The sequence below is a fragment of the Triticum urartu genome, chromosome 3, assembly GCF_003073215.2.
Source record: "Triticum urartu cultivar G1812 chromosome 3, Tu2.1, whole genome shotgun sequence".
Lineage (NCBI taxonomy): Eukaryota > Viridiplantae > Streptophyta > Magnoliopsida > Poales > Poaceae > Triticum > Triticum urartu.
The window spans coordinates 30,398,506-30,466,911 of record NC_053024.1 but is presented as its reverse complement, the minus strand read 5'-3'; the positions used below and the strand labels follow the sequence as shown (position 1 = coordinate 30,466,911).

The window sequence follows — 68,406 nt, the reverse complement described above, 5'->3', positions numbered from 1 at the left end:
TAGAGGATCACAAAAAAGGGTTGTACCCCAATTGCGAAGATGGCAACACAAAGCTCGGTACCGTACTGGAATTGCTGCAGTGGAAGGCAGAGAATGTTGTGCCTGACAAAGGATTTAGGAAGCTACTGAAAATATTGAAGAATAAGCTTCCAAAGGATAACGAATTGCCCGAAAGTACGTACGCATCAAAGAAGGTCGTATGCCCTCTAGGATAGGAGGTGCAGAAGATACATGCATGCTCTAATGACTGCATCCTCTACTGCGGTGAGGAGTACAAGGATTTGATCGCATTCCCAGTATGCGGTGCGTTGTGGTATAAGATCAGATGAGATGACCCTGGTGATGTTGACGGCGAGCCCCGCAGGAAGAGGGTTCCTGCGAAGGTGATGTGGGATGCTCCTATAATACCACGGTTGAAACGACTGTTTAGAAACAAAGAGCATGCCAAGTTGATGCGATGGCACAGTGAGGACCGTAAGAAAGACGGGAAGTTGAGAGCACCCGCTGACGGGTCGCAGTGGAGAAAAATCAAGAGAAAGTACTGGGCTGAGTTTGCAGGTGACCCAAGGAACGTATGATTTGCTTTAAGTGCGGATGGCATTAATCCTTTCGGGGAGCAGAGCAGCAATCACAGCACCTGGCCTGTGACTCTATGTGTGTATAACCTTCCTCCTTGGATGTGCATGAAGCTGAAGTTCATTATGATGTCAATTCTCATCCAAGGCCCTAAGCAACTCGGCAACGACATTGATTTGTACCTAAGGCCATTAGTTGAAGAACTTTTACAGCTGTGGAATGGAAACGGTGTACGTGCATGGGATGAGCACAGAAAGGAGGAATTTAACCTGCACGTGTTGCTATTTGTAACCATCAATGATTGGCCCGCTCTCAGTAACCTTTCAGGACAGACAAACAAGGGATACCACGCATGCACGCACTGTTTAGCTAACACCGAAAGTATATACCTGGACAAATGCAGGAAGAATGTGTACCTGGGCCATCGTCGATTTCTTCCGACCAACCATCAATGTCGAAAGAAAGTCAAGCATTTCAAAGGCGAGGCAAATCACCGGAAGAAGCCCGCCATGCGTACCGGTGATCACTTACTTGCTATGGTCAATGATTTACACGTAATCTTTGGAAAAGGTCCCGGCAGACTAGCTGTTCTGAATGACGCTGAGGGACGCGCACCCATGTGGAAGAAGAAATCTATATTTTGGGACCTACCCTACTGGAAAGACATAGAGGTCCGCTCTTCAATCAACGTGGTGCAAGTGACGAAGAACCTTTGCGCGAACCTGCTAGGCTTCTTGGGCGTGTATGGGAAGACAAAAGATACACCTGAGGCACGAGAGGACTTGCAATGTTTGCAAAAAAAGACGGCATGCCTCCAAAGTAGTATGAAGGTCCTGCCAGCTACGCTCTTACCAAAGAAGAGAAGGAAATCTTCTTTGAATGCCTGCTCAGTATGAAGGTCCCGACTGGCTTCTCGTCAAATATAAAGGGAATAATAAATATGCCAGAGAAAAAGTTCCAGAACCTAAAGTCTCATGACTGCCACGTGATTATGACGCAACTGCTTCCGGTTGCATTGAGGGGGCTTCTACCGGAAAATGTCCGATTAGCCATTGTGAAGCTATGTGCATTCCTCAATGCAATCTCTCAGAAGGTGATCGATCCAGAAATCATACCAAGGCTAAGGAGTGATGTGGCGCAATGTCTTATCAGTTTCGAGATGGTGTTCCCACCATGCTTCTTCAATATCATGATGCACGTCCTAGTTCATCTAGTCGACGAGATTGTCATTCTGGGCCCCATATTTCTACACAATATGTACCTCTTTGAGAGGTTCATGGGAGTCCTAAAGAAATATGTCCGTAACCGCGCTAGGCCAGAAGGAAGCTTCTCCATGGGCCATCAAACAGAGGACGTCATTGGGTTTTGTGTTGACTTCATTCCTGGCCTTAAGAAGATAGGTCTCCCTAAATCGCGTTATGAGGGGAGACCGACTGGAAAAGGCACGCTTGGAGGGGACTCAATAATATGCAGGGACGGGCATTCTTGGTCTCAAGCATACTACACAGTTCTACAGAACTCTACCTTGGTGACCCCGTATGTCGATGAACACAAGAACAGTCTGCGCTCCAAACACCCGGAGCAGTGTGACGACTGGATTACATGTGAACACATCAGGACTTTCAGCAGTTTGTTGGAACACGTCTCAGAGGTGACGACACTGTTTTTGATGAGCTGTACTCGTTGTCCAGGGGACCATCTTCAACTGTATTGACTTACAAAGGATACGAGATAAATGGGAATACATTTTACACGATCGCCCAAGATCAAAAGAGCACCAACCAGAACAGTGTGCACTTTGATGCAGCAACCAAGAGGGGAAAGGACACATATTATGGTTACATAGTGGACATATGGGAACTTGACTAAGGACATGATTTTAAGGTCCCTTTGTTGAAGTGCAAATGGGTCAATCAGTCAGGAGGCGGGGTACAGGTAGACCCACAGTACGGAATGACAACAGTGGATCTGAACAATCTTGGGTACACTGACGAACCGTTCGTCCTAGCCAATGATGTGGCACGGGTTATCTATGTGAAGGACATGTCTACCAAACCGAGAAAAAAAATATAAGGAAGCAAATACATCATACGATGAGCCAAAGCGCCACATAGTTCTTTCAGGAAAAAGGGACATCATGGGAGTGGAGGGCAAGACAGACATGTCTGAAGATTATGAAAAGTTTCATGAAATTCCTCCCTTCAAAGTCAAGGCTGACCCAAGCATCCTCATAAACGATGAAGATTATCCATGGTTACGGTGCAATAAGCAAAGGACATAAGCGAAGAAAAAGTGAAGACTTTCTCTCCACAACTATTAAGATGATGCCTTTGATCTAGAATATCACTGCAGTTACATGTGAAGAAATGAAATGCTTGTTGTAACATATGAGTTTCCGTATGAAACCCTGATACTTCGAAAGAGATTATCCGTTTTGTACACAAAGTGCATCTAGTTTTTGCTGTAACCCTCTCAACTTTTTTGCACATGCTATGTGGGTGAAATGATGATACCATGCCTATTTTCAACCTTTTCAGAGTTCATTTGAAATGCTTTTGAATTTCAGGGTCTTATAGCTCAAAAAAATTAGTAAATGCTTGAAAAATAACAAATGAAGACAAAAAGGGTTGAAAATTGATGATGTGGCTTTGAATGTTGCATTTTGAACACACAAGAAGTCCTGAGTTGTAATAAGTTATTAAAAATAAAGAGAGGCGCAATGCTCACCTGCATGTTGCTTAGCTTTTATAAACCTCTAGTATTATTGAAACTAAAATTATATAAAATTTATGCAACTAAAATTATCAAAGTATTTTCTGTTCAAAACATTAAAAGCAAAAAGAGTTTTCATAAAGAACTTTTTTTTTAGAAACTTTAATAGCAAAAAGAATTATCATAAAGATTTCTTTTGTTAGAAACTAAAATTGGAAAATTAATGGCACTAACAGAAAGTTTATAGTTTTTATTACCTAAAACCAAAAAGAATAAATGAAAAACTAGTAAGTATTTTGCTGTAAGTAGAAACAAAATAAAATAAATAAAACAAAAAATAAAGCAAAAAAACTGGATTTTTTTAAAAAAAGTGCCACCTACTAGGCCACCACAGCCTACATACGACTAGAAACCCACTACTAGGGCCAGGATGCAGGCCCGCTGTAGGCCCAATAGGCCCACAGACACAGAGAGTGGATTTAGGCCCGTAAGCCTGTAGTAGAGAGGAGCTTGAAGTGGTCTGATACGTCTCGGTCGTATCTACTTTTCCAAACACTTTTGCCCTTGTTTTGGACTATAACTTGCATGATTTGAATGGAACTAACCCGGACTGACGCTGTTTTCAGCAGACTTTCCATGGTGTTATTTATGTGCAGAAACAAACTTTCTCGGAATGACCTGAAACTCCATGGAACATATTTTTGGAAAATAAGAAAAATACTGGAAGAAGAATCCACGTCAGGGGGCCCACACACTGTCCACGAGGGTGGAGGGCGCGCCCCCCTAGGGCGCGCCCCCTGCCTCGTGGGCCCCCTGACGCTCCACCGACCTCAACTCCAACTCCATATATTCGTGTTCGGGGAGAAAAAAATCAGAGAGAAGGATTCATCGCGTTTTATGGCACGGAGCCGCCGCCAAGCCCTAAACTCTCTCGGGAGGGCTGATCTGGAGTCCGTTCGGGGCTCCGGAGAGGGGGATTTGTCGTCGTCGTCATCATCAACCATACTCCATCACCAATTTCATGATGCTCACCGCCGTGCGTGAGTAATTCCATCATAGGCTTGCTGGACGGTGATGGGTTGGATGAGATCTATCATGTAATCGAGTTAGTTTTGTTAGGGTTTGATCCCTAGTATCCATTATGTTCTGAGATTGATGTTGCTATGACTTTGCTATGCTTAATGCTTGTCACTAGGGCCCGAGTGACATGATTTCAGATCTGAACCTATTATGTTTTCATGAATATATGTGAGTTCTTGATCCTATCTTGCAAGTCTATAGTCACCTACTATGTGTTATGATCCGGCAACCCCAAAGTGACAATAATCAGGACCACTCCCGGTGATGACCGTAGTTTGAGGAGTTCATGTATTCACTACATATTAATGCTTTGTTCCGGTACTCTATTAAAAGGAGGCCTTAATATCCCTTAGTTTCCATTAGGACCCCACTGCCACGGGAGGGTAGGACAAAATATGTCATGCAAGTTCTTTTCCATAAGCATGTATGACTATATTCGGAATACATGCCTACATTACATTGATGAATTGGAGCTAGTTCCGTGTCACCCTATGTTATGACTGTTACATGATGAACCGCATCCAACATAATCACCGATCCAATGCCTACGAGCTTTCCACATATTGTTCTTCGCTTATTTACTTTTCCGCTGCTACTGTTACAATAACTATAAAAACCCAAAAATATTACTTTTGCTACTGTTACCTTTGCTACCGCTACCACCACTATCATATTACTTCGCTACTAAACACTTTGTTGCAGATATTAAGTTTCCAGGTGTGGCTGAATTGACAACTCAGTTGCTAATACTTGAGAATATTCTTTGGCTCCCCTTGTGTCAAATCAATAAATTTGGGTTGAATACTCTACCCTCGAAAGCTGTTGCGATCCCCTACACTTGTGGGTTATCAAGACTAATTTATGGCGCCGTTGCCGGGGAGCATAGCTCTATTCTTTGAGTCACTTGGGATTTATATCTGCCGGTCACTATGAAGAACTTGAAAGATGAGAAAACTAAAATCTATCCCTCAACTATGAGGGGAGGTAAGGAACTGCCATCTAGCTCTGCACTTGATTCACCTTCTGTTTTGAGTAAGCTTGCGACACCTAAACCTGCTTCTGCTATTCGTTCTGATATGTCGCATGTTATTGATGATGCCACTTCTGCTATGCATGATACTTATGATGAAAATACTTCTATGCTTGATACTGCTGTGCCACTTGGTCAATTTCTTGATGAACAACTTGCTAGGGCTAGAGGGAATGAAATTATTGATAATATTGATTATGAAGGCTCTCCCCCTAATAAATATGAATCACCTGTTGTGCTTGAGGGCTATGTTATGGATGAAGAAATTGCTAAAGAAATCTTTGCTTGCAATGATAGGTATGATGCTATGAAATTATTAGCTAAATGGAAGCAGCAATCTCTTAATGCTAGAATGAAACCCGACCCTGCTTTCGCTACTTCACCTATTTGTGTTACTGATAAGGATTATGAATTCTCTGTTGATCCTGATATAATTACTTTGGTTAAATCTGATCCTTTTTATGGCTATGAATCTGAAACTGTTGTGGCACATCTTACTAAATTAAATGATATAGCCAGCCTATTCACTAATGATGAGAGAACTCACTACCTTTATATCCTTAAAATATTTCCGTTCTCATTAAAGGGTGATGCTAAGATATGGTTTAGTTCTCTTGCTCCTGGTTGTGTGCGTAGTCCCCAGGATATGATTTATTACTTCTCTGCTAAATATTTCCCCGCTCATAAGAAACAAGCTGCCTTAAGGAAATATATAATTTTGTGCAAATTGAAGAAGAGAGTCTCCCACAAGCTTGGGGGAGGATTCTTAAGTTACTTAATGCTTTGCCTGATCATCCTCTCAAGAAAAATGAAATACTTGATATCTTTTACAATGGACTAACCGATGCTTCCAAGGACCACTTGGATAGTTGTGATGGTTGTGTTTTCAGGGAAAGAACACCGGATGAAGCTGAAATTCTATTGAATAATATGCTGACAAATGAAAATAATTGGATGCTTCCTGAGCCAATTCCTAAACCTATTCCTAAACCTACTCCGAAGAAGAGGGGTGTTCTATTTCTCAGTCCTGAAGATATGCAAGAGGCAAAGAAATCTATGAAAGAGAAAGTTATTAAAGCTGAAGATGTTAAGAATTTACCTCCTATTGAAGAAATACATGGTCTTGATTTACCGCCTGTAGAAGAAATACATGGTCTTAATTCATCACCTATTGAAACACATGGTCTTGATAACCAGACACAGGTAGTAAAGGTAAATTCTCTCTATAGATTTGATGAAGGTGATATTCCTCGTTATAAGTCTGCTAGCCAATGCTTAGATGAGTTTGATAATTTTATTGTCAAACAAGAAAAATTCAATGCTTATGTTGGTAGACAATTAAAACGCAATGCTTATATGATTGAACACTTGAGTGATTATATGTCTAGAGTCAAAGGTGAACTTAAACTCATTACTAAACATGCTTCTATGGTTACCACTCAAGTAGAACAAGTACTTAAGGCTCAAAATGATTTGCTCAATGAAATGAATAGTAAGAATAATGATTATGCTGTTAGAGTGGCTACTAGAACTGGTAGCATGACTCAGGAACCTTTGTATCCTGAAGGCCATCCTAAGAGAATTGAGCAAGATTCTCGGAGAAATAATATAGATGCACCTAGTCCTTCTAAGAAAAAGAAAAAGAAAAATGATAGGACTTTGCATGATTCTAGTGAACCTGTTATAGACAAACCTGAGAATCCAAATGATATTTCTATCTCTGATGCTGAAACACAATCTGGTAATGAACATGAACCTAGTGATAATGTTAATAATGATGTTCATGTTGATGCTCAACCTAGAAATGACAATGATGTAGAGATTGAACCTGTTGTTGATCTTGATAACCCACAATCAAAGAACCAACGTTATGATAAGAGAGACTTTGTTGCTAGGAAACATGGTAAAGAAAGGGAACCTTGGGTTCAGAAACCCATGCCATTTCCTCCCAAACCATCCAAGAAAAAGGATGATGAGGATTTTGAGCGCTTTTCTGAAATGATTAGACCTATCTTTTTGCGTATGCGATTAACTGATATGCTCAAAACAAATCCTTATGCTAAATATATGAAGGATATTATCACTAATAAGAGAAAGATACCGGAAGCTGAAATTTCCACCATTCTTGCTAATTATACATTCAAGGGTGGAATACCAAAGAAACTAGGAGACCCAGGAGTACCAACTATACCATGCTCCATTAAAAGAAACTATGTTAAAACTGCTTTATGTGATCTTGGAGCCACTGTTAGTGTTATGCCTCTCTCTTTATACCATAGACTTGAATTGAACAAGTTGACACCTACTGAAATATCTTTGCAAATGGCTGATAAATCAACTACTATACCTGTCGGTATTTGTGAGGATGTGCCTGTTGTGGTTGCAAACGTTACTATTTTAACGGACTTTGTTATTCTTGATATTCCCGAGGACGATAGTATGTCTATTATTCTGGGAAGACCCTTTTTGAATACTGCAGGGGCTGTTATTGATTGCAACAAAGGCAATGTCACTTTTCATGTTAATGGTAATGAGCATACGGTACACTTTCCGAGGAAACAACCTCAAGTTCACAGTATCAATTCTATCGGAAAAATTCCATCGATTATTATTGGAGGTTTTAAATTTCCTCTTCCCACTGTCAAGAAGAAATATGATATTCTTATTACTGGGGATGTGCATATCCCCATTGAGGTAACATAGTGTTATTCGAAATTTCTCCGTTTCCATGTGATTCGGAATGAGTTTGGTAACAAGACTTGATCAACCTTGTTAGTGGATTCCTTTTGATGAGCATGAGATGGATGAAACTAGAAGCATAACTTTCTGTACCCTCCTTTTACTTTCTTTCATTTAGAAGAAATAAAGCAAAATTAGTATTTTATGTCTGTTTTCTAATTCATCTGTGGAATATAAAAATACCCCGAAAATAAAAGTTCTCCAAATGCCCCGAAAATGAAATATGATTTTTCTAGAATATTTGAGAATATTTGGCACTGAGAACACATCAGGGGGAGCTGGCACCTGGCCACGAGGGTCCAGGGCGCGCCCACCCCCCTGGGGCGCGCCCCCTGCCTCGTGGGCCCACGGTGGCCCTCCTTCACTTATTCCTACACCCATACACTTCTTCTTCCTCCCACAAACACCAATATCCAGCTCAAGCACGAGTTCTAGCTCATTTTGCTGCGATTTTCGATCTCCTTGCTCAAAGCACCTCTCACAAAACTGCTTTGGGGGATTGTTTCTTGGTATGTGACTCCTCCAATGGTCCAATTAGTTTTTGTTCTGGTGCTTTATTCATTGCATATTTTTGCTGCTTAGGTGACCAGGTTCTTGAGCTTGCATGTCAAATTTATATGGTTCCAACTAATTCTAATGCATGATATAGGCTCTAGGCACTTGTAGGAGTAGTTTCTATCAATATTATTGAGTTTGGTTTATTTTTATTTGAAGTTACTAAAAATTTCAGAATTTTTCAGAAAATGATGAAGAGGCTTTTGAGGGACTCGTCGAGCCGAAGCTCGAAGGAAAAGCAAAGTGAAGAAGCACATAAGCCCAAGTATAATTTGCCTCGCACCGCGGAAGTTCGGCCGTGTGAATGGCCTTGTGATGATTTCTTGAAAGCAGCTGGGATTTATGATGATTTTTATGAATTGGCTGAAAATGCAGGCCTCACCGACTTCCTCAGCGATCAACGCAAACAGTATCTCTTACTCACAATACTTTTGTGCAAAACTTCTACTATTTTCCTAAGGAAACACCTCCTTCAGTAGAGTTTCATTTATATGATGTTGTCCAGAAGATGTCATTAGAAGAATTTTGCAAGGTTTGCCTAATACCTTTCGAGGGTGACTTAGAGGAATCACATCGTAAAGATGTGGATGGGTTCATTGACACTATCACTGTGGGGGAAACTAGGAAGGTTTCTGATGCAAGAATCACTAGCATACATTTTCCTGTTTTACGCTACTTTGCTATATTTGCTAGTCATTGCTTAATTGGTCGCGAAAACTATGGAAACCTTAGTGTTCCTGGTATTATTATTCTGTTCCATGGTTTATTCAGCGATAACACTGTTAGTATGGGCGGTATTATTGCCAAACGGTTAAGTTTGAACCGTACTAAGGGCCCCATCTTTGGAGGTATTTATGCTTCACGCCTAGCTGCACATTTTAACATACCTATTAGGCATTATGAAAAAGAAGAAAAATTGCTGCCCACTGTTTATTTAGATTATAAGAGTATGGTAGCACATGATTTTATTGTTAAGAACAGGGAAGGGACGCTTAAATACAAATTGTTTTTTGATAAACATCACCCTGAGATATTACCTTGCCTGCCCCTTCCTTGTTTGATTTATGTGCAGGTCCGTATCTCGTTCCGCTGGCGGCCATTCACGCCCACCGGAAAACCTTCATCAACCACAGAACCCGAGCCGGGACCACAATTTGATCTTCCACGACAATATAATTACCAGTGGGATCCGGAGGTGATTGCCAACCAGCGGCAATCGGACTCCTCTTCTTCGCAGTACGACCCCAACTACAACTATGGATATCCGCCAGGCCATCCTTGGCAATAAACCAACTTAGGCCAAAAGCCTAAGCTTGGGGGAGTACGTATTTCTCACCGACATTACATTCATGTTCACACACTCATTTTAGTTGTCGGTGCTCATACTCTTTCATTGTACTATCCATGCTAGTTTATTTTCTTTTTACGTTTTCTTCTTGTGTATAAGAAAAACCTTAAGAAAAAACCAAAAAAATTAGTAATAGCTTTTAGCTAGTTTACTTTCATGCTCGTAGTAGTAATAATTAAAAGAAAACCCAAAAAGATTTCCTGTTCTTCTTTTACTTGTTGGGAGCTTTCCCTTGTAAATAGTTTTATTTCTTTTCTTTTCTTTGGGGGTAGATTGGAGAAGACCATAATTAAAATGTTGAAGTGGCTCTTATATGCATTGTTGTTGATTTAACCAAGAGCCCATATTGCCTTGTCTTCTCCTGCTTATTGAATGCTTACAGATTCCAGCTTAGTCCAATGCGCGTGCACTATTATCATTTTACACACCATTCGGTCGTGCGAGTGAATGGCAATAATGACGATATATGATGAATTGATTGAGATGGGAAAAGCTGGTATGGACTCGACCTCTCTTGTTTTTGTAAATATGATTAGTCCATTGTTCCTGATTCAGCCTATTATGAATGAACATGTTTGCAATGACAATTAGAGATCATAGTTGCTTATGCCATGCTTGATTAGCTATGAGTTATAATGGTTTACCTTGCGTGCCAACATGCTATTAAAATGGTTGTGATGTGGTGTAATGGGGTGGTATCCTCCTTTGAATGATTTAAGTGACTTGACTTGGCACATGTTCACGCATATAGTTGAAACAAAATCAACATAGACTTCACGATATTTATGTTCATGGTGGATTATATCCTACTCATGCTTGCACTCAATGTTTATTAATTTTAATGCATGTTCATGACTATTGTCGCTCTCTAGCTAGTCGCTTCCCAGTCTTTTGCTAGCCTTCACTTGTACTAAGCAGGAATACTGCTTGTGCATCCAATCTCTTAAACCCCAAAGTTATGCCATATGAGTCCACCATACCTTCCTATATGCGGTATTTACCTGCCGTTCCAAGTAAATTTGTATGTGCCAACCTCTAAACCTTCAAATGAAATTCTGTTTTGTATGCTCGAGTAGCTCATGTATCAACTAGGGCTGTCTATATCTTCCATGCTAGGTGGGTTATTCTCAAGAGGAGTGGACTCCGCTCCTCACTCACGAGAACATGGCTGGTCACCGGGATGCCCAGTCCCATGCTTTATGCAAACTAAATGAAAATAATTGCAAACAAAACTCCCCCTGGGACTGTTGCTAGTTGGAGACACTCGTTGTTTTGAGCAAGTCATGGATTGATGCTTGTAGGTGGAGGGGGAGTATAAACTTTACCATTCTGTTTGGGAACCGCCTATAATGTGTGTAGCATGGAATTTATCGCCATCTCTTGGTTGTTATGTTGACAATGAAAGTATGCCGCTCAAAATATTATTTATCTCTCTAATTCAAAATCGAGCTCTGGCACCTCTACAAATCCCTTCTTCCCTCTGTGAAGGGCCTATCTATTTACTTTTATGTTGAGTCATCACCCTCTTATTAAAAAGCACCAGTTAGAGAGCACTGCTGTCATTTGCATCCATTACAATTAATTCATATTGGGTATGACTATGATTAGATCTCTTTTACCATGAATTACAATGTCCAGTCAGTCCTTGATCTTTAAAGGTGCTCTGCATTTATGTTTTGCGGTCTCAGAAAGGGCTAGCGAGATACCATCCTGTTATATCATATTATGATTGTTTTGAGAAAGTGTTGTCATCCGGGATTTATTATTATCGCTCGCTAGTTGATTATGCCATTGATATGAGTAAACATGAGACCTAAGAGTTATTGTGAATGTGGTTAGTCATGATCTTTGCTGAAAACTTGAATGCTGGCTTTACATATTTACAACAACAAGAGCAAACAGAGTTTGTAAAAGTTTTTCTTTATCACTTTCAGTTTATCAACTGAATTGCTTGACGACAAGCAAAGGTTTAAGTTTGGGGGACAGTTGATACGTCTCCGTCGTATCTACTTTTCCAAACCCTTTTGACCTTGTTTTGGACTCTAACTTGCATGATTTGAATGGAACTAACCCGGACTGATGTTGTTTTCAGCAGACTTTCCATGATGTTATTTATGCGCAGAAACAAACTTTCCCGGAATGACCTGAAACTCCACGGAACATATTTTCGGAAAATAAGAAAAATACTGGAAGAAGTATCCACGTCAGGGGGCCCACACCCTGTCCACGAGGGTGGACAGCGCACCCCCCCCCTAGGGTGTGCCCCCTGCCTCGTGGGCCCCCTGACGCTCCACCGACCTCAACTCCAACTCCATATATTCGTGTTCGAGGAGAAAAAAATCAGAGAGAAGGATTCATCATGTTTTACAACACGGAGCCGCCGCCAAGCCCTAAACTCTCTCGGGAGGGCTGATCTGGAGTCCGTTCGAGGCTCCGGGGAGGGGGATTCGTCGCCGTCGTCATCATCAACCATCCTCCATCACCAATTTCATGATGCTCACCGCCGTGCGTGAGTAATTCCATCGTAGGCTTGCTGGACGGTGATGGGTTGGATGAGATCTATCATGTAATCGAGTTAGTTTTGTTAGGGTTTGATCCCTAGTATCCATTATGTTCTGAGATTGTTGTTGCTATGACTTTTCTATGCTTAATGCTTGTCACTAGGGTCCGAGTGCCATGATTTCAGATCTGAACCTATTATGTTTTCATGAATATATGTGAGTTCTTGATCCTATCTTGCAAGTCTATAGTCACCTACTATGTGTTATGATCCGGCAACCCCGAAGTGACAATAATCGGGACCACTCACGGTGATGATCGTAGTTTGAGGAGTTCATGTATTCACTATGTGTTAATGCTTTGTTCCGGTACTCTATTAAAAGGAGGCCTTAATATCCCTTAGTTTCCATTAGGACCCCCGCTGCCACAGGAGGGTAGGACAAAAGATGTCATGCAAGTTCTTTTCCATAAGCACGTATGACTATATTCGGAATACATGCCTACATTACATTGATGAATTGGAGCAAGTTCTGTGTCACCCTATGTTATGACTGTTACATGATGAACCGCATCCGACATAATCACCGATCCAATGCCTACGAGCTTTCCACATATTGTTCTTCGCTTATTTACTTTTCCGCTGCTACTGTTACAATCACTACAAAAACCCAAAAATATTACTTTTGCTACTATTACCTTTGCTACCGCAACCACCACTATCATATTACTTCGCTACTAAACACTTTGCTACAGATATTAAGTTTCCAGCTGTGGATGAATTGACAACTCAGTTGCTAATACCTGAGAATATTCTTTGGCTCCCCTTGTGTCGAATCAATAAATTTGGGTTGACTACTCTACCCTCGAAAGCTGTTGCGATCCCCTACACTTGTTGGTTATCATGGTCGGCTCGACAGGGCTTATAAACCACTCCGAGCTCCTCTCGGCGAGAAAGGTGGGACTAAACATAGCACCGCACCGTGCCAGTTCCAGCACACGACCTTTGGTCCCGGTTGGTGCCACCAACCGGGACCAAAGAGGAGCATTGGTCACCAATGCCAACCATTAGTCCCGGTTGGTGGCACCAACCTGGACCAAAGGTCTCTGTTTCCTGCCCTTTGGGCTGCTGAAAAGAGGCCTTTGGTTCCGGTTGGTGGTACCAACCGGGACCAAAAGGGTGCATTGGTCCCGGTCCGTGACAAGAACCGGGACTAAAGCTTCATGTATATAAGGCACACTTGTGAAAATTTTGGTTTGCATCTTGCAGTTCGCCCCCGACAACGCGCGCGGAGAGGACGCCGCGAGGCTGCTGGACGCCGTTGCCGTTGCCCCCGCCCCGGAGCCCACGCCATCGCCCCCGCCCCAGAGCCCGGCGTCGTCACCGTCCGCCGCCCATGCCGTCGCCGTCGCCGGTGCCCTGCCCTGCGCGCCCGCCCGGATATCCTCTGCACGCCGACGCCGTCCGCCGCCCCCACCGCCACCGTCGTCGACATCGTCGCCCTCGCCGGCCGGCCCCGCTGTGAGCCGCCGCCGCCGCGGCTCTCTTTTTTCATTTTTTTTGTATATGTATTTTTTTCCATGTATATATATACTAGTAAGTGTTTAATAAAATTAGTTAGATTAGTTGAATTAGATGTTTAGATTAGTTAGATTAGTTACATTTAAGGATTGATAAGTTTAAAACTAGTAAGTGATTAGTAAAATTAGTTAGATTAGTTGAATTAGAAAAACGTTGTGTTGTAAAAGTTACATTTAAGGTTAGTTGATTTAGTATATTTTAGGTTATAAGTTCTACTGTTAGTGCATTTTAGGATAGTACATTCTAGATTAGTGGATCGGAGAGGAAAAAGTAAAATAATGAATAGGAAGAAAAGAGGAAGAAGGAAGAAGAAGAAAAAGAAGGAGAGGAAAAAGGAAAATAAGAAGAGGAAAAAGGAGAAGAAGAGGAGAGGAAGAAGTGGAGAAATAAATAAGAAGAGGAAAAAAGAAGAAGAAAAAAAGAGGAGAAGAAGAAAGGAATAGAGGAGAGCCTCTATTCCTTTCTTCTTCTCCTCTTTTTTTTTCTTCTTTCTTCCTCTTCTTATTTTTTATCGGGTATGTCGTTGTCGATATACCCCCTCCCGATAACTTCGACATGAGGGGGGGGGGGTCGATAAATAATAGAACTAGTTAAACAAGTTTATTTATAGTAAGTGCTTAGTAGTCGAACTAGTTGATTTAATAAAACTACTTTATTTTACTATAGAAGTAGTTTATTTTTAGTAAGTACTATTTTATTTTATTTATAGTAAGTGCTTAGTAGTTGAACTAGTTGATTTAATAAAACTACTTTATTTTACTATAGAAGTAGTTTATTTTTAGTAAGTACTATTTTATTTTATTTATAGTAAGTGCTTAGTAGTTGAACTAGTTGATTTAATAAAACTACTTTATTTTACTATAGAAGTAGTTTATTTTTAGTAAGTACTACTTTATTTTATTTATAGTAAGTGCTTAGTAGTTGAACTAGTTGATTTAATAAAACTACTTTATTTTACTATAGAAGTACTTTATTTCTAGTATGTACTACTTTATTTTATTTATAGTAAGTGCTTAGTAGTTGAACTAGTTGATTTAATAAAACTACTTTATTTTACTATAGAAGTAGTTTATTTTTAGCAAAAAAATTAATAGAACTAGTTTATTTTTTTAGTTCAAGCAATTATTCCCGCATCGACGTCGATGATGCCTATCCCGCATCCTCGTCGTCGATGATGCCTGCTTGATCAGAGGGGCCATGTCCGGGACTGGGCTCCACCGGACTGGTATTGGGAGGTGCTACCTTCCGGGGGGCGTAGGTTGGTGAGGAGCCTCCACCATATATATATGAGAGGACGAAGAATCCCGACTGTTGTCATGGGGGTTGATACGTCTCCAACGTATCTATAATTTTTGATTGCTCCATGCTATATTATCTACTGTTTTAGACTATATTGGGATTTATTATTCACTTTTATATTACTTTTGGGACTAACCTATTGACCGGAGGCCCAGCCCAGAATTGTTGTTTTTTGCCTATTTCAGTGTTTTGAAGAAACGGAATATCAAACGGAGTCCAAACGGAATGAAACCTTCGGAAACGTGATTTTCTCACCGAACGTGATCCAGGAGACTTGGACCCTACGCCAAGGCATAGGAGAGGCGGTCATAAGGGTGGGGGGCGCCGCCCCCCTCCTAAGGCGCACCCCTGCCTTGTGGGCCCCTCGAAGCTCCACCGACGTACCTCTTCCTCCTACATATACCTACGTACCCCCAAACTAGCAGATACGGAGCCAAAAACCTAATTCCACCGCTGCAACTTTCTGTATCCACAAGATCCCATCTTGGGGCCTCTTCCGGAGCTCCGCCGGAAGGAGTCCGTCATCACGGAGGGCTTCTACATCATCATAGCCTCTCCGATGAAGTGTGAGTAGTTTACCTCAGACCTTCGGGTCCATAGTTATTAGCTAGATGGCTTCTTCTCTCTTTTTGGATCTCAATACAATGTTCTCCCCCTCTCTCGTGGAGATCTATTCGATGTAATCTTCTTTTTGCGGTGTGTTTGTTGAGACCGATGAATTGTGGGTTTATGATCAAGTCTATCTATGAATAATATTTGAATCTTCTCTGAATTCTTTTATGTATGATTGGTTATCTTTGCAAGTCTCTTTGAATTATCTGTTTTGTTTGGCCAACGAGATTGGTAGTTCTTGCAATGGGAGAAGTGCTTAGCTTTGGGTTCGATCTTGCGGTGTCCTTTTCCAGTGACAGAAGGGGCAGCAAGGCACGTATTGTATCGTTGCCATCGAGGATAACAAGATGGGGTTTATATCATATTGCACAAATTTATCCCTCTACATCATGTCATCTTGCTTAAGGTGTTACTCTGTTTTTAACTTAGTACTCTAGATGCATGCTGGATAGCGGTCGATGAGTGGAGTAATAGTAGTAAATGCAGGCAGGAGTCGGTTTACTTGTCACGGACGTGATGCCTATATACATGATCATACCTACATATTCTCATAACTATGCTCAATTCTGTCAATTGCTCAACAGTAATTTGTTCACCCACCGTAGAAATACTTATGCTCTCGAGAGAAGCCAACTAGTGAAACCTATGGCCCCCGGGTCTATTCTCATCATATCAATCTCCATCACTTTATTATTGCTTTCTTTTTACTTTTCCTTTTACTTTTTACTTTGCATCTTATATCAAAAATACCAAAAATATTATCTATCCTATCTATCACATCTCACTTGTCGAGAAGGGATTGACAACCCCTAATCGCGTTGGTTGCGTTGAGATATTGTTTGTGCAGGTGCGAGGGACTTGTGCGTTGCCTCCTACTGGATTGATACCTTGGTTCTCAAAAACTGAGGGAAATACTTACGCTACTGTGCTGCATCATCCTCTCCTCTTCGGGGAAATCCAACGCAAGCTCAAGGCGTAGCAAGAAGAATTCCTGGCGCCATTGCCGGGGAGGTCTTCGCTAAAGTCATCATACCAAGTACCTATCATAATCCCTATCTCTCTCACTACATTATTTGCCATTTGCCTCTCGTTTTCCTCTCCCCCACTTCACCCTTGCCGTTTTATTCGCCCTCTCTTTCCCGCTTGCCTTTTCCTCGCTTGCCTTTTGTTTGCTCGTGTGTTGCTTGTTTGTCGCTATGTCCGAGATTGGGGAAGTTATCGCCGATATGGGTGATAACAATATCCTGGAAAATTCGGATGCTCCTGCTGAAGAACCCCCTACTTATCATACAAAAAGATTTCGAATCGGTAGTGGTAATATTATTGGAAAAGGAGTTATTCAAGATTTCTTTACTTGTGCTGGTGCTTTTCCCTCCATGGGGGTTCTATTCTCCATAGAACTAGTAGTCTTGCGGATGCTATTGCCATGCTTATTGTTGAACTTGAAAGGCAATTAATGCATATGCATCCATCTATACAAAGAATTTTCCTAGAGTTTTCTAATATCAAGCATTCTTCTGTTAAGTGTGCCACTACCATCTTTTTGGCTCATGAATTCAGATTTATAATAAGAGAAGCCCAAGAAATCTTTGCACACTATAGGGTGGACGCTGGCCGTCCTCCCATAGAATCTATCCTCTTTGATCAAGAATAAGTAATGCGTTTTCAATCTATTGACTATATTGCTTTCAATGAAAATCTTAGAAAAAAGGTGCCTACCAATACTTTAATTGATAGAATCTCTGAACTTAATGATGATTTAGCTATTCGAAATAATGAACTATGGATACTCTCTTGAGCATAGGCTCACGAGATTTTGTCAAAAGAATGTTTATAATGATGAATTGGTTGTGCATTACGAAGGGCCGAAAGAGGAACCTATACCTCCTAAAATTGATCTTGGGGAATTTTGTCCCATTAAATTTAGCCCTTTTGATTACTTTTGCTTGCCTCAAAGGAAACTTGCTGCTGAACATAGAGAATATGAAATGAGTTTCACCGATCTATCTTACTACTACGGCACTACCTAGATCTATCCTTGCTTTTATGCCTAGCTAAGGGCGTTAAACGATAGCGCTTGTTGGGAGGCAACCCAATTTTAGTTTAGTTTTTTTTCTTTTTGCTTCTGTTTAGGAATAAATATTTTTTCTAGCCTCTGGTTAGATTTGTTTTTGTGTTTTAATTAGTGTTTGGGCCAAGTAAGACCGCTAGGATAACCTAAGGTAATAGTAACTTGATTCTGCTGCAGAAAACAGAAACTTTGCGTGCACGCAAATAATTATGATAAATCACAGGAACGTGATTTTTAGTTTATTATTTTTGATTTAGATCAATAAACAAATTATCTAGAACTTCCTATTTTGGCTGAATTTTTTACGTACCAGAAATTGGCGTTAGTTACAGATTACTACAGACTGTTCTGTTTTTTGATAGATTCTGTTTTTCGTGTGTTGTTTGCTTATTTTGATGAATCTATGGTTAGTAAAATAGTTTATAATCCATAGAGAAGTTGGAATACAGTAGGTTTAACACCAATATAAATAAAGAATGAGTTCATTACAGTATCTTGAAGTGGTGTTTTGTTTTCTTTCGCTAACGGAGCTTATGAGATTTTTGTTGAGTTTTGTGTTGTGAAGTTTTCAAGTTTTAGGTGAAATCTTTTGATGGATTATGGAACAAGGAGTGGCAAGAGCCTAAGCTTGGGGATGCCCATGGCACCCCCAAGATAATCCAAGGACACCAAAAAGTCAAAGCTTGGGGATGCCCCTAAAGGCATCCCTCTTTCATCTACTTCCATCGGTAATTTTACTTGGAGCTATATTTTTATTCACCACATGATATGTGTTTTGCTTGGAGCGTCTTGTATTATTTGTGTCTTTGTTTGTTAGTATGACACAATCATCCTTGATGTACACACCTTTTGAGAGAGCCATAATTGAATTGAAATTTGATAGAATACTCTATGTGCTTCACTTATATCTTTTGAGCTATGTAGTTTTGCTCTATGTGCTTCACTTATATCTTTTGAGCGTTGAATATTTGCTCTAGTGCTTCACTTAGATATTTTAGAGCACGGTGGTGGATTTTTTTTTTAAAGAAACTATTGATCTCTCATGCTTCACTTAGATTATTTTGAGAGTTCCTAATAGCATGGTAATTTGCTTAATAATAATGTGCTTGGTATTCAAGATTTGTGAAACTTTCTTTTGAGTGCGTTGAATACTAAGAAAAGTTTGATGACTGATAATTGTTTTGAGATATTAAGATGGTAATATTAGAGTCATGCTATTTGAGTAGTTGTGATTTTGAGGACTACTTGCGTTAAAGTTTGTGATTCCCGTAGCATGCACGTATGGTGAACCGTTATGTGATGAAGTCGGAGAATGATTTATTTATTGATTGTCTTCCTTATGAGTGGCGGTCGGGGACGAGCTATGGTCTTTTCCTACCAATCTATCCCCCTAGGAGCATGCGCGTAATACTTTGCTTTGATAACTTCTAAATTTTTGTAACAAGTATATGAGTTCTTTATGACTAATGTTGAGTCCATGGATTATACGCACTTTTCTTCCTTCCACCATTGCTAGCCTCTCTAATACCGCGCACCTTTTCGCCGGTATCATACACCCACCATAAACCTCCCTCAAAACAGCCACCATACCTACCTATCATGGCATTTCCATAGCCATTCCGAGATATATTGCCATGCAACTTTCCACCGTTCCGTTTATTATGACACACTCCATCATTGTCATATTGCTAGCATGATCATGTAGTTGACATCGTATTTGTGGCAAAGCCACCGTTCATAATTCTTTCATACATGTCGCTCATGAATCATTGCATATCCCGGTACACCACCGGAGGCATACACATAGAGTCATAATTGTTCTAAGTATTGAGTTGTAATTGTTGAGTTGTAAAGTAAATAGAAGTGTGATGATCATCATTTTTTAGAGCATTGTCCCAAGTGAGGAAAGGATGATGGAGACTATGATTCCCCCACAAGTCGGGATTAGACTCCGGAAAAAAAAAAAAGAGGTCATAAAAAAAGGCCCAAATAAAAAAAATGAGAGAAAAAGAGAGAAGGGACAATGTTACTATCCTTTTACCACACTTGTGCTTCAAAGTAGCACCGTGATCTTCATGATAGAGAGTCTCTCATTTTGTCACTTTCATATACTAGTGGGAATTTTTCATTATAGAATTTGGCTTGCATATTCCAATGATGGGCTTACTCAAATTGCCCTAGGTCTTCGTGAGCAAGCAAGTTGGATGCACACCCACTTAGTTTCTTTTGTTGAGCTTTCATATACTTATAGCTCTAGTGCATCCGTTGCATGGCAATCCCTACTCACTCACATTGATTTCTATTGATGGGCATCTCCATAGCCCGTTGATACGCGTAGTTGATGTGAGACTATCTTCCCCTCTTTTTGTCTTCTCCACAACCACCATTCTATTCCACATATAGTGTTATATCCTTGGCTCACGCTCATGTATTGCGTGAGGATCGAAAAAGTTTTGAAAATGTTAAAGTATGAAACAATTACTTGGCTTGTCTCCGGGGTTGTGCATGATTAAATACTTTGTGTGGTGAAGATAGAGCATAGCCAGACCATATGATTTTGTAGGGATAACTTTCTTTGGCCATGTTATTTTGAGAAGACATGATTGCTTTGTTAGTATGCTTGAAGTATTATTGTTTTTATGTCAATATGAGCTTTTATCTTGAATCTTTCTAATGTGAATATTCATACCACAATTAAGAAGATTTACATTGAAATTATGCCAAGTAGCATTCCACATCAAAAATTATCTTTTTTTATCATTTACCTACTCGAGGACGAGCAGGAATTAAGCTTGGGGATGCCTGATATGTCTCCAACTTATCTATAAATTTTGATTGCTCCATGCTATATTATCTACTGTTTTGGACTATATTGGGCTTTATTATTCACTTTTATATTATTTTTGGGACTAACCTATTAACTGGAGGCCCAGCCCAGAATTGCTGTTTTTTGCCTATTTCAGTGTTTCGAAGAAACGGAATATCAAACGGAGTCCAAACGGAATGAAACCTTCGGAAACGTGATTTTCTCACCGAACGTGATCTAGGAGACTTGGACCCTACGCCAAGGCACAGGAAAAGCGGTCACAAGGGTGGGGGGCGCCCCCCCCCTAGGGCGTGCCCCCTGCCTCGTGGGCCCCTCGAAGCTCCACCGACGTACCTCTTCCTCCTACATATACCTACGTACCCCCAAACTACCATATACAGAGCCAAACACCTAATTCCACCGCCACAACTTTCTGTATCCACGAGATCCCATCTTGGGGCTTGTTCCGGAGCTCCGCCGGAAGGAGGCCGTCATCACGGAGGGCTTCTACATCATCATAGCCTCTCCAATGAAGTGTGAGTAGTTTACCTCAGACCTTCGGGTCCATAGTTATTAGCTAGATGGCTTCTTCTCTCCTTTTGGATCTCAATACAATGTTCTCCCCCTCTCTCGTGGAGATCTATTCGATGTAATCTTCTTTTTTCGGTGTGTTTGTTGAGACCGATGAATTGTGGGTTTATGATCAAGTCTATCTATGAATAATATTTGAATCTTCTCTGAATTCTTTTATGTATGATTGGTTATCTTTGCAAGTCTCTTTGAATTATCCGTTTTGTTTGGCCAACGAGATTGGTAGTTCTTGCAATGGGAGAAGTGCTTAGCTTTGGGTTCGATTTTGCGGTGTCCTTTCCTAGTGACAGAAGGGACAGCAAGGCACGTATTGTATCGTTTCCATCGAGGATAACAAGATGGGGTTTATATCATATTGCACGAATTTATCCCTCTACATCATGTCATCTTGCTTAAGGCGTTACTCTGCTTTTAACTTAATATTCTAGATGCATGCTGGATAGCGGTTGATGAGTGGAGTAATAGTAGTAAATGCAGGCAGGAGTCAGTTTACTTGTCACGGACGTGATGCCTATATACATGATCATACCTAGATATTCTCATAACTATGCTCAATTCTGTCAATTGCTCAACAGTAATTTGTTCACCCACCGTAGAAATACTTATGCTCTCGAGAGAAGCCAACTAGTGAAACCTATGGCCCCCGGGTCTATTCTCATCATATCAATCTCCATCACTTTATTATTGCTTTGTATTTTACTTTTCCTTTTACTTTTTACTTTGCATATTATATCAAAAATACCAAAAATATTATCTATCCTATCTATCACATCTCACTTGTCGAGAAGGGATTGACAACCCCTAATCGTGTTGGTTGCGTTGAGATATTGTTTGTGCAGGTGCGAGGGACTTGTGCGTTGCCTCCTACTGGATTGATACCTTGGTTCTCAAAAACTGAGGGAAATACTTACGCTACTGTGCTGCATCATCCTCTCCTCTTCGGGGAAATCCAACGCAAGCTCAAGATGTAGCAGGGGTACGTAGCTTCTCCTTCATTCCCGTGTGCTAAACAATTTGGTGTAATGCACTCGGGAACGAAAGGAGGAGCTACCATCACCGACGGTCGAATATGTACACCACGTGAGCTGAGAGTTTTCAAGAAAAGACTCGACAGACCGATTGTCAACCCGTGATGAATAATAATGATCTAATTTAGGTTTTTTAGTACATATATTTAATTGTACAAGTTTAATATTTGAATTATGAACATAGGAAATGTCGTACTCGGACGACGAAAGTCTCCCGGGGGAGTGCGACTGGTGCCACGACGACCGATGTCTGTGTGACAGGTTCATTCAGCTGGACGAAGATCGGCGCTTCAACATTAAGCTCGAGGAGACCTTCAATGTTGAAACGGTATGCAATGACGACAAGTGTTTTTTTCGTAATTAAGCACGACTTCAACTATTTTAACGTGTACTTTTCATCTTTTACAATTCAACTAGCTTATCCCATGCTATGCAAGACGCTATGTTTTGGAGAGGATGGGTTTTGAAGACCATGAAAGTATGGAAACAAAGAAAATTCACCTAAGGACCCATCATGGTATGGATTTTGAAGTAAATCTGTACAATTCTGAGAGCGTAACCCATTTTGGTTGCAAAAAATGGGAAGCACTTTGCAAGATGTATGGTTTTCGTGAGGATATGCTTGACACCTGGATCTTGGTGATCCTGAAATTGAGCAAGACAATATGGACATTTGGGTCCTTGTTGATACCCCTCCAATTCTACCGCTATGTGAGTTTCTCAAACATAGTTATTAACTAATTTATATTGTTTATTTGAAAATAGTTGACAGCTTATTTCCATTGACAGCTTATTTTCATTCTTCAAAGAATGTGCGGCGGATGGTAGACAAAACCCACACTAGTGCAGAACCGGGCAATAGCACCGGTTCGTAAGGCCCTTTAGTGCCGGTTCCCTAACCGGCACTAAAGTGTGGGCACTAAAGACCCCCCCCCCTTAGTACCGGTTCAGCACGAACCGGTGCTAAAGGGCAACCACGTGGCACGAGCCAGCTCTGGGGGCCGGGAGCCCTTTAGTACCGGTTGGTAACACCAACCGGTACTAAATGTTTGGGGGGTTTTTGGTTTATTTTTTATTTTTCATTTAAATTTGTGTTATCAATTTAATTTAGGATTGTTTTACGTTATAATGAGTTGTTATACTTGATATGGATATGGATATGGCATATATATACTTGATCACTTAGCTAGAGGATCCATCCAGTTCAAACTAATTTGCGGTTTCTTTCATAAATGATATATATAATAACTCATCATCATCATCACATATTAATAAATAAATAAACTCTTGCATCATATCATCACCAACAACAGTATATATATATACTAGCTAGCTAAAAAGCATCATAGTCGTCATTAATTACCACTATTTAATCATCATAGTCATTACCGCTATCTAATCATCACCAACACTAGCTAGCTTAAAGAAGAAACATTCACTTGTAATAGAAGCAAAGATATCATCGAGTTGAACATGGTCATGATATTATAATTAGCGTTCACAAGCAAATCACTATTTGAGATTAATTAAGTTCAGGATAATACGGACATGAGAGAGGACAAGTACTAAGAGCATGAACTAGCTAAATCACTCCTGCTGCTCCCTCTCAGGTAGAATAGCATAGAACATGTATAGCTCTCCTGGTTCATCATACTGGAGCATGCAGATGAATCTGTCTCCTAATCTTGGGTTGCGCTTCTCCTTACTGCCCCCTAGTACTTCTCTGCGATCGTTAACAATTTTGCTCCAATCTTTCACTATTAAGCATTCTTCTCTTTCAGAAATCCTGAATGCACTCATGTGCAATGTAGGAAATCTTGGTCGTAAGCTAACCATTGACATGCGACCTTTTGTCTCGATCCACTGAGGCACAACTGTCATCAGGAGTCCCTGTTGAAGAACATCGTATAGTAATTAATATACTTAGCAATGAAAGTTTAGCTTCAAAATTAATGTATGCAAAAGATGCACTAAGGACAAATAGTAAAAATCTTACCATCTTTTGATTATAGATGTGACCGTAGTTCAATACGGTCACTATTGGTCGCACGTTTTGAGTACTAACATTTCTAAGTTCAGAAAGAAAATTTGTCTTGACAGTATGTAGATCCTCAAGCCATGAAACATAATGACATATCTCCTCGCAGTTTAATTGAGCCCTGGGGCAGTAGTAGGTCCTGTCTACCAAGCGCCGGACATGTTTGCTTGAACCGAAATAAGCTGACAATACAAATTAGTTGTCAACTATTTTTGAATAAACTGTATCAAAGACATCAACATATGCATGCATGGTTGAGAAAAACTCACATAATGGTAGAACTGGAGGCGTTTGCACATCGACCCAGATGTCTATATTACCTTCAATATCATCTTCCGAACGAATATCAAAGGTGATAACCATATCAGGCTCAAATGCATAAGCCTTGCATAGTGCTTGCCAAGTTTTGCATTCAAAATGGGTGTATGTGTCTCCATTATATAATTTGACGTTGAAAGTATACCCATGCTCGGTCTTCAAGTAAACTCTCTTTACCTCCATATCATCTATAGCACTAAAACCTATCTTATCCAAGACAAAAAATCTTGCATGGCAAGGGATGCCAGAGTAGAATAGTGAAAATTTAAAATTATAAGTTGAAGCAAATGAAGCATAAGTCATGCTTTAAAATTATAAGTTGAAGCAAATGAAGCATAAGTTTGCATTCAAATAATAATTGCCGTTGTGACTTACTGTATCCACTTTGAATGTCTCATCCAGCTTGATGCTGAAGCGCCTACCATCAACAAGGAAATTTCTGTCGCACAGGCCGCGTTGGTCTTCACAATCGTCAGATGACATTTCCTATGTTCATATAGGTGAAACATTAAACACTTATTACTATCTAACATTAATTAATACCTAGCCAATTCAACTATATATTCATCTAACATTTGACATTAATATATCTAACTATATTCATCTCTAACAATTGACATTACTATATATTTAACTTTTCTATCTAATTCATCTAACATTCGACATTAATCTAACATTTATATAAACTAAAAATATATAAAAATTTAAATAAACAAAAAAACTCATTAACAAATAATATTTTAATTAGATCATCAAATCTCAGATACCTAAATTTTCTTACTAAAAATAAACTAGTTCAATTATTTTCTTACTAAAAATAATCTTGTTATATCAATTATTCAACTAGTTCTTCAAATCTCATATACCTAAATAAACTAGTTCGATTATTTTCTTACTAAAAATAAACTAGTTATATAAATTATTCAACTATTTCAAATCTCATATACCTAAATAAACTAGTTTGATTATTTTCTTACTAAAAATAAACTAGTTATATTAATTATTCAACTACTTCAAATCTCATATACCTAAATAAACTAGTTCGATTATTTTCTTACTAAAAATGAACTAGTTATATTAATTATTAACTAGTAAAAAAATGTGTATGTGTGTGTGTGTGTATATGTGTGTGTACTGCGTGTATACGTACGTATACGTGTGTGTGTGTGTATGTGCAGTACGCCGCGGGGGCGCCGGCGTACAGGCCGGGCGAGGGCGGCGGCGTACGGGACGGGGGCGGGGGCGGGGGCACCGGCGTACGGGGCGGGGGCGGCGGCGTACGTATGGGCCGGCCGGCCGGGGCGCGCAGGTGCAAGGAGAGACACGTACCGGGCGGCGCGGCGGCGACGAGGACAGACGGCGGCGGCGTTCGGGGCAGCGGCGCGAGACGACGACGACGACGGGCGGCGGCGGGGGACAGGGCGACGACGACGACGGACGACGGGCGACGGGCGATGGGCGGCGACACGACGGATCGAGCGGCGCGCGCGGTTGGAGACGAAGTGGGGGATGAAAACTGAAATTTTCGTAAGTGCTATATATATATAGGATGGGCCTTTAGTACCGGTTGGTGGCTCCAACCGGTACTAAAGGCCTACTTTCGCCAGGCCAAGCGGCGGGAAACGAAGGCCTTTAGTACCGGTTGGAGCCACTAACCGGCACTAAAGGCACGACCTTTAGTACCGGTTGGAACCACCAACCGGTACTAAAGGCCTTGCGCTGCCACCCCGCGGTGCCCAAAATTTTGTCCCACCTCGCCGGGCGAAGGGCAGCCGCACTGATTTATAAACCCAATCGCGGCTGCCTCTTTGAACTCCTCTATATAGCAGGCTTCTGGGCCTAACTTCTGCGCGCTGCCCTGTGAGCCTGCTGGGCCTTTAGGGCCTGTAATTGCACGCTCGTGGCCTAGCAGGCCCATTGGGCAGCGCCCCAAATTTTTCTGTATAGTTTTTTCTTTTCTTCTATTTATTTCTGCATAGTTTTTTGTATAGTTTTTTCTTTTCTGTTATATTTATTTTCTTCTATTTATTTGTGAGTAGTTTTTTATCTAATTTGCCAAAATTCAACATTTTCAGAGTTCATTTTGTAGTGATTTTCAATTTCACGGTCATTTGGCTCTCTAAACAAATCAGTAAACGAATGAAAAATAGAAAATGATGTCAGAACGTGTTGGAAATTGATATGTCGCTCTGAATGGTGCATACTGAGCGCAAAAAATGTCTAGAGTTCAAATAAGTTTAAAAAACATGAAGTGCCTGTATAACACATGAGTTCTCGTCCGAAGCCCTGATACTCCGAAGCGATTGTCCAGTTTATACACGAAATGCGTCAAGTTTTTGCCGTAACCATCTCTACTCTCTTGCACATGCTATGTGGGTGAAATGATGATACCATGCCAAGTTTCAACATTTTTAGAGTTCATTTTGTAGTGATTTTCAATTTCACGATCATTTGTACACGAAGTGCATCTAGTTTTTGCCATAACAGAAGAAGTCCGGAGTTGTAATAAGTTATTAAAAATAAAAAAGAGGTGCAATGCTCGTTAATTAGCTTCAAACTTTTCGAAAAGTGTAAACTGCACTGCACATAGCTCCGTGCAGTCTACCATATTCCTCAAGGCTTGAAGCTAAGCAACGTCAGCATTGAGCCTCTTCTTCATCGTCTCTGCACTCAGGGATTATAAACCGCTCCTAGTCCCTCTCTCTTAGCGAGGTGGGACTAAAAAACAGCTTACTAAGAAACTGTAGTACTGGTCACCCTTTAGTACCGGTTGGAGCCACCAATCGGTACTAAAGGTTAGTGTCATTTAGCTCAGAACAAATCATTAAATGCATGAAAAACATCAAATGAAGGTAGAAATTGTTTAAAGTTGATGGCGTCGCTTTGAATGGTGCATACTGAATGCACAAAAAGTCTGGATTTGTAATAAGTTTAAAAAATGAAATGCCTTTGTAACAAATGAGTTTAATTTCGTCAGAAACCCGAATACTTCGAAAGAGATTGTCCAGTTTGTAAACGAAGTGCATCCAGTTTTTGCCGTAACCCTCTCTACTTTTTTGAACATGCTATGTGGGTGAAATGATGATACCATGCCAAGTTTCAACTTTTTCAGAGTTCATTTGTAGTGCTTTTCAATTTCCGGGTCATTTAGTTCTCAAAACAAATCATTAAATGCATGAAAAATAGCTAATGAAGGCAGAAATGGTTGAAAGTTGATGGTGTCGCTTTGAATGGTGCATACTGAACGCAAAAAATATAAGAGCATTTAGATCATGATCTTATATTTCTTTACAGTCTGAATTGTCAATATGATCTTATACATCAAAAATACTTTGATCATCAATGTTTTTTTGTGTACAATCTGAATTGTCAATATGAGTCCTCAACGATTTATAAACCGGTGAAGATTCATATTGCGGCCACAAATTCTACACATAGAGTTCAATGAAGACCAAGTGCTTGTGATAGTTTGAGAATAAACATATTTAAGGTGGTGAAAGCCTTGTTAGGGGAGCGAGGTGGGACTAAAAACAGCTTGCCATAACCTCATTAGTACCGGTTCGTGGTACGAACCGGCACTAAATGGTGATGGTGGGGCCATAGCCTGACCGTAGGCTGCCACAGCCTCTTTAGTACCGGTTCGTGGCATGAACCGGTACTAAAGGTTTGCCATGAACCGGTACTATTGATCGCCGCCACGAGCCGGTACTATTGATCACATTAGTGTCGGTTTTTTTACAAACCGGCACTAATGTGCTTCACATTTGACCCTTTTTCTACTAGTGCCACTACACCGATGGCTCCGAATTAACTTATCAGGAGAAAAATCATCTGATCGCATTTTGTACTGATCTTGATAATTACAATATCTACAATCAAACTCCTCAACATTATGGTCAATATGTGCCACTAGTGCACGTGTTGAACTACGGTAACTACCATGGAGATACCCTGGTAAGATTTTTTACTATTACGACATCTATGCATCTTTTGCATACTTCTAAAACTAGTACATCATTGCTAACTACGAAGTTATTACTATGTTTTTCAACAGATAATCCCGAATGATCTGTGCCTCATCTGATGTATCAGCATGGTCGCCTTGATGTTTTGAACATACTGCCAGGTCATCCTACGAATCTCAACTGTCCATACCGGATTTCTAAAAGAAGTGGAGACATGACAATCCAAGAATAGAAAAAAATGTATGGACAGTCGTAAGGAGGTTCTTGGAAGCAAAAGGAAGCGAAGCGCAAGAATTGGAGACAGGATGATCTCCATTCTCCATAATGGAGAGTTAGGGTCTATATTGTTTTATACTATTTTACCTTAAAGAGGGTATTTAGGTCCTACCTAATATTGATAATCATGTCCTAAGAACAATTAAGTAGGGTTGGTTCGATGACTATGAGGATGATGATCGTATGACTTGTTATTAATAATGAGTAGAAGTTGTATGATGATTAGTAGACTTGTTATTATGATGATGCATGATCAAGTTAGGATTAGTATCACTTTCGACATGCACCACATGTTGCCTTCACTTCAATCTAAGCCATATTTAGGCATAGCAGTAGCATTGGTAAACCAACCACGGAGATAAGAGCGGACACTTCTCTCTATTAGCTAGCTAACAACCTAAATTAACCCCCAAAACTCCTAAACCACCCGCTTTCAAAAAAAACTCAGCTTCTGCCAGCTGCTGACGCGTGGATGCCTTTTAGTCCCGGTTGGTGCCACCAACCGGGACCAAAGGCCCTCCTGCCTAGGCTCGCCGCAGCGGCCACGTGGAGGCCCATCTGTCCCGGTTCGTATAAGAACCGGGACTAAAGGCCTAGGGCTTTAGTAACGACACTTTAGTCACATATCCGCAACCGGGACAGATGGGCCTTACGAACCGGGACAAATGGCCCTTTTTCTACTAGTGGTTCTACATGGAGTACAGGGTGACACGGCTTTGGAAGGAGTAAATAGCATAAAACTACTACTTTACAGGCTAGGGTTCCAAAAAACTACCGGTTTTAATTTTTTTCTCAGATAACTAACAAGTGGGTGGTCGGCTGTTTCAAAAAACCCAAATCCCGCATTGCTAACATTTTAAACCGATTTATGACAGGTCGGGCCCACTCCTAAACAATCCGTTAGTTGACCGTTTTGTTTGACCGTTAACTTATTGTGGGACCCACATGTAAGATGTCTCTTCTTCCTCCTACCATTTCTTCTCTCCTTGTGTCTCTTTCTTTCCCGTCTCCTCCTCCCAGCAAAGGCCCGAGCTCCAGCATCCACCACTCACCGACGGCCACCCCCACCACACCCCGCGCCCAGGAGCAAGGGCCGGCCGCTGCGAGCCACGCCCAGGAGCAAAGGTTGCCGCGAGCCGCCGCGAGCCGCCGCGCCCAGGAGCACAGGCTGCCGCGAGCAGCACGCCGCGCCCAGGAGAAGCGACACCGGCCGGCAAGGAGCTCCGCCTGGACCCAGCCCGTCGGCCGCCTGGAGAAGCCCCGCCTTTCGCGCTGAGGAACGCTGCGGCCGAGCTGCCTCCTTCCGCCTGGCCCACAACCTGGTCGCCGGCGAGCTGCCTGCGCTGTTCCTGTCACGACGGAAGGGAGCTCCACGCGTCACCCGCGACTGAAGGGAGCTTCACGGCAGTGCAATGGCTGCTGGCCGGCGACCCTCACGCCGGTTGCTGGCGCACGGCCACGGGAGGGACCCGATTGCTTTTTTCAAAAGTTTGCAGGGACCCGATTGCGTTTTGAAAAGTTTGCAGGGACCTGATGGCATTTTGGAAAAGTTTACAGACACTGACATGTGGGACCCACATGTCAGTTACCGGTCAAACAAACGGTCAAATGAACGTATCGTTTAGGTGCGGGCCCAACCTGTCATAAACCTGTTTAATTTTTTAACAACAAAGATTTTGGGTTTTTTGAAACAGCCGACCACCCAGTTGGTAGTTATCTGAGAAAAATTAAAAACCAGTAGTTTTTTGAAACCCTAGCCTGTAAAGTAGTAGTTTTATGCTATTTATTTCTCCTTTGGAAGACACATCGCATATGATAACTAGAACACCACTTCATGGCGGGGGTGACAAATCCGTGATCTTGTCTTTTCTAGCCAGACATGTAGCGGTAAACTTGCAGTGTTACCTTGTTGAACGAGTTGTCTTTGTGCCATTGGCCCAACTTTCACTTGTTGAACCTCTGTCGAGGATGGAAATTGGTGTTCCGTCTTCTCAGGCTGGACGCAAAATTAAACCACAAGTGTGTTATCTCTTCAAAGGAGGACTATAAACGGTGACCTGGTCGTGGGTGTTTATTTCTAGCATGTTCGGTTATCCACCAGCTCCATGAAATCCTGCATTCTGGCTCCTCCATGTGAGTTCCCACTCTTCCATCAATGGCGAGAGCCAGGAAACTGTTTGGCTTGTTCGCTCAGCTCCGGTTCATGAGATGGACCAAAAGCCCAATATTCTGGCATGTGGCCCATAGTGAAGAGAGGTGGCAGGATTGAAAAGGAGACATGCATGACAGAAATAACACGAACGAACTGGTACGCTTCACTTATCGGTGGTAGTGTCATAAATTGGGTGAACTCCCATGTTTTATGGATCTGCGGAGCACCTCATCCCCTACTTTGCGATTTCCAACTGCAGATTGCTCCGCTCCGCTCTGCCGACTCCAGGGAGTTGCAGTGTTCGGATCGGCTCCGCCTCCTTCGGGAGCGGAGTCGTGGAGTGGAGGGACTCCAAACAGGCTCTTTATATCTTGACACGATTCTATCATTGTTATCCATCTCACGTACTCTACGTTTCGATGATTTTTGTCAGATTACCTCGCATAAGTTTTAATGGCATGAATTTGTGGATCCGCCGACCAGAATTTTGGAGATTTAACCTTTCTTTTTGAAAGAAAAAATGATCAAAATTGGAGAGGAAAGGTATCTTAAAAAATATATAGAGGAAAAGGCATAATTGGGCAGCGAAGACAAACTGGGCCACGTGGTTCCTTCCTGGGCCATACGTGACATGTTCGCTATCGGAAATCACTCCCCATTTCCTTCGATGAGTTTGTTTGGGCTTTCAGGAACATGGGTCTTCGAGAAGGCCTATGCCTATAGCCCAAAATCTCCGGCGTCAATCGGTGTTGCGCAGCCGGTGGCCGGCCGGATGCGCCCCCGATTCCCCGCGCCACCCCCTTGTCGGCGCAGCTGCGGCGCGTGGCTGTCGTTGTTACCCGCACAGAGAAGAGCAAGGCGTCTCACCACAGCATCTTCTGACATGTGGATCGCTGGCGCCATGGGTAATCGCCGGCCAACCACCAGCCTAGTCCACCCCCACGTATCCGCTCGGCATCGGCGCAGGGAGAGGAATACGCGCGGGGAGTTGGGCCGTGATCGCCGGCGAGGTTCTGCCCGCGTCAAGGAAAAGCACGACGCAACAGGATTGAGTGGATACAATCTACAAAGAAGACCAAGTAAGTGTACGCCTTCGCTTCCACGATTAATCTGCTTACTATGAATTGACATATAACATCACAATGTTTTGATGGTTATACACTCTATGCATCCGGATTCTGAAATTTTAGGGCCTGTAGTTTAGAGCCTAAATGGCGTATATTCAGTTTTGGGGGAAATTTCCAGTCAAGAAGGTGTTGGAAGTAGGGCTGGACACGAGCCGAGCCGAGCCGAGCCGAGTTTGATCCGAGCCTGTCTTTGGCTCGCTCTCAAGCGGCTCGGCTCGGCTCGGCTCGCTCAGCCAACGAGCCTGCTTTAGGCGGCTCGGCTCGTTTTTGCTATGGCTCGGCTCAGACCGAGCCGGCTCGTGAGCCAGCTGGCACCATAACAGCTGGGATGTAACCTGTTTTTAAAGACCAGTTTTGATCTTCTACAGCAATTAAAGCCATAATTTGGAAAAGAAGCACTTTATATTGCAAAAAACGCAACATCTAGCAGTCTATGGTTTAAAAAATGGTCATAGTGATGAAAAGAATTGGGCATCATTGCTTTTGAATTTTGGACAGCTCCTCCTTTGAACTTTATACAGCAAAAATATTGAATGTTGACAGCCAAACAATGAAATTTTGCATAGCATAACACTTGGCGCTCATCCTCGTCCTCCTCATTCTCTTCCTCCTCTTCATAATCCTTCTCCGCTTGCTTATCATGCTCCATTGCCTAGCACACAAAAACAGCACACACATGAACTTGGACACGCATATACATGAGCTTGTACAAACTTATATTTGACTTTTGGATACCAAAAACAACACATACATGAGCTTGCACACACATATATTTAACCTTTGGATAGCAAAAACAGCAAACACAGGAGCTTGGACACACATATTTGGCACAACCATACCGGTAAAGATGTAGATTCCGTTTCTACTACAGAACGTGTTCGACAAATATCTCAAGTGTTAGTTGACACTGGACAGACTGACTGAACCTCTTTGATGCTTAGATTTCAAGTGTCCTCTGAAATTTGACACTTGACACTTGACAGACTGACGCTTATGTAGCCAGGAATTGTAGTCACTTACAAACTGAATGAAAACAACAGAGCCACACAGGACCATCTTTAATTTCAGTAAAATTAAAATCCTTCAATTTCCATAGATTACGGGGCTTCCACTCCAAATTAAACAGAAAATCCATTTCCAAATTAAACTGAAAATAGAGACAAGGACTCATGGAGGAGGGGCCGCGGATGTGGTCGTCGGCACAGCGCCGCAGCGCCTCGTAGCGGAAGTTTTTGAGGACATGGTCGGCTTGGTAGGCGGCGTTCGAGATCCGCCATCCAGAGGCGGACAGTGGGGTTGGTGCGGCTCTTGGCGTCGGCAGGGTCAGCGAGACGTCAAGGCGGTGGAGCTTTTTTTACCCTTAATAACAACTCGGCGAGCAGGACATTGCCGTAATCCTTGGCCCGCTTCCTCTACAGCGACACAACCCTTGCCCTTCCCCTTCCCCTTCTGCTTCCTGGGACAAGCGGCTTAGTCTTCATAATGGACACCAAGCTCCTCTCCTTCTCCTTCTCCTCCTACTCTCCTTCCCCTTTTCCTTGTCCATTCTTGCGACAGAGGGGCTCTGCATACATCAGCGAAGAACAAATAGTCAATCATCAACAAAAATTTACATAGATAATAATCACTAATCAGTCTACACAATCAAGCACAAACAAATTCATCCATCCATCAATCAAATTCGTGCAGCATAGCATACATCCTAGTTAGCTGCACTCTCCAGCCTACAAACACAAGCATCCATCCATTAAACTCGTCTAGCATCCATCCATCTTGTTTCCTAGCTAGCCGCGCCCTCCAACCGAAACTACAAGCATCCATCCATGATCCATCCATCAAATTGGTGCGTGTGTGTGCGCCAGTGCAGGTTGCTAGGGGCAAGGATGGGAAGGAGAGAAGAGATCGCTTACCTGCTCCTGTCGTTCGGTGAGAAACCAGGGGAGACAGGTCCGTCTGTGTCCGCTGTGGTGAGGGAAGGCGGCGTCGGCCATCGCCATCGGTGCCAAGCCCGATGAGTCCAGCCTGCGGTGCAGCGAGGAGAGGGGTGGCGGCGCCGGGCAGAGAAAGGGAGAAGGTGAGGAAACCGCGTCGCGTGTGTGCTCTCTCTCTGCTGTGACCTAACCGAATTTGGGCTGGGCCTCAACGAGTCCCCGAGATGGACCGGGCGAAACTCGGCTCGGCTCGGTCGAGAATCGGGCCTATTTCCATAGCTCGGCTCGCCTAATTATCATACCGGGCCGAGCTGTAACGGGCCGAGTTGGAGCGAGCTTCGAGCCGAGTCTAAAAACTCGCTCGGACGTCCAGCCCTAGTTGGAAGCTGTCTGCTTCCTATGCCTTTTAGCAGTTGGAACACAAAACTCATCAGAATAAATTTTATTCCTTCTGTGGTCGGTAACATAGGACGCTGGCATGTGGATGCTCTTTACTCTAGGTAATGCATACATGGAATATGTGCTACTACAATGCCGAATTTCGCTGTGCTTGTTCAATTTCTGCATGTACTCTAGTACAGGCCTACAAGGCCACCATCTCACAGTGTTGGAGATGAATGCAGGTTCTTTGACTCACATGGCCTATCTGCTCACAGAGTTGGCGATTGTTGTAGGATTTTTGAATTCACAAGGCTGATCTCCTCAGATCTGGTAGAACTTGAACTCTGTACATCCATATTGTGAGCTGCACTTTCACTGCAATGAGAGATACGCGTGTAGGTCAAGTTATTGCATAATCATAATTGCACAGAAAAACAAAGGAACAAAAATATGGGAGAAATATCTTACAGCAATCCAGAGAAGTTTTGCTTTGGTGGCATGTCCATGTCATCTGAGCTTCTCTCGAACATTTCTAGAACTTTGGTTATGGTAGGGCGATATGCAGGCAATATTTGTACGCACCACAAGCCAATTAAGGTCATCTTTCTTGCGATTTCCTCAATTTCTGATGTGACTTCACATGCTTGTAATCCATCATCTTGCGCAAAGTGGTCGTATATCCAGTCTGGAAAATACTTTTCGCTGGATTTTGCAACAATTGGTTTTACGTTTCTCCTGCCTCCAACCATCTCCAGCAGCATCATTCCATAACTATAAACATCTGACTTTGTTGAAACCACTCCGAAGCTTTGAGAGTGAACTTCTGGAGCGATGAACCCAATTGTTCCTCTAGTACCAGTCATTGAAACCTTGCTCTCTTTTGTATGACACAATTTAGCTAGACCAAAATCAGCAATCTTTGGGCTAAAATCTTTGTCTAGAAGGATATTTTGGGGCTTGATATCGAAATGGACGATACGTGTATTACAGCTATGGTGCAAGTATTCGAGGCCACGAGCAATCCCAATTGCTATCCCATAAAGCCTCTCCCATCCTAAAATTTCTTTGGGGTGCTCTGAATAAATGTACTTATCCAAGGAACCGTTGGGCATGTACTCATATATAAGAGCTCGCTTTGATCCCTCCAAACAAAACCCATATAAGCTAACAACATTAACATGAGAGGTCCTGCCAATGCTCATAACTTCATTAACAAACTCGTCCCCATTTCCTTTGCAGTCATGCAAGAATTTTACTGCGACCAGACGACCATCATGCAGACTTCCTTTGAAAACAACACCATAACCTCCTTTTCCAAGCTGATCGTTGCGAGAAGATGTTATCTTCATTACCTCTGAATACATGTATCTTTTTGGAGCTAGGGATCCGTACGATACTATCATGGCCTCATAATTCTTTTCGGTGTTGCTGCTAGTCTTCTTGCAAAGGAGAAACCTTAGTCTTTTCCCTTTTTTGCGCCATACCAGGACATAAATACATGTAAAGAGCAAGGCTCCAGCGGCTGATGTCACAACTGAGATTGAAGTAGATTTCTAAGACCATCAATAGTTTAAATTTCTCAAATGAGAGTTCCTTGTTTTCAAGTTTTAATTCCAGAATCAATTTTCAATGATTACATAGTGAAAGATTTTTAAGGTAGTATTTCAACATAGAAATCACTGCTAGTGAACTACTAATATTTAATTCATTACACATGAGAAAATGGCAAAAGTGTGAGCATACCTATTAGAATAATCTTCTTGCTAGTCCCCTTGCTACCTGGAATATAACATATATAACATTTATGAGTAAAAGCAATGTTATCCAACAGTACTGCATTGGTTTTTTTCAAAAGAAAATGAATAGCATCGTGTATGGATCTTCAGTATTGTGCCCATGAAGTAAAAAACTAAAAATGCATTGCATGTGAAGAACAATAGAACATGGGCTATATATCTGACTTCCTTTTGATAGAGTAGCTATGTCGATCAAATACGGATCGGCAAATAAAAAGTTGTAGGCATGTGTAGATTTAGTAGCCAATATGAGCGATCACATAAACTGATGCATTGGATGGTATATTTCAATCTACATGGAAATTAGCAGGAACATGCGTGCTCTGTTAATTTTCCTGCAAATCCTATTTACGAGCAGCATGAACCATAGTGTGGAAAAACTGAAGAATATTTCTTTATGCTACAGAACTACACTGGCGGCATGCGTTATGTTGAGTTTACACTAGACAGGCGGCATGCATTTCCTGAGGAGCTTCTGCCCCCAATTTCATTTATTCAATGAATCTGATAAGACATAGTTTTGTGATCGACCCAAAAGGTTCAATCAGATATTACAATCTCAAGCCAAACCTCTTCCATGCGCCATAATCAACGCTGCAACTTATAGATAAGAGCTTAAATGCCGCTACAAAACACTGTAAAACAACGATCATAGCCCCCTAACTGAAAAAACAGAGTAAACTGGACAGAACATCAGCCATACAAGGAGATAAAAGGAAACCATTTACAGCTAGTAGGTATGTGCATGTTGTGTTCAATTTTCTTTTAAATACCCTCAACTTAGTGCGCCAAAATCGAAGACTACTTAATGTACAGAACTAAAGCGGTGTATCTTTTTTTACGATCAAACTCACTGTCACTATTATATATGTGAACTCCGCCCGCAGATGATGGACAAAGACATGCTCCTGGAGCAGTGGCACTTGAAGATATCATAGGCGATATTGATCTTGCAAATTCTCCATGTCCACTTTGCAGCCGCCGGCCATGCACTCAAGAAGAAACCTAACTTCATCAGCCACCCCCTCGTACCCCAACACTGGCATCATCAGAAAGGTACAGTTCCCTGAATCGGCCTTCAAATGCCACATGGCTTGTACGCCGCAGCAAGCCACACAAATGAGTTATTGAGCGACCGGTGTTGGATCCACTGGCATGGTTCGTGGGTTCCTATGTAAGCGGAGGCGGCCGCACATGGAGGGGCAGTTGTAGAGGAAGAAGAGCTCCTGGTTGGCAACGCTGATGCGGAGGCCAGTATTAGAAGAGGTGTCCACGCGGAGTTCGATATCACACACGCTGTTGGAGAGCTATAGGTTGGTGACACGGATAGAGTTTTCTGGGCAGGAGATGACGAGGATCTCATCCAGAGCGAGGCCTTGTTGGTGCTGTCGTGGGTGAACTGGAAGGTATGGTAGCCACACTCGGGCAGTTACCCGCCGCAGATCCACAAAGAATACACGATATGGATATCGCCGCACACATGTTACCCATGTAAGCCCTAAACCCTGACCAGATACAAAGGATTTTGGAGGAAGAAAAATGATAAGCATCCCAACTGTGGTTGAACACTGAACTAAACTGAATTCCATAGTGGACAGGTAACAAGCATCGAAGACGGATCCACGTGCCGTGTTGAATCATGGTGAGCTGGGTACCTACCTCCAGAACCCCTGCCACCAGACGATTGGTGTACAGGAAGAAGGAAGAAGAAGAGATATTTGGTGAGAAATGTAAACTGCCAACTAGATAATCACATAGGAAAGGAGAAGAAAAAAACAAATGTGGGGAAGATTGATATTTCGTCAACCTTGTCAATATTTCGACAAAGAAAAAAGCGAGAGTTAATTGATATTACCCCGTCGCTGCGGGAGTACGTTCAGTTTACACTCCCCCAACGACTTATATTTAGGAACGAAGGGAGCAGATTTAAAATTTTAAATAGAGAAACATTTCGCTCCTCGCCGAAATGACTGAAATTTCATAAATCATGTAATTATTTCGAAATTTTTAGACAAATTCTATCAAATTTTGATGGAATGTGTATTTAAATTGCAGAAATATAATCTTACAGAGGTTTACAAATATCATAGTTCTAGTCTTTGTTCTTGAGGGCGATTAATTAGCCAACGAAACCTCACGGATTAAACTGGTTGAATCATATAAAATGTATGAATATACATGTAGTACTAAATGATAATTCTTTACACGACAATTTTTTTTTCGAAATTCTTTAAACCTGGGATTGAACTGCCGCTAGAGTTACCTGAACTATGACAGATGATGAGGTCAGACACGCCGTCAGAGCAGCGGCACTCGAAGATATCATAGGTGGTGTTGATCCGGCAAAGCCCACCGGTCTCTCTGCACGATGTGCAGTCGCCGGCCGTGTACTCGAGACGAAACCCGCCCTTGATCAGCCGGTTGTAGTTTGCCCCAGTCGCCCCCGGGTAGCCGAGCACCGGCATCATGGACACAGTGCAGTTCTCCGGCTCCCATTTGTCGTCCGGCTTGTAATTCCCAGCAAGCAACGCGAACGAGTTGTTGAGCGAGCCGTTGGCGCAGTTCACATGCGCCCACGTCGGCGGCGGCTGCCGCGCCTGCTGCTCGGTGCAGTTGTACAGGAAGAAGAGCTGGTGGTTAGCCGCGCTGATGCTGAATGGCGCGAGGCCGAGTTCGGAGGAGGCGTTCACGCGGAGCTCGAAGTCGCAGGTGCCGTCGGAGAGCTGGGAGTTGGTGACCCGGAAGGTGCTGTCTGGGTAGGAGATCTCCAGAATCTGGTACGTCCAGATGGAGTTCTTGAGGGAGGCCGTGCCGTTGCTGTGGCAGCTGACCTGGAAGGCCCAGTAGCCGCACTCTGGCGGGTGCGTGCCGCCGAGCCAGAACGGGTACTCGATGCGCAGACTCCCGCACATCGCCGGCTCACAGGATGTTGAGAGCAACGACGACGTTGTGGTTTCTTGGGCGCTGGCGGTGATGCCAGAGAGGAGGGTGAGCAGAAGCATGGCTGAGAAGAACATGGCAGCTGCAGAGACGTGAAACGGATCCATCTGCTTGCTCTTGCAAACTACTCTAGATGAGATCGAGGTGATAATGTAATAGCTGCGCCCGTCCACGGTCAAAGTTGGAAGCCTTGCTTCGCGCAGAATCTGTGATACTAGTAGTCTCACGCGGCCTAACAATAGCTGCGCCCGTCCACGGTCAAAGTATCATTGTCTTTTACTTTCTGATGACTTCAAAACCTTGATTGGTCAAATATTTTTGTGTGGAGTGCACAGATTGGAAGGACCATGACATTTTGCTACTACCAATGACCGATTGTGCCAGGTCTGGCATCTCTCACTTCTCTTCTTTGGAGGATTCTATATCTCAGTAATTATTTTAGATGCTCCAGCTTGGTTCAAACTGGGCACTTGAGGCCAGCGGCAGGCGATTGCGATCATATATCTAAGTGAGCACTGTTAAGTGCAGAGTTCAGTCTGTCATGTTTCAGTTAGTACAAGACTTGGTCGTCTCCACTTTCTACACCACGACGGCACGACTTGTGTGCATGCCTCACTACCGGAACAGGGCTCTAAGCCGACAGCCAAATGTATGCCGACGGCCACCGTCGGCCTAACCCAAGCTATGCCGACAGCTAGGTCCTGGCCGTCGGCGTACAATGGCCGTCGGGCTATCCCCGTCTACACCGACAGCAGCCGTCGGCACATAACAGCCGTCGGCTTATCCCAGACTACGCCTACAACTGCCGTCGGCATAAATAGGCCGTCGGCATAGATGCGGGCCCGCCGACAACACTCATCACGGCCGGCTAACGACGTTAAATCTATGCCGACGGCCTTGACAGGTGGCCGTCATCATAGATACGGGTGACACGTCACCGATCCAGAGCGCACCGACCAGGACATATGCCGACGGCAGCCGTCGGCATATCTGACACGTCATCGATCCGCGGCGCTGTCCATCTGCCCTGGCCGCAGCTATGCCGACGGCTTTGCCGTCGGCATAGTTTTTTTTTCTTTCTTTCTTTTTCCCATTAGTATTATTATTATTATTATTAAGCATACAGTATGTGTTAATAAGCATACATATAATATGTGTTAATAAGCATACATATAGTTTTTTTTTCTTTTTCTTCACTGTTTTCTTTATTATTATTATTTAACTAACTTACATACAGTATGTGTTAATAAGCATACATACATTATTTTTCGGTTCTGTACAGAGCGGTGTGACCCCCCTCACGAACGGTGCCGCCGCCAGCCGGCAACTAGAATGGGGAACAACCGCATCGGGTCTATACGAAGGGGACTTTGCTCCAAGTGTTCATATATATCGGATGACCTACCACAATCAGATGGTGTTATGCCATGTCCGAAGAGGCGGCACGCATCTCCGGGGTGTGGCCCCGTCACGGACGGCGCCGCCGCCGACACCTGGAGGGGGGAAACTACCGCATCGGGTCTACACGGAGTGGATTTAGCTGTGGGTTTGGCCCGGATGTTGCTCCCGGGTGTCCTTATGGGCGGACCTGACACAACCGGGTGGAGAGGTCCACTGGTCAAAGCCCGTCCGTGCAAAGTCAAAGGGCTAGATCTCGTGGTCAACCGCTCTAGGGTTAGGCGGGACGGGGGCCCTGGGGGTAGCAATGCCACCGGAGCGTCGTACCGGGCCCTCATACATGCGGGGTGGTGTTGTGGCATGTCCGAAGAGGCCGCACGCGTCTCCGGTGCGTGGCCCCCCTCACGGACGGCGCCACCGCCGGCACCTGGAGGGGGGAAACTACCGCATCGGGTCTACACAGAGTGGATTTAGCTGTGGGTTTGGCCCAGATGTTGCTCCCCGGTGTCCCTCTGGGCTGACCCGACACAACCGGGTGGAGAGGTCCACTGGTCAAAGCCCATCCGTGCAAAGTCAAAGGGCTAGATCCCGTGGTCAACCGCTCCAAGGTTAGGCGGGACGGGGGCCCTGGGGGGTAGCAATGCCACCGGAGCGTCGTATCGGGCCCTCATACATGCGGGGTGGTGTTGTGGCATGTCCGAAGAGGCCGCACGCGTCTCCGGTGCGTGGCCCCCTCACGGACGGCGCCGCCGCCGGCACCTGGAGGGGGGAAACTACCGCATCGGGTCTACACGGAGTGGATTTAGCTGTGGGTTTGGCCCAGATGTTGCTCCCCGGTGTCCCTCTGGGCTGACCCGACACAACCGGGTGGAGAGGTCCACTGGTCAAAGCCCATCCGTGCAAAGTCAAAGGGCTAGATCCCGTGGTCAACCGCTCCAAGGTTAGGCGGGACGGGGGCCCTGGGGGGTAGCAATGCCACCGGAGCGTCGTATCGGGCCCTCATACATGCGGGGTGGTGTTGTGGCATGTCCGAAGAGGCCGCACGCGTCTCCGGTGCGTGGCCCCCTCACGGACGGCGCCGCCGCCGGCACCTGGAGGGGGGAAACTACCGCATCGGGTCTACACGGAGTGGATTTAGCTGTGGGTTTGGCCCAGATGTTGCTCCCCGGTGTCCCTCTGGGCCGACCCGACACAACTGGGTGAAGAGGTCCAGTGGTCAAAGCCCATCCGTGCAAAGTCAAAGGGCTAGATCCCGTGGCGGAGGTGGTGGTTTTGGCGGAGGTGCTCTTGCTTGATGATTCCGTGCATGTGGCCATCGTGCCATGCCTTTCATATTCCTACTTTTATCATGTTTCATGTCTTGCACTACTTTTATGTTCATGAACTTCCATCGGTGATGATCTTTAGATGATGTGATGAACTTGAGTATGTTTAGATGATGATGGTGAACTTGAGTATGTTTAGATGAACTTGAGTATGTTCACATGATGAATTGTCATATTTCTGCATAATTTCATATTGTTCTGTTTTGAAATGCTGTCAAATGAATTGGAAAAGAGAAAACAGGGAAAATAATAAAAAAAAACTATGCCTACGGCAAAGCCGTCGGCATATATACGCCCAGGGGTTACCAGGGCTTGCCACGTGGCAAACTATGCCGACGGCTTTACCGTAGGCATAGCCCTGCTGCCAGGAGAAACCAGGAGCTGCCACGTGGCAGAATTATGCCTACGGCAAAGCCGTCGGCATAGTTTAGCCGTAGGCATCGCCCTGCCGCCAGGAGAAGCCGGGGGACGACACGTGGCGCAGGTATGCCGACGGCTAGGTCATCGGCATAGATTTCCATCTATGCCGACGGCTACCTGCGCCACGTGTCGTCCCCTGAATCGCCAGCGCTGTTGACGGCGCCGTCCGTTGCCGTCAGACGGAAAACAACGCCGACGGCTAAACTATGCCGATGGCTATCCCACGGCCGTTGGCATATGCACCTATGCCGACGGCTATACTACGCCGACGGTCTGACACATCTACGCTGACGTGATCTACGCCGACGGGGCTATGCCGACGGCAGCCGTAGGCATAGATCTATGCCGACGGCAAATGACCTATGCCGACGGCCCTGGGCCGTAGGCATAGCCCGCGAGTCCGGTAGTGCCTGGTACTGTAACCGCTGCTAGCAGAGCTATATGTACTCCTCGTACTGAATCAATACAACTCGTGACTTCAGTTTATGCTAAATCAATTGTTCAACAAGCACAATTGTTGTGCAAATCGACAGGTTGCTTATTTAACACATATGAGGTTCTTAGAAGAGTAAATTGTCCAGCGGAATGGAAATGAGGTATAAGAGTCTCTCAGCCAAAGAGGGTGGGACACGACGTCACTGGTGTCGGTGGACCAAGTGCACTGCCCCACTCTACGCTCCACAGAACCGGTAATATTGATCATCCAAGATAACTATCGCATTTTCGTTACTCAATGGAATTTATTTTAGAATGACGATGCAAATTAATTTGGAGGCTTACCAGCACATGTTGGCCCGAGCTGCACGCCATCGGGCCAGAGGCACGCAAACGCCGCGGCCGCGTTGCTGTACGGACACTAGCCCCCACTGGCAATGCAGGCAGGGCAGTCACCGGTGCCTGTCAGGACTGTCAGGAACAGGGTGAGAGCTAAGTTGGATGAGACGTTGAAGTCGGCGCGGCAAACGACATGGGTGCCCGCCGCGACCCTGTTGTGGTAGACGACGGAGGGTTGTGTGCCATAGTCCATCTTGTGGACGTGGATATAGGGGAGCCGCTCATGGTAGCCGTGGTGTTGTTGTTGATGCACCAGAGCTCGAAGGCTGGGTGGCCGCAGGAGGGCTCCGGCGGGGGGCGGCTGGGCGCGTCGAGCCAGAATGGGTACTTGATGGTGAAGTTCCCACACACCACCGGCTCACATCCGGCATGCGCGCGCTGATGGAATAGGAGGAACAGTGAGAACAACATGGAGAGCAGCGAGGTTGGGTGCATGGGCAGCAGTCTGAATCGAGGAGACTCATTTGGTAACGGGGAAGGATGGCGCAAATTCGACAGATGATACGGAAGGACGAAGATGAGGGAGAAGGTAATACAAGTGATATTAGCCAACTCCTTTGACTGGTTTTGTGGACGCATTTGCTTTTCTATACCCACTAGAGAGAGTGAACATCCAAATGGCTCAATCCATATTTAGTAGGTGCGGAAGCCATCATTTTTGCAAAGGACCTCAAAATCCACAGGACCACTCCATATCCCTGAGCAAGAATGGGTAGGAGATCACGTGGTCGAAGCACAAACCACAAGCTACTTTGTGGTCTTGTTTGCTAAGGTGTAGATTCTGATCTTTGTACAACGTTCACACTTGGCACGTAACAGTGACGAGTACAAGAAAAGCCCTCTAACCTTCGGTTGCACATTTCTACATATAGGCGTTACACTTCCTTTTTGTAACCTTAGCATTTGAAAATCAAAACTTCTCAACCAACTTAGAAATAGCAAATCCCGTAAAATGTTCAAATGAAATGAATTTAACAATTTTTGTAGGATTTTAGTCTTTAGGATTCTTTCTGTAGGACGTATTTTTTTTAAAAAAGGAGGAGGACCCCCGGCCTCTACATCTCGACGATGCATGCAGCCACTTTATTAATTATTCACACAAGACCTTACAAAGTCATACAACAGTAAGACTAAAGCCACCGTCTAGGCAACATCTGTCGCTACTCCTATCCAGTTGATATAGTGATGCTGATAGTCTAGACCTAATACCAAACAGACCTCGCAGCCAAGCCTAACATCTAAGACCTGAGGTCCCAACCAGGACGCCTGCCGGGTATGGGGCACCCACCAGTCCGGCGCACTCCTCAACCAGGACTCCTGCCGGATATGAGGCCGTCGCAGCCACCTGCCACCAATCCATCTTCAGTGTTGTACTACTGCATCTACCTTGCCCGGTCTAGCTGTTGTCGACGCCACCACGACGCCAGACAACTTCGTCCTCCTGCGCGAGTCCATCCCCACACATCGGAGACCAAATCTGCACTGCGCCACGCCATCAAGATCCATCGCCATCAATGTGTAGGAGGAAGCACCGCTCCACCAAAGATGTGGTCCGCTGGTCCCTCGAGCTCGTGTACACCTCCAAAAATGACGCCCCCAAGGGGGAAACGACACAAGCGCGCCGTCGTCTTCCGATCTACCAATCTAGGGTTTCCCCCGGAGGTAGCAGATAGTGGTCTGAACTTCTCCATGGCAATGCCTTCAAGAAGGGAACGACACCGAAGAGCGCCGCCATCGCCGGCCTTGGCATCTAGCCAAGAGCATGTTTTCACCCAGATCTGTTCAAAAAACTCCATCCAGCTTCCTGTGCATGGATCACTGCCTTCTCTTCTGGAGACTAGATCTGGGCCAGGGGTCCGAGATCCGCCGCCGCCCGCCGCCACGGCCGGCTCCCACGATGCCCTTGCAGCCGTGGTGGCACAGCCTCCGCCAGAGTTCCCCGGGCCACGCATCGGTGACCAGGGACACGCCAGCCACCGCCGCCGATCAGGCCAAGTCAAGCCGGTTGCAACACCGACGCCATCGCGCCGAGCTACAACACCGTCGCTGGGCTGCACCACCGTCTCCCGGCCTCGCGGCCACCGGATCCACGAGCGCCTGCCACCAGGAGCCCCGCCGATCCCGCGTCCCCCACATGGAGCAGCCACCCCGCGCTGCTGAGATCCCGTGCAGGGGAATGAGAGAAGAAGCCCCGCCGCCGCCAGCGCCGCGCACGGGCTTTGCCCGGCGGACGCCGTCTGGCGGCGGCGAGGAGGGGGCTGGGACGAGGAGATCTAGAGGACCGGCGGTTGGAATCTAAAGATTGGATTCCTTCAAAAAAAATCTGCTTTGGATCACCAAAATAAAATTCTCCTTTGGATCACCTTTTTTTCATTGAAAGAAGGCTAAACCATCTCCGGGCTTTGCATCAGTTGAATCATCCTAATATAGAACGCTAATTGTGTATGATGTTAACTAAACATTTTTTACTATCAATTATCCAAGTGTTTTCGTAGTAGTAAAGAATATGCCATGACATTACTTTTTTTTTGCTGAAGGGTAATCTAGCTCATTCTAACAGGAAAATTTTAGGTGATACCGAAACATCCTAGCTGGCATCCCACATGTGAGCTCCGAGCTAGACCATCAGCATGCGAATCTCGAAAAGGTCCATTTGCTACTGCCTGTTACTGGACCAGTAAACAAGCTCATGGTGGCATGTTTGGCCGCAGTGCAGACTTGAGAAGTTCAGTTTTCTGACTTCAGACCAGTTAAGAGTTGAGAGTTCAGATTAGGCAGAGCTGAGAAATTCAGACTTCATACCAGAATCGATCTTCGTAATAGAAGCCACTTGTTGTTCTGTACCACACCCCAGTTCAACTTGTTAACGAACTTCTAATGATGCACACGGCCACGTACCTAATGAGAGCAGTAGTTTCCATGCTTGCCACAGCCCACAGCCGAGGTACGTCACACACACTCCCTTCATCCCGAATTACTTGTCGTACAAATGAATAGATATGGATGTATCTAGAACTGAAATACATCTATTTCTGTGACAAGTAATTCCGGACGGAGAGAGTACTACATAACAGGTACTGAACGTCCTAGCTTGGCAACAAAACTTGATTAAAATTTTGAAGATGATTCGGCGGGTGAACTTACGTGCAGGCGCAGGCGTAGGGGGAGGTACAGGTGCAGGGAGAGGTGGCAAATCCCATGACATGTGGAAGCCAGCCCTGATGAGCTGCTTGTAGTGGCTCGTGTTCGTCGAGCTGGACGAGGCCATTACCGGCACGACGATAGCATTGCAACCCTCTAGAGCGTAGCCGGCATAGTCCCTGGTCGCGTCGTAGCGCACTCGCGTGCGAACATATGCATTGGCCGCGTCCACACATCTCATCTTCACCAGCGCCCTGTTCCGATGAGCTGCCGTCTCCGTGAAGTTGTAGAAGACGAGGTTCAGGTTGGCAGGGTTGACCTTAAACGGAGGTGCCAGTTGCGCGGAGGTGTTCCATGTCGGGAACTGACAGCTGCTATTGGAGATGTTGAAGTGTTCCTCTTTGTATACATCAACGACACGCAAATTGCGTTCCTCGTAGGAGATGCCCATGATTGCAAAGTCATCACCGAATCCAGAGCTTCGGAGAACTGGTATGCTTCCGTTTGAGCAACGGATCTCAAAATCCAAGGGACCACGTGCATGATCTTCCCGTCTCCTTATCCCCCAGCGAACGGGTGTGAGATGCTGAGGTTGCCACGCCTCTTGGTTGAGCAACCTTACCCTTGCTTTTCCTCAGCCCCGGCCATCAGTGGCAGCCACCAAACCCAAACGAAGACTAAGAATCAGCAGCTTGAAGGCATCAGTTCATATAAGGACTTGCAATTTTTCGCGGCAACAAGCTCAAGGGGGGCAAACTGAATCGAAGGTCATACATGGGCTGTGGGGAGATACGGGCCGGAGAGAATATTGTGGCTGTAGAATGAATGATACTTCATACTAGTATACTAGTATATGGGGCAATGAAGCCAATATCCAATTCTGAGACCGGGCTCATTTGCACCCGGTCAAAAGATAATTCATAGAAAATAAAAAAAATCAAAACATTCCAAATTTTTTATGTAAGGTAGATAATTTGGTGTGTGAGGTTCGTTCCAAATGTCAAAGCATTTGGACATCTGAGTAGCTCTCAGCAAAAAAGTCAAATTGGGTCTAAACAGTATATGAACAATACACTTTTTAACAGACCCCAAATTTGTCATTTTTGCCGAGAGCTACTCAGATGTTCAAATGACTTGAAATTTGGAGCGGACATTAGGCATCAAATTATTTACCATGCCAAAAAAAAGATTTTCTTTTAATTTTTCTTGTATTTGTTTTGATTTTTTATTCAGCGTGGGTGTAGATGAGCCTGGAGATGAGCCTAGGAGCCAAAACGCCTCACTCGCAATGAAGTCCATGGCAGTTTTTGTAGTCCACCCATTCGAATTCCTTTTTGATTCCCCAATTGACGGGGCAAAACTATGAGTGGATGCACAAATTTTCAGATATGTCGAAATTATGGAATAATCTCAGTCTGAGATGCCGTGAGCAATCGGGCAGATGCATACTAGTATTTTTCCACAGCTCCAGCCCGGGCGGGAAACGCCAAGCCAGTGTGCGTCCAGCCAGAACGGGTACCTGAAAAAAGATTGTCGGGCCCCTGCAGATTGGGCTCGCAAGTGGACGTAGAAGGCCCCAGAGCCATCGTTATGCCGCCGCCGGGTGGGACAAACTCATTATGCATGGCTGTGGAAAGATACAAGAGAAAATAGTGTGGCTAAGAATGAATGATGTACTGTATCCTATATGGTGGCGGCAAATGGAGTCATTTGGCAGTCGTCGTACGTCGTTATATCCCAATAGACGAGGCAAGGGGAAGACCTGGGACAAAATTAACAGAAAATTTTACTCGGAAAATGTACAGTATCCGGAGTTTTCTATATATGCCGAACTTCCGGATGCCTCGAGCTCTGCGGCAGGTGATGGTCAACGTTTCTTCTCCCCTTTACCTATTTGTATTTTATTGTATGCCGTGAATTGTTTTAGGCAGGATAACTACATTAATTGTACAGTACAAGAAGTCCAGAACACATGTTTTGTGGAAACTCAAAGTCACTGTATTTCGTTGTATCCCAAGGCACAGAAAAACTCCCAATGCGTGAGAGGGGGCCCGTGATTAGTTGTGGTTGAGCTACCTATTATACCGTGTAAAATTAGTTCAACAATTCGAAGCAAAGAGAAGGGATGAAGAGGAGAGAAAGCAGGTGACTGGTTTCTAAAGCTAAGAAATACTCCCTCTGTAAACAGATATAAGATGTTTTAGGTCACTACTTTAAGGGTCTAAAATGTCTTATATTTGTTTACAGAGATAGTAACTCGCAGAAGTTCCTCGTTGAAGATGCTCTTATCAAATCCATAAAAAGTTTGATGGAACAAAAAACAAGTTGAAGATGCTCCCATGTCAAGAAGATTAGATGAGTGAGCTTACCACAAAATTGATTAAAAGATGATTGCGGGTGAACTTACGTGCTGGTGCAGGCGTAGGGAGAGGTGTCCGATGATCCCATGTCAAGAGGAATCCACCGTTGATGAGCTGCTCGTAGTCGCTGACATTCGCCTTGCCCGGCGAGCCCATCACCGGCATGATGGTAGCATCACAGCCCTCCAAGGCATAACTGGCGTAGGCCCCCATCACATCGTACGGCACTCCCACGCGAACAAACGTGTTACTTTTGTTCTCGCATCTCATCTCCACCAGCGGGCTGTCCCAACGCTCTGGCGTTTTCGTGCAGTTGTAGAAGATGATATTCAGATTGGCGTGGCTGACCTTAAACTGAGATGCCAGTTTGCCTGATGTGTTCCATCTCGGGAAATGGCAGCTCTTGGATTCGTTGAAGTCTTCCTCTTTGTATACATCGACGACACGCAGACTGCGCTCCTTGTAGGAGATGTTGAGAATTCCAAAGCCAGTTAATCCAGAGCTCTTGAGAACCGACGTACCGATAAAGCAATTGACCTCGAAATCCATGGGACCACACGATCTTCCCGTCTCCCAGTCAGTGAGCCAGAATGGGTTGGAGATGGTGAGGTTGCCGCACATCTTGGCCGAGCTCGAGCAGCCTCCCCCTGCCTGATCCTCAGGCCCGGCGAGTATCAGTGGCAGCCACCATACTACCCAGACGAACAGCAAGAACCAGCAGCTTGAAGCCATCGGTTCATATAAGAGTAGCAATTTGTTGCAGCAACAAGAGCCGGGGGGAGGGGAGATACGAGCGTGAATATTGTGCCTGCAGAATGAATGCTACTAGTATATGGGGGCATTGGAGTCCTTGGCAGTCTTCGTACGTTCACCCTTTCGAATCCTTGATTACCCAATTGACGGGGTGAGGAAAGACCTGGGGCAAAACAACGAGTGGATGCAGATCAAGCGGATGCACAACTTTTCTGATATGTCGAAATTATGGAATAGTCTCATAAATAGTCTCAGTCTGAGATGCCGTGAGCTCTCGGGCAGGGGCATACTACTTCTCCACAGCTCCAGCCCGGGAGGGAAACGCCAAGCCAGTGTGGTTACATATGTCATCGAGGCAGAACGGGTACGTGAATGAAAGAAAGATTGCCCGGCCCCTGCACCTCATTTCCCTGTATCGTGCTAAGGCCCAGCTTGGAGGATAATGCCTTCTGACTTTATACAGTTTGGCTCGCAAGTGGACTTGGAAGGCCCTAGAGCCCAAACTAGCCGTCGTTATGCCGCCGCCGTTGTGTAGCGCGGCAGCCTTTGTAACCCGCGCAACAGCGTGATACCGTAGAGTGCCGCCGCCAAGAAGTCACCGAGCAATCTCTAGCCTTCGCCCCTGCTGACCCGCTCCGTGGCGGCTGTTACGAAGCAATGCTCGGCTCGGGAGCGGAGGTAGGGAGAGTAATACGATCCTGCAGATGGGTGCTCTGCGCAGGGGAGCAGGGCCGTGGTCGGCTGGTCGCCGACGAGTTTGCGCACCTGAAGGCACAGGTAACTAATAAGTAAGCACGCCGCTTCAACTTCCGCGATTAATTTGCCCATTATTACTAGGATTTCTTGTGGTTGCTTTGGACATGCTGATAATAGGTTAGGTTCATGGAGAAGGTACTTCAAACTTGAGTCAATATTTAGCTGGATCCTGAATTTTAGCTAGCTCCTCTAGCCTGAATGTCTTACTGAATTTAGGAGGAATACACCAATGCTGAAGCCTCGTTGTTCCCAACAGATAAAATAATATCTTTCCTTTTTGCAGTTGGAACTTTTAGCAAAACATTTGTCATTCATACACCTGTTTTGGTTTGTATCAAATACAGTAATCTGAAAGGCCTTGGATACCACCCATGTGAATTGGTGATCGGGTGACAAGTGTTTGAACTACTGCTGATGTTCGCAAGTCGAAACATCATTTTGTACTACCCCTATTTTAGTTTCCTCTTTGCTCGGTGACATACTACTGAATACAATTGTTACAGTGATTGGCGAATTTAGGAGCCGTCCATCCACTCGAATCTAACGGTGGAAAAATAGGAGTTACGAGGAGTTACAAGACTTAAATTACACAAAATTACAATTAATGGTGGGACCATTACAAAATTTAGGTGGGTCCAATAAATTTTTCAAGGGTAGATATGTCAAATATTTGAAAAATTCCCCATGACCGTCTCTCCTCAATCTCGTGGTGTTCCCGTCAAATCTCTCAATTGCCCAAATGCCGTCAGCCTCTTATCCACGCCACTGGAATCATGCGCCGCCGCCGGGAAGCCCACGGTCGGTCCGTATCCCACGTTGCGGGAGCCGCAGCGAGCCACGGGAGCCAGGAGCGGCGATGCTAAGCGGGCGGGGCTGGCAGCGCAGGCGGCCGGCGGTGGCACTAGATCCGAGGAACGCCACGGGAGGCGCGTCGGGCAGGGACAACCATGGCCGATGGAGTCGAGCGGCGGTCAGTGAAGGCCAGCAGGCAGTGGAGTCCAGCCACGTCCTTGCAGAGGAGCAGAGTTGTTGATGGAAAAGATGATGAACTCTGTGAACAGATGGTTGAAAATCTATGAAGGTATGAACTCTGTGACATCACCTAGTAACAATTTTGTTAAATCTTAGGCTAAAGAGTATGAAAGCAGTTACTGAAACATTGCAGTTTGCATATCCATCTGGTTTGGCTTTCGCAGTTGGAGGTCTGAGTGCATCCTATGAACATGCATCACGTATTCATGAAAGACCAATTGTGAGCTGGCTATGGTCTGCTGGATGTCTGTCTTTTTAGACCATTCTCAAACTCCTCTCTGGTCAGTCAAACCCTTCAGGACGTTGTGCGGGTAGTGTTAATCAACAACACCTATTTTATTTCCCTTAATAAATGTACAATGAGAGGAGTAGTACTGGAGGGAGATCAATTCACCTATGTAATATTGACGCACTAACAGAATACTTGTTCATGCCTTCTATGGTATGTAGATTGCATTGGAACATAAACTGTGAAACGTCGAGTTCAGGCATGCTATATATCCATTGCTTGTTCCCCTTCATGGGCCAGTTTCTGATAATTGTTCCACATGTGTCAGGAGCATGATAGGTTGGGTATTGATTTTCTCTACTGTTTCCTTGCCATTTATGTCCACATAAGCTGGGTATATGCGTAAATCAATGTGATGATTCTGTAATGTGCAGAGAACTACTCCGTCCCATAATATAAGAGCGTCTTTTACACTAGTGTATATTATGGGACAGAGGGAGTACAATATATGCCCGGGTTTGAGCAGCTATGGCCATCTTACACTGTGATAGTAAATTGCTTATGGCTACCTTCACATCAGATCCTTTGTTTGACCCTCTTTTTCGTGACAACTCTATTCGCTTCAGAGTGTAAGATGCAATGCTGCTCAAACTCAAAGTCTCCAGCGCAAATCTTCAGCCACGACTGTCAAACAATCTGATCCCAAAGGTGGTTTTTCTTGCCTGTTCTCACACTGCAAATTTATCCTAGTTCATCAGAGTGGGCAGTCGACTTAATTTTGCTTGTTTTATATTGTTTACAGCTTCAGGGAAAGTTCAAGGGCCTAAACTGGACGATGGAAGCGGTGGGTTCCATTTCGGCAAAGGAGGCAGCGGTGATGGAGGGGATGGTGGCGGCAGAAACCGTTCCTTCTCTAAACCTCAAGGAGTTTGAGAAGTACTACCTGCTTGCTCGAACGCCTTTTGCAGGATATGACGATGTGGAGCTAGGGAAATCATCATGAGTCTTGTTAGTAGTAGTGTCTCTTCTGTTCGATGCGTGAAATTTCTAAATGGTTGTTTCTTAGTCTAGAAGTGCATCAATGAACTGTCATGATTGGTTATGCTATGTGTCCTTGTCTTCTAAACATGTATGTTGACCGGTGAAAAGCTCAAAATGTTATAGGATAGAGTCTAAGATGCTGAAACTTGATGTCATCTGGCGCTGTGCGTAAACATGAGGAAATATATGTGCAAGTGAGGTTTTGCTCTTAATTTTCCATATCGCAATATTACTGTCAAGTGGTTAGCAATATTACTGTCAAGTGGTTATCGGGTATCATGTTGATTTCTCATCTCCTTTGCGGTTGTATGTCATTGTCGAGGATCCTCGTAATCCCATTTTAGTTCTGTTTGATCCACTTTTGTCTATTTTTATGGCTATTTGTTCAAATTAGAAAATAAGCTCACTTGGACCTCCAGTTATAATTACTTGGGCTGAAAAGAGATTATCATGAAGCATTAGGCTTAATAATCAAGCATTAGGAGAACAGTTTTTCTAATTCAGCGGCCAAACACACACCTTGCAATTAATAATTGATGATGTTGTCCAGCAGAAAGGGGAAAAGCAGTTAGGCAAACAAGCTTTGCTGATGCAAATGATACCAAAAAGGAATGAATAATGGAGGGTAAGCCAAACAGACGATCAATGAAACAAAGGGCGATAATATCAATTCTTTTCTGATGTCAAATCAATTTTCGACAGGGTCATGTCATGGGGAGAACACGTTATTCTGATCTGAAAATCATCAGTATATGCGCCATTCGTATCTCCTTTCTAATGCTATATCTATGACTCGATATTCTTTAACATCCTCGTCATTCACTGTATGTAGTCGTCGTTGTAGCTGATGGAGATCCTCCATGGTGTCAACGATGTACGAGTCCACCGCGCAGCATGACGGCAACGACTGCTGGGTCAGGTGGTGGTGTTCACCGCTCAGGCTAAACCCCCCTGCAAGGAACCGCTGGATGAGTGACACCTGCACCCGCTCCTTCTCTGAGTAGCCGTCGGTGGTCATGGGCATGCAGTCGAAGGTGTCCCATACCCAGATCTCGAAGGCGGCAGGACTGCGCTGTCGAGAGCTCGGCACTATCTTCGTCCCAGAAGACGCACTAGCATGCTTGTTCGCAGTTGTTGTACTCGCGTGGCAGGAGTAGCAAACTCATGGTCACACCTGCAGAAGTGACCAAGGACCTTTAACATGGGAGACAAGAATTGAATGAAAACGGACACATAACATGAATGAATCCTGTAGTAAATAGAAACATCATTTGAGGCTGTGTGTGGTAATCTCCTCCCGTTCACAAGCCATCAATTACTAGCCTTTTCAAACAATGTTCTAGAGATTCGCTATTTCTATGCTTTCAACTAACAAAGAATCAAGTTACAACCTAGTTTTACTTCTACATACACTAGCACTGCTAATTCCGGTGGCACGCATAATTATTAATTTGCTTCTCCTGTTAGTCTCTGAAACGCTAGTACATACTACCGACTCCTAAAAAGTTATCACAACCTAAAGATTTCAAAAAGTTTCAGCAGGGATTGTGAGAGTGTGCTGAGTAATTTTTGTAGATGACAGGGTTGTGCTTAATATTGCCTTTGATCTAACTGATGACATGATCGTGACCTTCCACCCCCACAGTAGCCACATTTCCTCTTTGATCCAGATTTAGAACGCAAGATTGTGCATTTTCAAGCATGATATGAATCATCCTCTGAACACACCTCTAGAGTTGGCAGCGACATACTCACATATCGAATTGCCAGCGGACCCATCGCCGGCATCACACCACCGTCGGCGCAGCGGTTCCGGAATTTCCACCCACAGCTTCTTAGAAACGCCGCAAGGAATCTTCAGTCAGGGGAAGCAGGTGATGCACCACCGGTAGCCGGTGATGGATCGGCGTAGAAGAGCAGTGGCATCGGATCCTTCAGGCGAGGTGGGCGGTGGCCGGCGGCTCCGATCCCGCCAGTGAGGAGGGCGGCGGCGTTCGAGCAGACTTGGCAGCGGAGGAGAGGGTCGTGGGTGAGGCGGCGGCTGGGATCCCGCAGATGAGAAGGGGCATGTGTTCAACCAGACTGGGACGGATGGATCGGAGGAGCTCCGATTTGGTGGGGCGATAATGGGGGAGGGGCTAGGAGCAGGAGAATGCGCGGGGTGGAGTGATCGCTACGTGGGGGATAAGATCGTGGGGGCTATAGTTTCTTTTTGATGATTGATGTAGGTGCCCGGCTGCCAAGGGCCGAAAATTTGGAAAAAGTGACGGGATTATATTTTTTTAGTGAAGGGGAAAAGGTATTTTTGGTGTAAACGCGTGAAATATTTTCATAAAAATAGAAAGTATATTTTTTCAGTGAGGGTCGGAACGAGCAAGACCGATACTTATGGTTCTGGACAACTGAGATCGGCACTTGTGGGTCAGTACGAGCAAAACCGATACTTAAGGTTCTGGACAACTGAGATCGGTACTTGTGGCCTTGTGGGTCAATACGACTAAGATTGGTGGTAGTGGGCTTGGATGACCAAGATCAGTATTTGTGAACCTGTATGAGTAAGAATGGTACTTGGCACGAACAACAAAGATTGGTACTTGTGGTTCCGGATGATTAAGATCGATAGTAATGAGCCTAAATGAGTAAGATCGATGCTTGTGGATGAAAATGACTAAGATTGGTACTTGCGACTTGGGCCGACTAAGATCGATAGTAACGAGCCTGAATGAGTAAGATCAATATTTGTGGGTACAGACAACTAAGATCGATGCTTGTGGATGAAAACGACTAAGATTGGTACTTGCGAGTTGGGCCGACTAAGATTGGTACTTGTGGGTACGGACAATTAAGAACGATACTTGTGGACCTAAATAACTAAGATCGGTACTTCTCGTCTCGAACGACTGAGATTGAAGTAGTGAGCCCGAGCGAGTAGGACCAATAGTAGTAAGCCCAAATGAGTAAGACCGATACTTGTGGGCCCGCCGACTAAGACCGATACTTGTGGTTTTAGATGATTAAGATCAAAAGTAGTGTGCCCGGACGAGTAAGATCCATAGTAGTGAGCTGGAATGAGTAAAAACGGTATTGTGGGTCCGGATGACTAAGATCGATACTTGTGGGTCTCAATGACTAGGATTGATAGAAATGAGCCCGAACGAGTAAGACCGGTACTTAAGTCCAGACAAGTAAGATCGATTGTAGTGAGTTGGACCGACACTTGTGGGTCCGAACGACTAAGATCGATACTTGTGGGTCCGGACGACTAAGATCGGTAGTAGTAGGCCCGGACGTGTAAGACCGGTACTTGCGGCAATCACACTAATAATACCATGGGTCGTCAAAACCCACAACTAGCACCATTGGCCATCTGGACTCACAACTAACACTATGAGTCATCTGATCCCCAACTAGCACTATGGGCCATCCGAACCCAGAACTTAGCGCTATCGGTTGTCTGGGTCCACAAGTACCACGATGGGTTGTCCGGACCACGACTAGCAGTATGGGTCATCCGAACTAACAAAATACCGCTACGGGTCATCCAGACCACGACTAGCACAATGAGCCATACTTCGTCAATTTTACTACTAGCATTATGGTCGTTCAAACCCATAACTACTAATATGAGTAATCTGAATCCACGACTAGCACTATGGGTTGTCAGCACCAGTACTAGAACTATGGGTCGTACGGTCTCTCGACTACCCTTACAGATACTACCAACATAGAACTATCACTAGGGGTCATACGGACCCACAACTACCACTTTGTGACGCGTGGATCCACAAGTACCATAACAGGTCATCCGAACGCTCAACTACCTTGAATGATAGTCCCGACACACAACTACCACCACAGGTCATTCCAACCCATAACTACGACTATGGGTCATCTTGGTCTACAAGTACCGCTACGACCCATACAGACCCATAACCAGCATAGAGCTACCATGTAGAGCTAACATGCACCTGAACCCGATCTACATTATTGGTTCTATTTGCATCAAACTGATTGTTACAAAGCCAAGTTCTATAGTGAAGTTTAACTAACATCTCCTAAATTGGTACTCGTGGAATTTTTCTGGGAACTTTTATTTTTGGATATTTTTCCCAGAAAAAATATTCTACTCAATTTTTGAGCCAAAAATGCTCCTGAACTTGAATTTTGCTTTTAGTTTTTTTCCTGTCCGAGAAAGCTTCTTGAAATCTTCCTAGACTAAATATAAGGGTAGTGTGGATTTTTTGAGATTTTTCATGCCAAATTTTGAGTTTTTTCTTCCTGAATTTTTTTTCCTTCTATTTTTTTCTGTTTGGAAGAACTTCTTGAAACTTTCCCAGATTGAATGAGCTAAGAATAGTATGGATTTTTTTTTCTTTCTGAATCTTGTTTTTGGGGTAAATATTGAGCCAAAATGGTCCTGAATTTGAATTTTGCAGCTTTTTTTTCTATTCTTCAAAACTTCTAGAAATTTTCCCAAATTGAATATAGGGTATCGTGAATTTTTGAGAGTTTTTATGGAAACTTATTTTTTAACAACTTTTTTTTACCGAAAATGCTCCTGAATTTGAATTTTGCTTCTAGTTTTATTTCTTTTTGGCAAAACTTCTTCAGTGCAACGCCCAAAGCAGTGAACATCCCCAAGCCCGCTAGTAGTCTTCTCTTACGCCATGGCCATTAGGGAAAAAAATTAAAAATTTAAAAATACACACTAGAAAATGAAATAAATCATGGGAGTGCTATGATAAATAAAATGAAAATGAAAATCACTAAAAAGTACATATTCAGAAAACAAGATCACGGATACATGGCAGAGTTAGAATAACCTAACAAGTTTTCCGGAGGAATTGCTAGCACAAAATTAACTACAAAAAATTCCTAGCACACAATTAACTACAAAAAAGAGGTAGACAGCGGTGCCTGCCCGGTGAGACAGAGTTTGACGACTGCGCTGTCCCGGGAGGCACGAGGTAGACAGGAGGTAGACGATGGCGGCTGGCTGGCGAGTCGGAGGTAAACGATGGTGGCAGAAGGCTGTCCAGTACTCACACTACTGCTACAATGAACACCCAACACAGACAATAAACCTGCAGCAAGAAAATCAACTTTACATGGGACAATCACTAAAATTTATTACTAAACATTGATTATAGTGCCCGACGAACTAAACTGAATCATCAATTGCATAGAAAATAAAGAAAAATAGAGCTGGCTACCGCATGATATCCCTGGTGCAGAACTATTGCAACTGCACTAAATCAATCCTAAGTACACTTAATTTTATGTGATGTGCAGGAAAGCATGGTTGATTAAGAGAAAAATCATGGTGGAAATGATAAAATCAGTATTATGGCATCCTTTGCTCTGTCGGTTGTACAATTGTGTAAAATTTCTTTGATGACTACCGTCATGTATACAAAGATATAAGAAAAGGTCAATAGTAAATCTGGTAGACTTGATTCCACAGAAAAAGGATCTGCTAGACTAAACACAGCGAGTTTAAACTATAGAGTGCTGAAAACAGAGTACCTGATGCTCACTGTTTGAACCGGTGGCTGCCTTAATAATTGACGTTATTTTTGCTGTTGTAGGGAATACACAAACTCAGACGACAACCGTGGACTATGAACATCTCGCTTTCTCCTACACGAAAGTCCTGCATGCATTGGAGAAGATTTCGATGAGAACACTTCAGTTTTATAGAAAATAGTAAGAGTTTCACTTGCTTTGGCAAATAACATGAACTGTGGCCAAGCACATTTGGCATGGCAAAGTAAGGACTTGGAAGTCAAACAAATTAGCCTTGGTTTTATGTAGTACATCTTAATGCAGGAATAGTAATAGCATGTGAGTACCATGGAAATGTAGTCTCCATTTTTGCACTAAGAAGACTGATACTACAGATTATGAATTTATGACACACAAAACCAGTGCATAGTGTCTTCTAGAATTGTTAGGCCACTCCAGCTATACAATCTCTAAGCAGCATATAACACACTCTTCATAGTTATGAAAACATTATCATAGCAACTACTCCCTCCGTCCCATAATGTAAGACCTTTTTTGACACCACACTGACACTACACTAGTGTCAAAAAACACCTTACATTATGGGACGGAGGGAGTAATATTTAACTACTCTTCAGAAATTGCAGAATCTCTATAGTTTATCATATGTCTGAATTTTGATCCTCTCCACTACCTATGCTTAGTGGGATTTATTACCAGTATTCTCTGTAGTTTATAAGCAGCAAATGCCACTGGGGAATGCTACATGTTGTAAGAAATTTGTGAACTCCGAACCTGTGTCTCTTCCAAACTTCAAAACAAACACATGCAACTGAACTATGAAACTGTTATTAGCACTAGTTAAGTTGTTCCAAGCCATAGTTTACATGTATGACCTGAACTTGTATGTGTATGCTGCAGCAAGATTTCAGTTGTTTGAACATGCTATTACAAGTAATCCAAAATTCAAGATTTCATTACTGAATAAAGGCTTGACAGTTAACAGAATTTATACATGTATGGCCTGAACTTGTGTACGTGTATGATACAGGAGTGTGACCATAAGCTTACATAGTTAACTGTTGATTCTGGAAACTTTAAGGCTGCAATTTCTACTTGTATGTTTGTGTGACAAACCAAATGATTCTTTGCTGAAAAAAATTCATATCATATCCCTTTTTCCTTAGAGTTTTGTGTTGATGATTCGTGCATGTAAAAAACGTAGCAGAAAAACGTAGCAGCAGCAGCAGCATCATTGCAGGCATTGAGGACGCGGGCCAGCCGCTAATCATGCGATTAGCGACTGCGGAAGTTGCGCAAATCTAGCGAACACACTGCTGGCGTATCCACTACCAATCTGAACTCTAACTGCTAACTGAATTTTATTTCAAGGTGCTGCAATGTGCAGTTGCTCCATGTCTCCACCGCCAGCACAAGGCGTGAGGAGGGAAGGATGGGAGGAAGAGATGAGGACAGGGGAAGAGATACCTATGTTCTACGACCAAGTGCAGCCGGGATCTCCAATACCTCGCGGCGGCGGCGTCCCCTCCTGAACCTCACGCGGCGTCGGCGGGGACGTATGTGGGGGAGCAGCCACTACGACCCAGACCAGCCGGGGCTTCGCCTCCTGGATCTCGCGTCGGCGTCTTCGCCTGCAGGTCCTCGCGCCGACCTCACTCCTGCGCCGCCGTATTCCAGGTCCTCGCGCCGGCTCCTCCCTCTCGCGAGATGGGTTAGCCAGATGCGGGGGTTTGACCAGCGGAGTACTGAAAAAAAACACATGACCATAATACCCTTATTGACTAAACTCAATTTTCTAATTAACAGGTTAAAATCAACGGTGGAAAATAATCGATGGGGGAGTTACACGAAATTACAATTCGTAACTCCCCAATCACCGTAAAAGAGCTCACTACTGAAAGGAAGAAAATGTTAACTCTGATGTAAAAAAAGAAGAAGATAATGTTAACTCTTTGGCAGACCTAACCACTATGTGCAAGAGAATCAGCAATCCAAGCTCACAATCACTACTCCTATCTATGATGAAAACAAAGGTACCACATCTTCTCTGCAGCCCCCTTTCCGATAACCATGTATGTCGGGAATTCATAATGTGTCAATCTTTACATGTTCCATCCGATGAAATGATAATCTTCTTACTTGGATAGCACTTTTTATTTAATGGAACTTTGACAACATTTGCCACCCTTACAACAAGTCCATACATACACGAAATATGTGTTTATGACACAACGTTGAACTTCATTGCTTTGGTTAAACTTTTGAATCTAGTGCATGTTACCTTCGGAAAGAGTTGGCAACAGTTGATGTTTTAATTCACAAGGCTCATGTCTTCAGGAGTGGTAGAACTTGCACTTTGTACACTCATATTGTGTGCCGAATCTTCACTGGAACAAGACATAAATGTGTAGGTTAAGTTATTTAAAAATATCCTTTCAGGACAACTTCACTAAAATAAATAAAGGAACATAAATATGCATTATAAATATCTTACAGTAGTTCATGGAACTTTTGCTTCGGTGGCATGTCCAGTTCATCTAAGCTTCTCTCGAACATTTCGAGAACTTTGGTTATAGTAGGGCGATAAATAGGTAGTACTTGTATGCACCACAAGCCAATTAAGGTCATCTTTTTTGCTATTTCCTCAGTTTCACTTGTGACTTCACATGCTCGTAGTCCATCATCTCGAGCAAAGTGGTCATAAATCCAATCTGGAAAATACTGTTCGCCCGATTTTTCAGCCACCGATTTCACATTTTTCCTGCCCCCAATCATCTCTAACAACATCATTCCATAACTATAAACATCTGACTTTGTTGAAACAAGTCCAAACGTTCGAGAGTGAACTTCGGGAGCGATGAACCCAATTGTTCCTCTAGCATCGGTCATTGAAATCTTGCTCTCCTTTGTATGACACAATTTAGCTAGACCAAAATCCACAATCTTTGGGCAAAAATCCTTGTCTAGAAGGATATTTTGAGGCTTGATATCAAAATGGACGATCCGTGTATTACAGCTATGGTGCAAGTACTCTAGGCCACGAGCAATCCCGATTGCTATCGCATAGAGCTTCTTCCATCCTAAAATCCCTTTGGGGTTCTCTGAATAAATATACCTATCCAATGAACCATTGGGCATGTACTCATATATAAGGGCTCGTTTTGATCCGTCCAAACAAAACCCAAATAAGCTAACAATATTAACATGAGAGGTTCTGCCAATGCTCATAACCTCATTCACAAAATCATCCCCATTTCCTTTGCAGTCGTGCAAGAATTTCACAGCAACCATACGATCATCATTTAGTCTTCCTTTGAAAACCTGACCATAACCACCCTTTCCAAGCTCATGATTGCGGGAAGATGTTATCTTCATTACCTCTGAGTACATGTACCTTTTGGGAGCTAGTGATCCATATGATAATATCATGGCCTCGTAATTCCTTTCGGTGATGCTGCTAGTCTTTTTACTGCGAGGCCATAGTCTTTTCGCCTTGGCATGCCTCATCATCACACAAATGCATGGAATGAGCAAGACTACAGCTGCTGGTGGAACTGTGAATGAAACATATGTTAATTACTTTTACATATCAGAATTCACAGGTCATAATATGGACAGTTAAATGTGTAAGACCATCAGTAGTTCAAAGCTTTTATTCTGTCCTTCTGAAAGAGTACAAGGCGGAAAAGGTAGGAACAAGCTAAATGCCATACACTTGCTTCAAATTGACTAGTGTTGTATCATGCCCGAATAGAGAGTTGCTTGTTTCAAATTCTAATTTTAGAACCAAAGTTCAATGCTTATAGACACGATTAAATTTTAAAAAACACTATCAATGATTAACCCGTCACATATGAAAATATTATGAAAGTTTATCATACCTATTCGTAGAAATATGATGTTGCTAATCCCCTTGCGACCTGAAATATCACATAATATTTAGTTCGGAAGCTACACATCCGGGGCAGTACGATATCAGCGGGTTTATTAAAAGAAAGAAGCACACGCACACACGCACACACGCACGCACGCACGCACGCGCGCGCGCGCACACACACACACACACAATATCTGCCATATTTGAATCTTCAATATCTGCCAATGATATTACAAAAAAGGGATACATCACAAGCTATTAAAATGCCTGAGTTACATGTCTGTCTTTGTTCTGATTGAGCAACGTAAGTGTAGCTTCAATACAATAATATGAGTTATTGACCTGGTTAGATTTCATTTCTAGAAAATTGTGGAAAATGTAATGCATTTGGTTTTATTAGATTGTATATCAAATGTACTATGATGAAAACTAGATGAGCGATGAGAAGGTAACAAGGAGTTGGAATCTTAGATTTTATTGGACTGTATATCAAGCCTTGTTAATCTGCGACACTATACTAGTGTTGTGTCACACAACCTAACAACTGTGCAAAGCCTTGATTGGTCTCTTTATATTTGTGTGCCGAGCACAGATCGGAAGGAAGGTCGGCCGTGTCATTTCCCCGCTAGCAATGACCGACCGCGACAGGTACTGCGGTCTTCAATCACGGCCCCATGATGCAGAGAAGATGATGTTCTGATTCAAGGTCTACTCGAGAACGGATGCCTGAGTTTGGAGGAGCGAACTCCTCCTATGCGTCTTCTCCCTCATAGCCGGCCAGCCAAGGGTTGTTTCAAAATTGATAGGAGCTCAGTCAAGCCCCTCGGTCATTGGGGGGCCCGGAGTCTGGCAGCATGGCTGACGCTATTCTGCAGATGGGCCTGGATGATGACCAAAGTGTGGATAGCCCATTGGCGGCTGGGTGCGTGGAGGCCGCGGAGTGGCGCACCCCCGCACTTTCGGTGCAAAGCCGGACCGGGCCCACGGAGGTACTGGAATGGCCTCATTCGGTGTGCTCATCCAGAAGGTGCTTGATTGGTGAGCAGTTTCCGGAGGTTTCACCATGCTCGATCAACCAACCGTGGGGCGGTGTCTCGATCATGGGGATCCATGACGCTCTGTTGGATGAGGACCAGGACAAGACCGTGCCACCAAATTGCCCTGTGTGGTATGGGGTCAGGATAGAGTCGTGGGACCTTGACCTGACGAGAGACTGCCCTGCGTGGAGGCACGAGGGCCTTTCGTTGCTTCACTCGTAGCCCGAGGAAGATGGTGGGCTTTTGGACTTGCCTCGCCGCGCTGTAGATGTGTCAGAGGAGCATAGGATTCCTGTGCATGCTGATGGGACCTCCCCATGCACACATGAGGACGTGGAGGGATATTTCGTTGTGAGCCTGTGCACAGATCAGGGGCGACATGTTTTTGTGGAAGCCCGGCCTCGGGACATGCTATCCACTCAGGCTCAGGTATCGTAGTAATACGCATAGAACCGACAAGACCTATCGCCCATCCTAGCCTAGCCACGAGCTAGGGCGCCACCCACCAAGCAAAGGAGGCCTAGGCAGAAGAGGCCAACGGTATCGACACCCAGGACGAGCGTGAGGCTTGCCAAAGGAGTATGAGGCTCGAAGGCTACCAAGCAACAGGCGGTTCTCACCTTAAAACTTTGCATTGTGAACAAGGGAGAAGTGATCGTTGATGAGGCTCTATAGGCATATGCAGAACTTTTTAACAAGCCACTACTGGACTGCCATGTCAAAACGATTCTAGCAATTGTGTCTCTATTGCCGAAGAAAGAGGGTGCGGTGGATATCCGGGACTACCGGCCGGTGAGCTTGATCCACGATGCGATCAAAATCTATGACAAGATCCTTGCAACTAGACTACCCATGGACCTGCCGAGGCTTGTGGGGCAGCATCAGAGTGTGTTTGTCCAGGAAAGTTCTTTGCACGATAATTTCCTGCTGGTGCAAGGTACGGCGGGACGATTACATGCCCTCAAGACTCCGTCGATAATGCTAAAGCTCGACATTTTGAAGGCTTTTGATTTCGTTGAGTGACCGTTTGTTCTCGTAGTTCTCCATCGGCTGGGTTTTGGGGAGTGATGGTTGTCCTGGATCTGCGGCCTCTTATCTACCTCATCCACGAGGATCATGACCAATGGTATTCCGGGGAGGTCAATCTTTAACTGCCAAGGCTTGCGGCAAAGTGATCCGGTGTCACCTATGATCTTCATCTTATGCATGGAGCCCCTACACAGCCTCTTCAAGTACGCAACCACGAAGGGCCTCTTCGCCTCTTTGGCAAGATCGGGATTGCAGCAGAGGGTGTCTCTCGACGACGCCATGGTTTTCTTCCAGCCAACAGAATTGGAGGCGAGAACATGTGGAGCAATTCTAGATCTGTTCGGGCAAGCCTCAGGCCTCTGAGTTAACTTTACCAAGAGTGCGGCGGCTTCTATCAGGTGTTCGCGGGAGTCATTGGAGGAGGTCTGCACAATTCTTGGTTGCTTCTCGACGGATTTCCCATGAAGATACTTGGGTATACCACTGACACTTCGGCAACAAACTGCGGCGAATTATAGTGTCTCATGGATCGCCTAGCAGCTTGTCTACCAATGTGGAAGACCGCGTTGTTACCAAAGAGTGGCCGACTAATTCTCATCACGTCTATTATATGTGCCATCCCCATCCACTCCATGACGACTCTGGAGATACCTCCAAAAATTATCAAGGCCTTGTCCAAAATATGTCGAGCCTTCCTTTGGTGTGGCAAGAGAGAAGCAATTGGAGGAAATTATGTGGTAGCCTGGGACATGGTTTGTCGGCCAAATTGGGTGGGTGGTCTCAGGATCCCGAGCATGCTCTGGCTAAACAAGGCTTTGCAGCAATGATGGCCGTGGCTGCAAAGGACTGACAAATCCAGGCCCTGGTCTGAGTTTGTACTTTGTGTGCTGGCGGATTAACGAGCACTCTTTCAGGCAGCCGTAGTGGCGATGATAGGTAACGACCGAAGTACGTATTTTTGGGAGGATCATTGGCTACATGGATATAGGATCATCGAGCTGGCACCGGAGATTTATAAGCGGATTCCACGATGCGTTATTCAATGATGCTTGGGCTGCTGATGTAGGACCTAATCTCGTGGCAAGGGCGCTGCAGGAGTGTCCGAGCCTTTGGACATGGATATGGGAGGTGGAGGTATCTGAGGAAGTGGATGACTCCATGACGTGGGCTTGGGAGAAAATGGTCAATTCTTGGCAAGATCAGCTTATGCAGCGAGATTCATGGGGCTTCAAGTCTCACCCACGGCAGCTTTCACATGGCAGTCTTGTGCACCCCTCTAGTGTTGCTTCTTTGCTTCGTTCGTGCCGAAGGACCGGTGCTGGACATCGGACAGATTGGCTAGGCGGGGACTTCCGCACCAGGATGCGTGCCCGCTGTGTGACCAGCACGAGGAGATCATTTACCATCTCATGCTCACATGTGTCTTCGCGAAGGAGGTTTGGCAATGGATCAGTGTGGACACAGGTAGACCGGAGTTTCAGCCCCGGGACGGTGAGCCTCTGAGCGAGTGGTGCATCAGGCAGCACCTAAGGATCGGAATGAACATCGGAAATCCACTCGGGCAAAATGCTTATTGTGCATGTGGATGCTCTGAAAGCATCGGAACGACATAGTGTTCAATGGGGTGTCCCTGTCCATCGCTAGATGAGGAAGGCATGATATGGGGAAATGCAGGCTTATTCAGAGAGGACGCAGCGCGGGTAGTTAGAGAGTAGTTAGCTTGGATACCTATCTACGATGGCGGGCGGCGTAACGCCCCCGATAAATATGCTTGTACGATGTGGTTCTTGGGAGTCTTCCTACCCCTCTTTAATGAACGATACGCACACTCATGCATATCCGAGCAAAAAAAAAATCACACAGCTGCAAGAGCAAGCTGGCCAGAGACATAGGAACCGTACGTAGGCGATCTGGTTCTGGTGATGACTTTAGAGTAAAAATCGTTCCCAAGACAAATAAATGGCGTGTGACGGGGAATGGAGGATAGAATTTTCAAAATAAAATCGTTCAGTACAACTCAAGGGACGAGTCTTGACCATTAATTGATGAAGTGACGCGATGTGATCTGACTGCTAGAGTACTAAGATTAACTGGACCGAAGTCTGCTTAGCACCACTCAGTTTCTAAGGAGACGCGTAGCAGGGGAGAAAATTGCCTCTTGAGCAGTGGGAGGGGCTCCTATTTTCTAGGAGTATATGCGTATTTTAATTGATTGAAATTTTGTGACTTGCTAGGTACATGATGTTCGGCCAAATTTACATAAAAAATATAGACTTCTACAGTACATACCAAATAAATACAATATTTAAAATATATTCTATGATGAATATAATGATATTGATTTGGTATTGTGAGTGCTGATATTTTTTCTACAAAAGTTGTCAAACTTTTGCACGTTAAACTTCACATGTCTAATAAAAGTATTTTTGATGCAAATCTGTTCGTAGGGTTTCACATGTCTAATCATTTTAAACAATTAACTAAAACTCTGAAAGATGCCAAGATTGTGATGACTAGATAGAGTATATGCAGAAGACGCTCATTCTTTGTGCATACCTTGGCCAAAAAATCTAGTAACCTTTTAAGACAAAGGTTTTATTGTAGTGCTTTAATAAAGCAGAAATAAGGACATACTACCATGCAGAAATATATATTTCAGGCTTTATATCCATGCCTGTTATGGTTAGCTCACCCGTTTCAGGAACTTCATCTTTTAGTTTGTCAATTCAATCAGCGCCTATGAATTTGTTAATAATCACATCTACGGAACCAAGCGTGACAGTGCTTGATTTTTACAACAATGCAATGTAGAAAATTAAACGCTCTATTTACCTGGATGAGCAGTTGAGTTGGTCACTTTGGTGGAATTGGGGCAGAGGTTCCCGTTAGTGCCACAGATGCACTGGAACGCAAATTGATCGAACCTGCACTCTCCGCCCACTTGTCTGCAACCATCGCAGTCTCCCTGCGGGGCCGGCAACTCCAGGAGGAACCCATCGCTGATCATCCGCTCGTAGTGCTGACGAGCTGGCTCCATCCCTGCTCGCACCGGCATGCTCACCGATCTACAGTTCGTCGGAACCCCCCGCGGAACCGTATCACCGCCGTCCCAAAGACCTGAGATGTACGCTCCCATGGTGTGGTTGCCACATGGCCACGGCAGCAGGAGCTCAGCGGGCACGGTGCAGTTGTAGAAGAACACGAGGCGCTTGTTCGTGGAGCTGACGTTGAACGGGAAGAGGGCGAGGCTGGCCGACACGTTGAAGTCGGGGACGGGGCAGCCCCTGTCGCCGGCAAAGACAGTCTGCACGTCGGCCACTATGGAGTTGTTCTCATAGGATATGTCGCTGATGCGGAACAGTTGCTCTCTGAACGTGTTGCTCAGGTAGGCACGAGCAGGACCAGTGCTGGCGTTGCAGGTGAGGTCGAAGGCCGGGTAGCCGCAGTAGAGCGGCTGCACACCGGCGATGGAAAAGGGGTACCTGATGGTCAGGTCCCCGCATGACTCCGGCGTGCAGCTCACGTTCCTGCCGGTGGCTGTAACTGGGCGCAGCAAGGAGGCTATCAGGAGCAGCAGCAGCACGGGTAACGAGGAAGAGAGTGGCAGTATCAATCTGCGTGCAGCTCGTGTAGCCATCGCTACGTGCTATTTCTACGAGCAGCAAAGGAAGCTGTCGTGAGCTTTGATTTGCGTCTGCAGGTGCAGTGGCATCTAAATCCTCAAGGTGGAGTTCGGAGAAAGCGCTTGGATATGCGTAAGCGTGTTCGTTCTTGGTTTGGTGTGCCGCATGCCTGTGGGCTGTGTAGCTGGTGCTGGGTGAAATTCTACGGATGAAAGCGCCGTGCATCTCCGGTCAGATCTTCTGGCCATGCATGTTTACTTTTCTCTAAGTTGGAATATTGGAGTTTGGACTGGCATTCATTCTAGCCTTTGCATTTCCTTTGCACGTTTCTTTTATTCTTTTTTTAATAGAAATTCTCTTGTTTTAATAGGTCAACGTTTCTGAAAGAGTTCCGGTTTGAACATGCGTACTGGCTGCTCTGACCAATTGTATGGTGGAGAATTCAGAGAAGACTTGGATGAGGAGAAGGCATAACTGGATAAGCATATGGTTATTGATATATACTCCCAAGATGCAATAAAGTGTAGCATCAGCATAAAAGGCAACTAACTCTTCAGAACGGTAATGACATTTGTG

At 44.4% G+C, this 68,406-nt stretch overlaps 4 protein-coding genes across 6 annotated transcripts; all 4 read right to left on the bottom strand.

The window, feature by feature from the left end:
* Positions 1 to 33,243: 33,243 nt before the first annotated feature.
* Positions 33,244 to 40,235, bottom strand: LOC125542546 (LEAF RUST 10 DISEASE-RESISTANCE LOCUS RECEPTOR-LIKE PROTEIN KINASE-like 2.4). 2 transcript variants are annotated; one of them, XM_048705624.1, is made up of 5 exons: positions 38,773 to 40,235; positions 36,457 to 36,492; positions 35,182 to 36,247; positions 34,970 to 35,088; positions 33,244 to 33,965 (listed from the first exon to the last, which is right to left on the bottom strand). In XM_048705624.1, exons 1-4 carry the CDS (start codon positions 39,554 to 39,556, stop codon positions 34,983 to 34,985), a joined length of 1,992 nt encoding a protein of 663 aa, XP_048561581.1. In that variant the 5' UTR covers positions 39,557 to 40,235; the 3' UTR covers positions 33,244 to 33,965; positions 34,970 to 34,982. The 2 variants fall into 2 exon arrangements, with proteins under 2 accessions (XP_048561581.1, XP_048561580.1); XM_048705623.1 differs by lacking the exon at positions 33,244 to 33,965 and having other exon boundaries at positions 34,768 to 35,088; positions 38,773 to 40,234.
* Positions 40,236 to 46,196: 5,961 nt separating this feature from the next.
* LOC125546554 lies at positions 46,197 to 47,199 on the bottom strand. The gene is made up of 2 exons (XM_048710776.1): positions 46,460 to 47,199; positions 46,197 to 46,264 (listed from the first exon to the last, which is right to left on the bottom strand). Exons 1-2 carry the CDS (start codon positions 47,016 to 47,018, stop codon positions 46,197 to 46,199), a joined length of 627 nt encoding a protein of 208 aa, XP_048566733.1. The 5' UTR covers positions 47,019 to 47,199.
* A 490-nt stretch (positions 47,200 to 47,689) lies between these two features.
* LOC125542548 lies at positions 47,690 to 49,869 on the bottom strand. The gene has a single exon (XM_048705627.1). It carries the CDS (start codon positions 49,657 to 49,659, stop codon positions 48,919 to 48,921), a length of 741 nt encoding a protein of 246 aa, XP_048561584.1. The 5' UTR covers positions 49,660 to 49,869; the 3' UTR covers positions 47,690 to 48,918.
* Positions 49,870 to 57,477: 7,608 nt separating this feature from the next.
* On the bottom strand, positions 57,478 to 67,974 carry LOC125542547 (LEAF RUST 10 DISEASE-RESISTANCE LOCUS RECEPTOR-LIKE PROTEIN KINASE-like 2.5). 2 transcript variants are annotated; one of them, XM_048705625.1, is made up of 7 exons: positions 67,040 to 67,974; positions 62,146 to 62,184; positions 60,759 to 61,818; positions 60,546 to 60,651; positions 59,732 to 60,009; positions 58,265 to 58,391; positions 57,478 to 57,822 (listed from the first exon to the last, which is right to left on the bottom strand). In XM_048705625.1, exons 1-4 carry the CDS (start codon positions 67,842 to 67,844, stop codon positions 60,576 to 60,578), a joined length of 1,980 nt encoding a protein of 659 aa, XP_048561582.1. In that variant the 5' UTR covers positions 67,845 to 67,974; the 3' UTR covers positions 57,478 to 57,822; positions 58,265 to 58,391; positions 59,732 to 60,009; positions 60,546 to 60,575. The 2 variants fall into 2 exon arrangements, with proteins under 2 accessions (XP_048561582.1, XP_048561583.1); XM_048705626.1 differs by having other exon boundaries at positions 59,771 to 60,009.
* Positions 67,975 to 68,406: the final 432 nt, after the last annotated feature.

Bases quoted from the DNA above. Each gene is read 5' to 3' on its own strand.
- LOC125542546 (XM_048705624.1), bottom strand. From the start codon at position 39,556: ATGGATCCGTTTCACGTCTCTGCAGCTGCCATGTTCTTCTCAGCCATG. The intron at 36,493-38,772 runs GTAACTCTAGCG...GTTATATTCCAG, and splicing joins CATCATCTGTCATAGTTCAG to GTAGCAAGGGGACTAGCAAG. The intron at 35,089-35,181 runs GTAAGATATTTC...CTCTCATTGCAG, and splicing joins CAAAACTTCTCTGGATTGCT to TGAAAGTGCAGCTCACAATA.
- LOC125546554 (XM_048710776.1), bottom strand. From the start codon at position 47,018: ATGGGCATCTCCTACGAGGAACGCAATTTGCGTGTCGTTGATGTATAC. The intron at 46,265-46,459 runs GAAATAGATGTA...GGTGTGGTACAG, and splicing joins GTCCGGAATTACTTGTCACA to AACAACAAGTGGCTTCTATT.
- LOC125542548 (XM_048705627.1), bottom strand. From the start codon at position 49,659: ATGGCTTCAAGCTGCTGGTTCTTGCTGTTCGTCTGGGTAGTATGGTGG.
- LOC125542547 (XM_048705625.1), bottom strand. From the start codon at position 67,844: ATGGCTACACGAGCTGCACGCAGATTGATACTGCCACTCTCTTCCTCG. The intron at 62,185-67,039 runs GTAAATAGAGCG...GTGATATTTCAG, and splicing joins CAACTCAACTGCTCATCCAG to GTCGCAAGGGGATTAGCAAC. The intron at 60,652-60,758 runs GTAAGATATTTA...GTCTTGTTCCAG, and splicing joins CAAAAGTTCCATGAACTACT to TGAAGATTCGGCACACAATA.